This window comes from Coregonus clupeaformis, chromosome 5 (genome assembly GCF_020615455.1).
Source record: "Coregonus clupeaformis isolate EN_2021a chromosome 5, ASM2061545v1, whole genome shotgun sequence".
Taxonomy (NCBI): domain Eukaryota; kingdom Metazoa; phylum Chordata; class Actinopteri; order Salmoniformes; family Salmonidae; genus Coregonus; species Coregonus clupeaformis.
The window spans coordinates 8263611-8324996 of NC_059196.1; the positions used below are offsets into that span (position 1 = coordinate 8263611).

Genomic DNA, 61386 nt, shown 5'->3' on the forward strand with positions numbered 1-61386 from the left:
CCGGTCGGCCTGCCTGCCTGCCTGCCTGCCTCAGCCTCTCCTTCCTCCGGAGCCGACTAGCCCACTCTGTTCCTTTACTTCAGTTGTTTTTGGACTAAGACAATTTTAACTTTTATTAAATATTTTTGTTTCTTCCACTCCCTTTGTCGTGTTTGTTTCTCTGAGTGCTGGGTTGAACCATAGCCTAACAGAACGATCTGGCCATGGACCCAACAGAGAGACAGCACGGGGCAAACGAAGACAGCTTCCAACAAGCTATCCAGGCTCAAGGAACGTTGCTAGGACAGCATGACCAACTGATTCGGACTCTTTTGGAAAATAATCATCAACTGCTGAACCAGGTGACTCAGTTAACTACACAAGTCTCTAAATTGTCTGTTATCAGTTCTCCATCTCTCTCTGACCCCCAGTTTGATGCACCCCAAGTTGGTTCCTCGGACATGATGCAGGCTTCGTTCCATCGGGAACCCCCTGTCACGTCGCCCTGAACCGTTCAATGGAGAATTGGACAAGTGCCGGGGATTTTTGCTTCAGTGTGACTTGATTTTTTCGGCAGAGACCACTGTCATTTTCTACTGATTCCTCTAAGGTACATTATGTTCTGGGGCTGTTAAGAGGGAGAGCTCTGGTTTGGGCTGAGGCTGTGTGCTCAAATCAAACTTTGACTGGATTGACTTTCGCTGATTTTTCTGCTAAATTGAAGACTGTTTTTGACCATCCTGACCATGTGGGTAATTCCTCCAAGATACTTTTTAATTTGAGGCAGGGTTCTAACAGTGTGGCTGAGTACTCTATTGAGTTCTGGACTTTGGCAGCGGACTCCAAGTGGAACAATGTGGCACTTCAAGGAGCATTTCTAAACGGTTTGAATGAAGCCATTAAGGATGAACTGGCTGCTCGTGACGAGCCACATGATTTACATTCTCTCGTTTCCCTGTCCATTAAGCTAGACAACCGGTTGCGGGAGAGGCGTCGGGAGAGAGGCGGTCGGCCGCATCTAGGAGGACGAGTTCCCCAGCCTTCAACCACTCGAGTCTCGCCTCCCCGGAGCCGGCAGCTTCTTATTTCTGATTCCATCCCGAGCACAGAGGAGGAACCTATGCAAGTGGGTCGAGCTCGACTACCTCCAGCAGAACGGCAACGGCGCCTCCAGGCGGGTGAGTGCCTGTACTGTGGAGACGCCACACACATTCTGGCTACATGCCCTAAGCGGCCAAAAGACAAGGCTCGCTCGTAACGGTGGGTCTACTTGCGAGCCCAGAGTTAGATCCTGAACCCATCATTCCCCGATTACAAGTACCTGTAACCTTACGTTTCCAGAGTCATTCCCTGCCACTCTCAGCTCTCATAGACTCAGGTGCAGAAGACAACTTTATTAGCCACCAGTTCGTTACACAAGCTCGTATCCCCATGGAGCCACTACCTACCCCCATTCGGGTCACAGCCCTTGATGGGCGCCTCCTCGCGGAGATAACTCATCAAACCACCCCCGTTTCCCTAGTGATTTCTGGCAATCATTGTGAAAGCATTCAGCTAAGAGTTATGTCTGGCTCAGCTACCTCCCCTAATCCTTGGCTTCCCCTGGTTGGCTCTTCACAACCCACAAATTGATTGGACACGTCACACCATTCTCAGTTGGAGCACTAACTGCCATTCAGAGTGCCTTAGGTCAGCGGTTCCCCCACTAAGTGTAACCCAACTCATCCCTCAGCTCCTCTTGATCTGTCATCTGTCCCCAAAGAATACCATGACTTAGCGGAGGTTTTCAGTAAGGACAAGGCTCTGTCTCTACCACCACATAGGCCTTATGATTGCCCTATTGAACTGCTTCCTGGTGCTCCCTTGCCCTCTAGTCGCTTATACAATCTGTCCCGACCGGAAAGAGAGGCAATGGAGCAGTACATTGGTGATTCTCTGGTCTCGGGCATAATCCGTCCCTCGTCGTCTCCTTTGGGTGCAGGTTTCTTTTTCGTGGAAAAGAAGGACAAGTCGTTACGCCCCTGTATCGATTTCAGGGGTTTAAACAACATAACTGTTAAAAACAAGTATCCCCTTCCACTCATCAACTCTGCTTTTGAACCTCTGCATGGCGCCACAGTTTTCTCAAGCTCGACCTCAGGAACGCTTATCACCTTGTCCGGATCCGTAAGGGAGATGAGTGGAAAACCGCTTTCAACACTCCACTGGGACATTTTGAGTATTTGGTCATGCCCTTTGGGCTCTCAAACGCCCCTGCTGTTTTCCAAGCCATGGTGAACGATGTTCTTAGGGATTTTTTGAACCGTTTTGTCTTTGTATACCTGGATGATATTCTTGTTTTTCCAAGTCACCCGAGGAGCATGAGTCACACGTCCGTCAAGTCCTTCAACGGCTCTTGGAAAACAAGCTGTATGTCAAAGCAGAGAAGTGTGAGTTCCACAAACAGTCTACATCGTTCCTTGGTTTCATCATTGAGAGCGGGCAGGTGAAGGCGGACCCCGAGAAGATCCGGGCAGTGACGGAATGGCCCATACCCACCACCCGTAAGCAACTTCAACGATTTTTGGGCTTTGCTAACTTCTACCGTAGGTTCATTAAGGGTTTTAGTAAAGTGGTGGCACCCCTTACTAGACTCACATCCCCAAAAGTCCCTTTTCTGTGGTCCCCTGAGGCGGAGCAGGCGGTAGGGGTTTTGAAGGAACTGTTTTCCACCTCCCCTGTGTTGATACACCCCAATACCTCTCTGCAGTTTGTTGTGGAGGTGGACGCGTCGGACTCAGGTGTGGGAGCCGTCCTCTCCCAGCGCTCCCCCACTGACCAAAAGCTTCACCCCTGTGCTTTTTTCTCCAAAAAATTGTCACCCACAGAACGGAATTACGACGTTGGAAACCGAGAACTGCTGGCGGTCAAGCTAGCACTGGAAGAATGGCGGCACTGGCTGGATGGAGCTGAACTGCCGTTTGTGGTCTGGACAGACCACAAGAACTTGGCTTACATCCAAGCCACTAAGAGACTCAACTCACGCCAAGCCAGATGGGCCCTGTTTTTTAGTAGGTTTAACTTTATTCTTACATACAGACCGGGGTCAAGAAATGTTAAACCAGATGCTTTGTCCCGCCAGTTTGCTGACCCTTCGGAGACCAGCGAGCCTGAGGCAGTCCTGCCTTCCTCATGCGTCGTGGCGGCTGTTCAGTGGGAGATCGAGTCTCTTGTGAAGACTGCACTTGCCACGGACCCGGGACCGGGTGATGGACCTCCCAACCTACTCTTTGTTCCCGAGACGGTCCGGTCTCAGGTGTTGCAGTGGATTCACACCTCCCGTTTTGCTGGTCACCCTGGGATGAGACGACGTTGACGCTGCTTAGGAGACATTTTTGGTGGCCTTCAATGGAAACTGACGTTCGGGCTTTTGTGGCAGCCTGTTCAACCTGTGCTCGGGGCAAAGCCTCCCATCAGTCCCCTTCGGGGCTGCTGCTACCCCTCCCAGTTCCCAGCCGTCCCTGGTCCCACATAGCCATGGATTTTGTCACCGGCCTACCCAAGTCTGAAGGTAATGATACTATACTTACCATTGTGGACAGATTCTCTAAATCTGTTCACTATATAGCATTACCAAAATTACCGTCTGCCAGTGAGACAGCGGACCTCCTAGTCCAACATGTATTCCGTCCCCATGGAATACCTGTGGACATCGTATCTGATAGAGGCCCACAGTTTACTTCCCCGTGTTTGGAAGGTTTTCTGTTCTGCTTTGGGTGCTTCCGTTAGTCTGTCCTCAGGGTTTCATCCCCAGACCAACGGTCAAACAGAAAGAGCCAATCAAGACCTCGAAGCAACCCTTCGTTGTGTGGCTGCTCAACATCCATCATCCTGGGCCAAACATCTGCCTTGGATAGAGTACGCCCACAACTCCCTCACCACCTCTGCCACTGGTCTTTCACCCTTCGAAGTTACCATGGGTTATCAACCCCCTCTGTTTCCTGCTCAGGAGAAGGAATTGGCTGTTCCTTCGGTTCAGGAGAACCTCCGCCGCTGCCAGAGAGTGTGGCGCGACGCTCGGGAAGCGTTGCTTCGGACCACCGACAGGAACAAGATGACAGCGGATAGGAGCAGGACTCCCGCACCTGTGTTTCATCCTGGTCAAGAGGTTTGGCTGTCGTCTAAGAACGTACCTCTTCGTACCAAATCACGCAAGCTGTCTCCTCGGTACCTGGGTCCGTTTGTGGTGGAGTCCATCATTAACCCCGCTGCGGTTCGTTTGAAGTTGCCTTCAGCCATGAAGATACACCCTACTTTCCACGTCTCCCAACTGAAACCTGTGTCCTCCAGCCTTTTGTGTCCGCCGGCTGTTCCACCTCCACCTGTTCGTCTCATTGACGACCATCCGGCCTACACCGTCAGTAGGCTACTGGACTCGGAGGCGGGGTAGGGGTCTCCAATACCTAGTCGATTGGGAAGGTTATGGACCAGAGGAGAGGTCTTGGGTCCCTAAGCGTTTTGTGTTGGATCCTCAGTTGATCACGGACTTCCATCACGACAACCCTGACAGGCCTGGTGGGTCGCCAGGTGGCGACCATTGAGGGGGGGTACTGTTATGTGGGCAGCTTGTCTCTCCCTTTTCTGTTTCCCTTCCTCCTTGTTTTGTCCCCTCTGTGTCTGTTGTATCTGTATGTGTGTTTGTCCCCTTTATGTGGGTGTGTCTGGAGTGGATCAGGGGCGTGCTCAGGATCTGCCTCTCCTGTGCAGCTGCGGGTTGTTTCCAGTGATTCCTGCCTACGCAGCTGCATCCTATTCTCTAATCAACCTGCACTACTAATTCCGGGGCATGGCTCTCCACCGGCGCCAGATCGTTGTTCTTACCAGAGCGGTAACTTGGCTCACCAGTAAAGTTATTTTGTCTTTGTCTTCAGCCTGGCTCTCCACTCTCCTTAACCTGTCATTTGTTTTGTCTTTAGTTTCGGACATACCTCCCAACCTGCCTGCCTTCCTGCCGGTCGGCCTGCCTGCCTGCCTGCCTGCCTGCCTCAGCCTCTCCTTCCTCCGGAGCCGACTAGCCCACTCTGTTCCTTTACTTCAGTTGTTTTTGGACTAAGACAATTTTAACTTTTATTAAATATTTTTGTTTCTTCCACTCCCTTTGTCGTGTTTGTTTCTCTGAGTGCTGGGTTGAACCATAGCCTAACACCTATATAATTTATTAGGCATAGCCTACCATAGCCACAGGAAGTAGGTATGCTGAGGGTGATGCAGCACCCCCTGAAAAATCAGAAGAAAAAATAACAATAACAATAAAAATACAAAAATGAGGCAAAACATTTTTTTCACAAAAGTAGTGCACTGGGCCTTTACTAGTATTAATGGACCAACATAGAGTTTTGTAGCAGGGCAAAAAAAAATCTCTGCTTTGGCAAAAAAGGTAGTTGTATAATTAAGAACAGGATCTTGCAGGATTCAATAGTTGGAATTGTAAGAGCAATTGCCCAGTCCCTTTCTCTGTGATTGTCATTCTAATGGAATCCAGAAAGAACAAAACCCCGTCCTCAAACATTTACATCAAAAGGTGCACATTTATTTGCAAAGAAACAGAACATCCACATCAAATTAATTATTTTTATTGGTCAAATAACATGGAAAACAGCCACTTTTTGTGCAATATTAATTGACCATCCTTACAAACCACAATGTAAATGGACATTACTGTATTGTACATAGGCTGGTCATCTAGGTTTGTACCTGTAGACTTTCCATCCCCATGAAGAAAAACAATGCACAATACAGTAATTGAGTACATTGAGACATCAAGTGGTTTGTGGTGATGTGATGTGATGATGTGGCTCAGTTGGCAGAGCATGGCGCTTGTAATGCTATGGTTGTTGGTTTGATTCCCACGGAGGACCAGTATGAAAATGTATGCACTCACTACTGTAAGTTGCTCTGGATATGAGCATCTACTAAAATGGAAAAGGAATGAATTTCAGTTTTCACATAAAAATAAGTTGTATTTGCAAAGTATTTCAAGAAATTGGAAAACATACAGTACCAGTCAAAGGTTTGGACACACCTACTCATTCAAGGGTTTTTCTTTATTTTTACTATTTTCTACATTGTAGAATAATAGTGAAGACATCAAAACGACGTAATAACACATATGGAATAATGTAGTAACCAAAAAAGTGTTAAACAAATCAAAATAGATTTTAGATTCTTCAAAGTAGCCTTAATAATAGCTTTGCACACTCTTGGCATTCTCTCAACTAGCTTCACCTGGAATTCTTTTCCAACAGTCTTGAAGGAGTTCCCACATATGCTGAGCACTTGTTGGCTGCTTTTCCTTCACTCTCCGGTCCAACTCATCCCAAACCATTTTAATTGGGTTGAGGTCAGGTGATTGTGGAGGCTAGGTCATCTGATGCAGCACTCCATCACTCTCCTTGGTCAAATAACCCTTACACAACCTGGAAGTGTGTTGGGTCATTGTCCTGTTGAAAAACAAATGATAGTTCCACTAAGCGCAAACCAGATGGGATGGCGTATCGCTGCAGAAGGCTGTGGTAGCCATGCTGGTTAAGTGTGCCTTGAATTCTAAATAAATCACTGACAGCGTCACCAACAAAGCACCCCCTCACCATCACACCTCCTCCTCCATGCTTCACGGTGGGAACCACACATCCGAAGATCATCCGTTCATCTACTCTGCGTCTCACAAAGACACGGCGGTTGGAACCAAAAATCTCAAATTTGGACTCATCAGACCAAAGGCACAGATTTCTACCAGTCTAATGTCCATTGCTCGTGTTTCTTGGCCCAAGCAAGTCTCTTCTTATTATTGGTGTCCTTTAGTAGTGGTTTCTTTGCAGCAATTTGACCATGAAGGCCTGATTCACGCAATCTCCTCTGAACAGTTGATGTTGAGATGTGTCTGTTCCTTGAACTCTGTGAAGCATTTATTTGGGCTGCAATCTGAGGTGCAGTTAACTCCAATAAACTTTCCTCTGCAGCAGAGGTAACTCTGGGTCTTCCTTTCCTGTGGCGGTCCTCATAAGAGCCAGTTTCATCATAGCGCTTGATTGTTTTTGCGACTGCACTTGAAGAAACTTTCGAAGTTCTTGAAATGTTCCTGATTGACTGACCTTCATGTCTTAAAGTAATGATGGACTGTCATTTCTCTTTGCTTATTTGAGCTGTTCTTGCCATAATATGGACTTGGTCTTTTACCAAATAGGGCTTTCTTCTGTATACCACCCCTACCTTTTCACAACACAACTGATTGGCTCAAACACATTAAGAAGGAAAGAAATTCCACAAATTAACTTTTAACAAGGCACACCTGTTCATTGAAATGCATTCCAGGTGACTACCTCATGAAGCTGGTTGAGGGAATGCCAAGAGTGTGCAAAGCTGTCATCAAGGCAAAGGATGGCTACTTTGAAGAATCTCAAGTAAAAAATATATTCACTGGAGAGTGAAGGAAAAGCAGCTAACAAGTGCTCAGTATACGTGGGATCTCCTTCAAGACTGTTGGAAAATAATTCCAGGTGAAGCTAGTTGAGAGAATGCCAAGAGTGTGCAAAGCTATTATCAAGGCTACTTTGAAGAATCTAAAATCTATTTAACACTTTTTTGGTTACTACATGATTCCATATGTGTTATTCCATCATGTTGATGTCTTCACTGTTATTCTACAATGTAGAATTTAGTAAAAAATATAGAAAAACCCTGGAATGAGTAAGTGTGCCCAAACTTTTGACTGGTACTGTATATCAAGCAATAATTTTTATATTCCACAAGTATTATCAGATTAACTGTTTTGGACAGATAATTATCAGACTCAAGTTACAAATGCTGGTAAACACTCAAATACATTTAGTTTAGATTTTTTCACAAAAGTAGTACACTGGGCATTTACTAGTCTTAGCAGACCGATATAGAGGTTTGTAGCAGGGCAACAAAAAAAAACAGCATCTCTGCTATGGCAAAAAAGGTAGGTGTATAATTAAGAACAGTATCTTGCAGGATTCAACAGTTGGAATTGTAAGAGTTGTTGCCCTGTCCCTTTCTCTGTGATTGTCATTCTAATGGAATCCAGAAAGAACAAAACCCTGTCCTCAAATATTTACAACAAAAGGTGCAAAGTTATGGGCAAAGACACAAGCATCTACATCAAATTAAATGTTTTTCTTGATCAAATAACATGGAAAACAGCCACTTTTTGTGCAATATGAATGTACCATCCTTACAAATCACTTAAAGTAAATGTACATTCAGACTCAAGATACAAATGCTGTTAAACACTCAAATACATTTAGTTTTAAAAAAAATCACAAAAGTAGTGCACTGAGCCTTTACTAGTCCTGTATTAGCAGACCGATATAGACGTTGTTGGGTATTTTTTCAGGAGACCATACAGAGCCATGGTACCGAGTGGTACCCAAGGTCAGACCATAGGTTAAAAATAGTAAATCTTTCTAGACTATAAAGATTAAAATATAGCTAATTATAAAGACAGAGTGTGGTACAGAATGGTATGGAGGATGAGGCAATAAGACTAAGTGATGTGGAGTGTGGCACCGAGTGGTACACAAGGGAGTCTGAGCCAGAGTCAGGAAATGGCTCTTGATTGATTATTCTGTTATGTATGAGGCAACGCATTAGGAATGTCTTAAATGTATATGGTTGAGAATGGGTTATGGATCTGCTATGTTTAAACCATATTTAAGTATTGATTGATATGTTTTGGAATAAACAGAGCAGAGCCAGGTGGTGGCTCTGTTATTTTTTACATAAGAAAGTTTGGTTTGGCCACCATTGTATCCAAACTAAATAAATATAGGAGGAGAAGTCAGATTTCGCCAGTATCATAAATTAAGAGAGAGAGCGGAGTGGTCAAAGGATGAAAGTTTTGAGACAATGGTGGAGAAACTGAACTGGGAGGGTTTTAAGCTAAAAAGTATGTAAAACGAGCAGGAATGGACATTGTATATAAACTGAGAGCCGAGTGTTGTGAGTTAGTTGCTCTGCAGACCAGCTCGGCTTTTGTTGCTCTATGTAATAAAGTCTATCTTGATTCTACAAAAACTGGAAGAAATTTGATTTTTAATAAGTATAGTGATAATTTTCCACGACAACGTCTTCAGCGCGGACAAAAGCAATCGCAGCCCCCCACCCCCAATGATTTTAAATTAGTATAGTGATACTTTTCCATGACAACATCTTCAGCACAGGCAAAAGCAATCGTCTTTTATCGTCTTGACATTAAATATCTTCATGCCTAGAATAAAACCACCAGGTTTCCGTCATAGACTCAATTGAATGAATATATATATATTTTTTTTTTATAGTGGGCAGTTTGGAAAAACGAATCCAGTGCAAACCTTCTTAAGGCACATGCTGGGATAATAATTACATAACCAACATCTCTAGTAATGCTATAGCTGTCTCACTCACCCCCTTTCAAACTTTCCTTATCAATTAATTTGATAGGCAACATTATTTTAGCATTTAGCCTATGCCTACTTTCTGATGGACTAAAGCCAAGATTTGAAGGTGAGCTTAGGTTTGAATACGTTTTTAGGAAAAGAGAAATGTGATGTGTGTGTCTGAGGTGGCTTTGATTGATGGAAACAAGAGCAAGGGTGTGTGTGTGTGAGTTCGCTAATTCTCTCTATGTCCGTTCAGAAAGTTTGTAATCTGTCTAGACTAAATCTCGTAGGGTGCGTTCGTAAATTCATTCTGGCTATCTACTCCGATTTCAGAGCACTCTCGTCTGAGTGTGCCAAAGCACAGAATAACTGATGAATTTAGGAGCGCCAGAGCGCAGAATAACTGATGAATTTACGAGCGAGCAACACCCATTGAAGATGACCGTGTGAGTAAACCTCTGCAAAAAACGTAATGAAATTGTTGCCAGCAGCACAGTTGCAGTCACCAACGCTCTAGATAACATGAAAATACCCTAACCAGCTCTGCTAGGGCGAGTAAAATGGTCAGAGTGAGGTGTTCTCTAATTTGTGTCTGGAAGTAGCTAGCAAGCTAGCCAACTTTAGCCAGTTAGCTTGGTTGCTTGAGTGCGTTGTGAAGTCAGAACGCTCGGATCAACCCTACTCCTTGGCCAAAGCGTCCAGTGTGCGCTCCGAACGCTAGAGCGAAACGCTCTGAGTTTACCAAGGGACAACTAACAACTCTCTGAATTTACAAACGCCCAGAGCGCACTCAGAGCACATTCTGGCACTCCAAAGTGAATTTACGAGCACACCCTTAATAAGAGAGGACAAATAATAAAACTGAAATGAGCGTAACAAATTGTAAAAATGTAAGCAAGTCATGATGATCAGCATATGTGCGAGGAATGAGACAGGTGCCAATTTTGCGTTTCTTTCCTCTCATTAATAGGATGCAATTTAAGCGAATGTAGCTCGATTGAATCTTGAAGGCTAATATTTCCCGTAACATTACTTCTCTCTCATTACAGAGTCCTCTCTAGCCACTTTGAACAACATGATCTTGCATTGACACTGCTTTCTCACAAGATAATTACCGCAGCAGGTCATAACGGTATTGTTTGTTGTTGTTCTTAAAATTCGAATTCATTTTCGAACGTTGCTATGGGCACAGCCAAACAACGGAAGTGATGGATTCGTCTTCCGCTTTACTTCCCTACTGCATGGCAAACTTGCCAGAGTAAATTATTTGAAATAACCAATTTATAGAGTATAAAAGTAAAGTGTAAGTGTATACGTGTAATTGTATATGTATTTCATTCAAGTTCGCTAACGTTAGTTAGACTTACTAGTAGGCTAGTTCTGTTGCGATGATAATGATAGTTGTGTTGTGTCGGAGTTAAGGCCCGGGCCATCCACCCAGCCAATAACTAACTATAAGGATAAACTATAGGCTACATAACTATAACACGTTGGTGAGCATCCACACTAGAGGAAAGTTGAGCGTTTATCATTCTACAGTCCTACACCTGTCAATCAACTGATCATGCAGTTTACTGCATGCTGCCTATTAATAAGGTGGTAACACGAGACCATTCATGAGGTCGCTAACGCACAGATACTGGTTCAGACCATTCAGTGCTTTCAGGGTGTGTTCATTGTCATAGTGACAACTGCAAATAATACTATGTACATGTAGGCCCAATGAAAAGTAATATAGTACCTCGTATTTAAATAGATAAATTCAACAACAAACACCGTTTAGTCTGCACATATTTTATATCATGTCATTGCCTCGTTCGTTGCTCAAGTGGCACACGCTGGTAAAATATGGCAAAACATCGAATATGCTTTTCTGGAGCAAGCTGCGTTGTCATGACAGCTACTGACAACATAACGTTCTTCTGATAGATCCTGCTCGAGCTGTAAATAGCCAGCCAATCAGAGGGCTCGACGGAGGTCATATGGCTTCTGGTCATCAGTCCAACGTTCTAAAATGTAGCAAGTTTCGATAGAAGATAGTGCCTTCATTGCCATCGTGCGCGAGGCACACACGGATCGCAGGAGCTGCTTCATAGTTTGAAACAGATAATAGATATTTCATAGTCAACACCACTTTGAACATGACACATTGTTTCAGATAATGGACAATAACCCCTTGTCTATAATGACAGTCTGTAGACGTGTAAGCTATTATCAATAACTTTATAGTTTGCCAGTGCTGTGAAAAGATTGTGTAAAATAATTAATATGAAGAATTTATCTGCACTGTATATTTTTTAGCTAGCTAGCCAGCCAATATTAGAGGGATGATTCCCATAAATGTTTCAATAACTGACAATATGCTAACATTCCATTCAAACAATGCAGTCAAACCACAGCCATACTCTGGCTGAAATCAGTGATAGGAGTTACACAAGTTGTAAATGCAACAAGTACTGATATTGTATCATATAGTAGCACTCACAGCTTTTCAAGAAAACGAAAATTGAGAATTGTATGTTCTTGTGGGACACGCTGATCAAATATGGCAAAAAAACGAATATTGTTTTCTGCAGCGAGCTGCGTTGTCATGACAGCTACTGACAACATAACGTTCTTCTGATAGATCCTGCTCGAGCTGTGAATAGCCAGCCAATCAGATGGCTCGACGGATGTCATGTGGCTCCTGGTTCATAAAGCCCAACGTTCTTAAATGTAGCAAGTTTCGATAGTAACTTCATTGACATCGAGCGCGGTTAGCTGTCAAACACTGGGTCGTAGGAGCCGCTTCATAGCACGAAACAGAAAATAGATATTTCATACTTCACTTTCCCTCTCCAACACCCGTGGAAATGTTTAACAGTCTTCTTAGGGAATTTGACGAGGACCCTTTCTTCTCGTAAGTAAAATCAATATTGTTTTCTGCCACTCATTAATTCGACTGTCCGAAGATTTTTCTAGAAAAATAATAACACCACTTTCAACATGACACATTGTTTCAGATAATGGACAATAACGACTGTATGCTACCCACCCATTGTCTACAATGACAGTCTGTAGGCTATTGTCAATAATGTTATATTTTAAGAGCCACATTCACAGTCAATAGGTTGCATATATTGTTATGGGGCAATTGTGTGCCCAATTTCAATGCTTTGTTATCAGCATAGCCTATTCCTTTATATTATATCAGCAGTTCCAGATTGAAAAACAGCTTCTATCTCCAGGCCATCAGACTGTTGAACAGCCATCACTTACTGGCTACCTGCCCGGTACTCTGCCCTGCACTCTGCCCCGCACCTTGAGACTTATGCCCCATGTATATATAGAGTAATTGTAGACTGGTCAGTATGTATATACTGTATTCTCGAAATAGCTCATCCTAATATACCTAGCTACAGTCGTGGTGAAAAGTTTTGAGAATGACACAAATATTAATTTTCACAAAGTCTGCTGCCTCAGTTTTTATGATGGCAATTTGCATATACTCCAGAATGTTATGAAGAGTGATCAGATGAATTGCAATTAATTGCAAAGTCCCTCTTTGCCATGAAAATGAACTTAATCCCCAAAAAAAACATTTCCACTGCATTTCAGCCCTGCCACAAAAGGACCAGCTGACATCATGTCAGTGATTCTCTCGTTAACACAGGTGAGAGTGTTGACGAGGACAAGGCTGGAGATCACTCTGTCATGCTGATTCAGTTAGAATAACAGACTGTAAGCTTTAAAAGGAGGGTGGTGCTTGAAATCATTGTTCTTCCTCTGTTAACCATGGTTACCTGCAATTAAACACATACCGTCATCATTGCTTTGCACAAAAAGGGCTTCACAGGCAAGGATATTGCTGCTAGTAAGATTGCACCTAAATCAACCATTTATCGGATCATCAAGAACTTCAAGGAGAGAGGTTCAATTGTTGTGAAGAAGGCTTCAGGGCGCCCAAGAAAGTCCAGCAAGCGCCAGGACGTCTCCTAAAGTTGATTCAGGTGCGGGATCGGGGCACCACCAGTGCAGAGCTTGCTCAGGAATGACAGCAGGCAGGTGTGAGTGAACCTGCATGCACAGTGAGGCAAATACTTTTGGAGGATGGCCTGGTGTCAAGAAGGGTAGCGAGGAAGCCACTTCTCTCCAGGAAAAACATCAGGGACAGACTGATATTCTGCAAAAGGTACAGGGATTGGACTGCTGAGGACTGGGGTAAAGTCATTTTCTCTGATGAATCCCCTTTCCGATTGTTTGGGGCATCCGAAAAAAAGCTTGTGAGACAAGGTGAGCGCTACCATCAGTCCTGTGTCATGCCAACAGTAAAGCATCCTGAGACCATTCATGTGTGGGGTTGCTTCTCAGCCAAGGGAGTGGGCTCACTCACAATTTTGCCTAAGAACACAGCCATGAATAAAGAATGGTAGCAACACATCCTCCGAGAGCAACTTCTCCCAACCATCCAAGAACAGTTTGGTGATGAACAATGCCTTTTCCAGCATGATGGAGCACCTTGCCATAAGGCAAAAGTGATAACTAAGTGGCCCGGGGAACAACACATCGACATTTTGGGTCCATGGCCAGGAAACTCCCCAGACCTTAATACCATTGAGAACTTGTGGTCGATCCTCAAGAGGCGAGTGGACAAACAAAAACCCACAAATTCTGACAAACTCCAAGCGTTGATTATGCAGGAATGGGCTGCCATCGGCCAGGATGTGGCCCAGAAGTTAATTGACAGCATGCCAGGGCGAATTGCAGAGGTCTTGAAAAAGAAGGGTCAACACTGCAAATATTGACTCTTTGCATAAACTTAATGTAATTGTCAATAAAAGCCTTTGACACTTATGGAATGCTTGTAATTATACTTCAGTATACCATAGTAACATCTGACAAAAATATCTAAAAACACTGAAGCAGCAAACTTTGTGAAGACCAATACTTGTGTCATTCTCAAAACTTTTGACCACGACTGTACATTTTCCTGCCAAATTATATACGGTCAGTGTCTAGATTTATATTCTGGATTCTGACACTGCTCACTCTAATATATCTACCCCTGGATTGTTAGTTGGACTTGTTCTGTCATTTCTTGATTTCTTGTTTAGATGTTTTATGTACATTTTAGTCATTTAGCAGACGCTCTAATCCAGAGCGATTTACATGAGCAATTAGGGTTAAGTGCCTTGCTCAAGGGCACATCGACAGATTTTTCACCTAGTCGGCTCGGGGATTAGAACCAGCGACCTTTCGGTTACTGGCACAACGCTCTTAACCACTAAGCTACCTGCCGCCCTATTTGTGTATTTGTGTTGTATTTGCTAGACATTCTACTGCCCTGATGGAGCTAGTTACATAAGCATTTCGCTGCACCTGTTTAAACACCTGCACAACTTTGATTTGATTTGAGATATTACTACATTTAAATGACATCTAAGGCACACTGAAATCCATGTTTGATGTGTGTAAATAGCTACTGGTTGACATGTAGGCTACAGTAATAGCATGGTGCTTACTACTCAAGGCATAGAGTTACCGGTGTCAGCATTGGTTCATGTTTTTCATTGGTCAATATATGCTGTGAGTAAGTGTAGCCATTTCCCAGGATAAGTGAGATAATGTAATATCTATTAATCACCTGGCCTAGATCCTTGTCATACATTGCATGGCCAAAAGTATGTGGACACCTGCTCATCAAACATCTCATTCCAAAAGCATGGGCATTAATATGAAGTTGGTCCCCCCTTTGCAGCTATAACAGCCTCCACTCTTCTGGGAAGGCGTTCCACTAGATGTTGAAACATTGCTGCGGGGACTTGCTTCCATTCAGCCACAAGAGCATTAGTGAGGTCGGGGCACTGATGTTGGGCGATTAGGCCTCGATCCGAGTCGGCATTCCAATTAATCCCAAAGATGTTCGATGGGGTTGAGGTCAGGGTTCTCTGCAGGCCAGTCAAGTTCTTCCACACCGATCTCAACAAACCATTTCTGTATGGACCTCGCTTTGTGCACAGGGGCATTGTCATGCTGAAACGGGAAAGGACCTTCCCCAAACTGTTGCCACAAAGTTGGAAGAATGTCTAGAATGTCATTGTATGCTGTAGCATTAAGATTTCCCTTCACTGGAACTAAGGGGCCTAGCCTGAACCATGAAAAACAGCCCTAATTCATTATTCCTCCTCCACCAATCTTTACAGGTGGTACTATGTATTGGGAAAGGTAGCGTTCTCCCGGCGTCCGCCAAACCCCGATTCGTCTGTCGGACTGCCAGATGGTGAATTGTGATTAATCACTGCAGAGAACGCGTTTCCACTGCTCCAGAGTCCAATGGCGGCGAGCTTTACACCACTCCAGTCAACGCTTGGCATTGCGCATGGTGATCTTAGGCTTGTGTGCGGCTGCTCGGCCACGGAAACCCATTTCATGAAGCTCTCAACAAACAGTTATTGTGCTGACGTTGCTTCCAGAGACAGTTTGGTACTCGGTAGTGAGTTTTGCAACCGAGGACAGACTATTTTTACGCGCTTCAGCACTCGGCGGTCCCGTTCTGTGAGCTTGTGTGATCTACCACTTTGCGGCTGAGCCGTTGTTGCTCCTAGACATTTCCACTTCAAAATAACAGCACTTACAGTTGACCAGGGCAGCTCTAGCAGGGCAGAAATTTGACGAACTGACTTGTTGGAAAGGTTGCATCCTATGACGGTGCCACGTTGAAAGTCACTGAGCTCTTCAGTATGGGCCATTCTACTGCCAATGTTTGTCTATGGAGGTTGCATGGCGGTGTGGTTGATTTTATACACCTATCAGCAACGGGTGTGGCTGAAATAGCTGAATCCACTAGTTTGAAAGGGTGTCCACATACTTTTGTGTGTATCTTAGGCCTGCCCTAAAATCTGATAAATGTTACCGCACGACCCCCATCGCCCCATCTTCCTCGCAATGCCCGGATGCATGTTCTTGCTATGACTATTTCGAATACGATTTTATTTTTTTTAAATTTATTTTAGATTTTAAAATATACATTCTACACCGAAGTGAAGTCGCTCCAAACACCCCAAACCCTCCGGTTGTCCCCCGAGCTCCACCCATCCACCCTATATCTAGCTATGCCTAGCACTGCCTCCTCCATTGAAGTGTTTGGGGACTCAGAAGGTGTTCCACTAATTGATAACTAATATAACTAGGCCTACTCATATTAATTGTGAATTTGATTGTATGACAGACAGTAAATTATGAAATGGTGAATGCCTGGTGTTAACAAGTTTCCTTCCTTCCTTCCTTCCTTCCTTCCTTCCTTCCTTCCTTCCTTCCTTCCTTCCTTCCTTCCTTCCTTCCTTCCTTCCTTCTTCCACTTTCCCCTTTTCAAATCTACAGCTCATCAAGGTAGGACCATTTGTTTTTCACTCATCAGCACAGTCATCAATTCTGCAAAGAATTCCAGAATCTCTGGGAACATTGAGGCTGATTCCATCTCTTCTTCCATCTCTTCTTCCTCTTCCTCTTCTCCACAGGGATCCATTCCAGGCACACAACACGCATGTACAACAGATGATGCGGAGTTTCTCAGAGCCCTTCGGTCGGGACTTCATGCCCAGTCTGACAGGCGGGCATGACAGGGGCCGCGTAGCCAGGGGCCAACCCAACACTAGCATGGCGCTACGGGAGGACCACAGGGTGAGGACTGATGCTCTGACTGTGACACACTGACTTGGGTAGGGTGACTAGGGCCAATGTGTTGTTATGGTGACCCAGGTTTGGTCCCACACATAATAATAATAATATTTAATTTGTAAAGCGCATTTCCCACGCTCAATGCGCATGACACGAGTAGCCTTGGAGTATCGATATCGGCTAAACACATACAGATCCTGAACAGGATATGTCAGGTCAGGAGAGGGTTGTTGTTAGTTTGAATCTCAAACAGGTGACTGCCTCAGTGGCTCCAGTGCCTCAGTGCCTCTATCCTTAAGCTGGTCTTCTCACTTGGAGAGCATTTCCCTTTGGATTTGTTCTCCTTAGCCTGCTACCAGATCTGTTTGTTCTATCCTGTCAACACCTTGTCAATCCAAACATTTGTTTGCACAAACAGATCTGGGACCAGGCTATGGTCTCTTGGCTTGAGAAACAGAAACTGGCAACAATACCTTCCAGTGCATTGTAGATTCTCCCCATTCACTCGTACTCTCTTGGTGAAGGTGTGGAATCATATCCCTATCCCAGGGGTCGGTCAGTTCCTTGTACTGACCCACAAACTGTCCTCTTCATCTGGGTCAGTGAGTGAAAGAACCCAAACACCTGCACCACCAACTCGCCCCCCCCTCATTCCAGCGCCCAGCATTCAAACAAACAAGAACGCTGACCAGCCTAAAGAAAGAAAAAAAGGAAAGGGCTTAGGTTTACTGGGGTCGTGATGGAAAATGGCCATGGACGTGTAACCGGATCCCCCCTGCTGCCGGGTCAGGCCAGCGATGCTGTACTGCTTATCGAACCTCTGCTGCTGCTCTGCTGGGGCACTGGAGAGCATGGTGGGTTGTAGAAGGGCAACCCCCTCGCCTTTCTGGACAGCTATCTTTGGCCTGAGGAGGGTATATTTAGAGGATTGTTCCATTGACACACTGCTTTCTCACTCAAACACACCAATGCCCCAAGCTGTTGAAAAGACAAGTAAAAACAGACATGTTTGTTTTCATAGCTGTTTGGCCCGTGGTTAAATGCAGCAAATCTAAAAGGACAAACTGTACACATTTCTCACAACATTGGTTATGAGTTTATCACAATATAGTTCTGTTTTCACATAGGCTTGAATCCTGACTTGAGATCCTCGTACATAACGTTTTCGTGCAAATCGTCCGTTGACATTAATGCATGATTGCCATGTTAAGTGTGCGCAAAGTTAGGATTCAGTGTGTTGTGTGTAGTTCATTTTCTCTGTAAATATGAACAGTCCTGTTCCCCTCCTGAATGACAGTTTCATGACAGTTAAACACTAGTCTATTAGCTCAGCTTTGCAATGCAGTTAGATACATTTTCTATCAGAAGGCAAATAGACCATGTAGGCTAGTGGGAAGGCCCCACCAAACATTTTTTATACCCCTACCCGAGGTAGAACGAAACACAACCATGATTTTTCACATCCCTAATGTCTCCCATTTATGAAATGGATGGTTGTGTAAAAATATTTTTCTGCAAAAGTGGTTAAATTGATAGATAATTTGACACACCCCCTAAACTCAAAAAGTACAGAATAATGCCTGGCTGGAGGGGGGTGGGCCACAGGCTCATGTAACCCAATATTGCAAGCTCTGATATTGCTAAAATGTTGAATACAAGTAGTCAGTTGTCTGACATACACAAACAAACAGCATTAGGATATCGTAATGCATCTTGGAAATATAGACCTGTAAACACAGAGATACAATTGGTGGAAATGTAAACTATAAATATTTATGATGAATGTAAGCTTTACTTTTTGCTAGCTGATTAAATAATAAATGTTCATGTCAAATGTGCTCTCATTCAGTTCTGTATCATCCTGCCTGACAAAAATACATACAGTTACACATGTTTTTTGATTTTGTGGCTAGTATAATTTGCTCTCAGGAAAGCAAGTGGGCTCCGACATCGGAATTAGATTAGATTTTTTCATAATTGTGTACAACACACGTGCACTATACATTGGGGCAGGTAGCGTTCTCCTGGCATCCGCCAAACCCAGATTTGTCCGTCAGACTGCCAGATGGTGAAGCGTGATTCATCACTCCAGAGAACGTGTTTCCACTGCTCCAGAGTCCTATGATGGTGAGCTTTACATCACTCCAGCCGACACTTGGCATTGCACATGGTGATCTTAGGCTTGTGTGCGGCTGCTCGGCCATGGAAACCCATTTCATGAAGCTCCCGACAAACAGGAGAACGCTACCTGCCCCCAATGCATAGTGCCAACTGTAAAGTTTGGTGGAGGAGGAATATTGGTCTGGGGCTGTTTTTCATGGTTTGGGCTAGGCCCCTGAACGCTACAGCATACAATGACATTCTAGACGATTCTGTTCTTCCAACTTTGAGGCAACAGTTTGGGGAAGGCCCTTTCCTGTTTCAGCATGGCAATGCCCCCGTGCACAAAGCCAGGTCCATACAGAAATAGTTTGTCGAGATCGGTGTGGAAGAACTTGACTGGCCTGCACAGAGCCCTGACCTCAACCCCATCGAACACCTTTGGGATGAATTGGAACGCTGACTGCGAGCCAGGCCTAATCACCCAACATCAGTGCCCAACCTCACTGCTGTTGTGGCTGAATGGAAGAAAGTCCCTGCAGCAATGTTCCAACATCTAGTGGAAAGCCTTCCCAGAAGAGTGGAGGCTGTTATAGAAGCAAAGGGGGGGCCAACTCCATATTAATGCCCATGATTTTGGAATGAGATGTTCGATGAGCAGGTGTCCACATACTTAAGTCATGTAGTGTATGGTGGCAATGCACGCCAGCTCTTTCCAGGTGGCATTTTGGCTGTTGAATGGCCTACTGACATGTGACAGTCCAGTTCCATGGTGTCTCTGTATGTAGTAACTGCCAGAGGGGAGGACTGATGGTGGAGTGGAGCTATCGAGGACAGTTCTGGGAGATTCAGGATGGCATTGACATTGAAGAGGTGCAAATCCTATCATATGTGAAAGCCCAGTAAGTTCATGGCATTTCTTATCAATGAGTGTCAGGTTGTGTTGGTTCAATGTGGTGAACACCTGCCTTATGAGCTTGTCATCATATGTGGTTACATCCTCCCCATACCCCATATGTCACCATGTCAACATGTACAGCAACTCCAGGGCAGACTGGGAGATTCAGGATGGCATTGACATTGGAGAGCTGCAATTCCTATGACATGCGAAGGCCCACTAAGTTGATGGCATTTCTTGTCAATGAGTGTCAGATTGATGGAGCTAACGTAATTGCAAGAGTAGGGGCTGAACAAATAAAATCTACAAAGGAACCTTTGACTGAAAACAATGAGAGTTTTCAGTGTTAGTTCTAGTTTGTTGACCATAACATTAATATGGTGACAACGATGTAGGCTTTGTAGCGTTTAGCGGTTATGGTATGAAGGTTTGGCTTGGAGAGGTTTTTGCGCCTTGTCACAGACAGCTGTTGTGTTGTGCACTGGAGTCCACAAGCGAAGGGAAAAGGTGAGAGGAAGAGAGTGTGTAGATGCGAGAACATTATAGAACGAGCAAAGTGATGATGCTGTATGTGGCTGTTATGAAAGTGAACTGTGTGTGCGGTTAATCAGAGTTGTATTCATTGCGCCGATTCTGTTGCAAAACGTTTCTTAAACGGAAGCAAACAGATCTAAACGAGGAGGGACCTACCTACATTTGTCCAATAGAAACTCTTGTTTTAGTTGCAAAACAGGACAGTTTTGCAACCATCAATCAATCAATCAAATGTATTTCTAAAGCCCTTTTTACATCAGCAGTTGTCACTAAGTGCTTATACAGAAACCGAGCCTAAAACCCCAGAGAGCAAGCAATGCAGATGTAGAAGCACATTGTGGCTAGGAAAAACTCCCTAGAAAAGCTGGAATCTAGGAAGAAACCTAGAGAGGAACCAGACTCTGAGGGGTGGCCAGTCCTCTTCTGGCTGTGCCGGGTGAAGATTATAAGAGTACATGGTCATTAAGGCCAGATCGTTCTTCAAGATGTTCAAACATTCATAGATGACCAGCCGGGTCAAATAATAATCACAGTAGTTATAGAGAGTGCAACAGGTCAGCACCTCAGGAGGTGCAACTGTTTGGACTAATGATTACACACCCCAGATCAGCAAGATGGATGCAAGAGTGTGCAAGGCTGTATTGTCACCTTGATTACTTAAATTTGTTTCTCGACCCGTTATAAACGTTCATTTTTAGGCTAGGTTGTAGCAACCTCATGATGGGTATAGGGCAAATTCGAGTGTCATGTAGTAGCCTACTAGCCTAAACCTATCAATGTTACATTGAGCTGGGTGAATGGAATATGAATGACAGTCATCCATTATGCTGTAATAAAAATAAGGCCATGCTCATTAAAAAGAATCGTCCTCCCTAATCTTAAACAACACTAGGGTTGCAAAGCTACCCGTAGTTTACCAAAGTTACTGGAATCTTCATTAACTTTTTAAAAATATATTCATATATATAGTATAAAAAAATATATATTTGTGTCCATATTGTCCATGAGTTTCTAGTAGATGGACCATATGGTTCAAGAGAAAATAGCCTAATTAATGAAAAAAGCATCTAATCAACAATGGCATTATTTTCAATTTTCAATCCAATATTGACTTTTTTCACAACTGCTGCCACCATTTTAATGCAAAAACATTGACAACAAATGCGTACTGACATAGTAAAATAAATAAAAACTGTGTAAAACAAATACAAAGGATATTTCGCTGAAACCCTCATGAAACACCAATGGTATTCACTAAGTTGATGGTTTATATTAAGGATAATGTTCACAGCTTTGTCATTCAATTTTTTTTGTTGAAAATCAATATATTTAAGACCAGAGAGCGGGCCAGAGATAATTACAGACACCTGTAGAAATCTGTAGTACCCAAAAGGGCCACTAGATGTCTTGTGATATATTACATAAAATCCTTGAAAGATTCCAAAATTCTGGTAGTTTACTGGTAAACTTAGAAAGATTCCAGTAATATACCCTCCCTTTGCAACTTTAAACGGCACCAACCGCCACCGCTCAAAATCTCAAGCCCCTTTTGAGGATTGGCCACTAGTCTAATGGTCAAATTCATTACGACATTAAAATGTTTTGCAACAGATTCCGAAAATGAGTCCAAGTTGTCTCTCCCTTTTTCAGTCCGTTTTCCTCAGTTTGGTGCCTAATGAACATGACCCAGATCTGTCTAATGGGCCTCTGCTCCCATTTCCCCCTGAAGACACCTTCTCTCTCCCAGTTGGAAGGTCTCATGATGACCGGGCAGCTGCCCTGCTCTAGAAGCCCTGAGGTGCTAAACTTAGTCCCTGTGTCCCTCGCTAATCTTGCGCCCCTCCCTGTGTGCCAAGTATATTTATCCCTGGTAATTACTTTCAACGGATGCCAGCCTCAGCTCTCTCTCGCTGCTCGCAACCCTGTTCCTTTCTATTAGTCCTCTCCTCTCTCTCTCTCCTCACAGAGGCAAGCACGCCGAGTGGACTCTCGTTGAGTACAGCACAGAGAGACTGTGTGCATCCCAAATGGCACCCTATTCCCTAAAGTAGTGCACTACATAGGTCATAAGCACTACATTAGGAATAGGGTGCCATTTGGGATGCAGCTACTGTTTTAGAGAGCTTTAAAGAGCGCTACTGTAGCTAGCTAGCTCACAGTTGAAGCTGTCGTTAGTAAGAGCATGTGTGTGGTGCACTGTGCACAGCGGTGGCTAGTTCTGTAGCAGTGGGCTGTTGTAGGGATCTTTGAAAAACTACTGGTTGATGCAGGGCCGGATTAAGAAATCATAGGTCCCGGGGCTTTGTTTTTTTAAATAAAAATTTTTTCTATTGATTCTACAGACAGATTAGTCTTCTCTTTTTAGCAGTAGGCATTTGCTTTCCAAACTGTACGTTTTCCCGCAATTGTATTTTAAAATCTGAAAAATACAAAGCGACAGCCGCAACCAACCATAGAAATATAATCCATATATGGCAGTTCCCATTCAAGTCAGGACTGGCATCCATTGCTAGTGTACCCATGAGTTTAACAGTCAAATTGCCAGGGTAAGAGGTTACAAAACCCTTCTATGGATGATATGTCTATAGCCACAGCACAACAAGCTGTATATTTGGCGCGCAAGCTGCCCAAACTGCGGTCTTCCCGACTGTAGGCATACCTCTAACTGCCAAAATAAAGTAAACACTTGAGCAACTGAGGTTACAAAGTATATGTTATGGTGCGGGGTGCATTATCCTGGCAGGTTTCGGTCCGCTTGGAGAATCTATGCCAAGGTGCATTGGAGCTGTTCTGGCAGCTCGAGGTGGACCAACACCCTTTTTAAGACACTTTATGTTGGTGTTTCCTTTATTTTGGCAGATACCTGTATGCGCTTGTGATAAAACTTAATCCACAGTTATTTTTTATGAACTATTGATCCTCTGTGGCTAAATTATGCTCTCTGTTGTATTTTGAACATTGAGAGTGGGTCCTGTGGTTGGATAACAAATTATAATAATAATAACAAATAATGTTATTTATTTTTGGGAATTTATTTTTACTCTTGACCCAGCCCCTGACTCACACAATTGACCAGTCACATTTATTTAATATGCATTTGTATTTTTTATGAATCAGTAACCCATTCAAGGCAGGGCCCCCCCGTTACCCTCATGGGCCCCCTACCTCCTGTCCTCTCCCCAGCTGATGATTAGCAGAGCGGCAGCAGCAAGCTGTCTACACTGATTGAGAGCGGGCACCTGAGTCCTCCTGTGGTTGGCAGTTGCAGTAAAAAAAATATATAGAGTGCATTCGGAAAGTATTCAGACCCCTTGACATTTTACACAGTTACATTACATTACAGCCATATTCCAAAATGGATTAAATCTAAACACAATACCTCATAATGACAAAGCAAAAACAGGTTTTTAGACATCTTTGCAAATGTATTAAAAATAGAAAACTGAAATATCACATTTACATAAGTACTCAGACCGTTTACTCAGTACTTTGTTGAAGCACCTTTGGCAGCGATTACAGCCTCAAGTCTTCTTGGGTATGACGCTACAATCATCACCTCCAGGTTGACTGTGCCTTTAAACAGCTTGGAAAAGTCCAGAAAAGTATGTCATGGCTTTAGAAGCTTCTGATAGGCTAATTGACATCATTTGAGTCAATTGGAGGTGTACCTGTGGATGTATTTCAAGGCCTACCTTCAAACTCAGTGCCTCTTTGCTTGACATCATGGGAAAATCAAAAGAAATCAGCCAAGACCTCAGAATTTTTTTTTGTAGACCTCCACATGTCTGGTTCATCCTTGGGAGCAATTTCCAAACGCCTGAAGGTACCACGTTCATCTGTACAAATAATAGTACGCAAGTATAAACACCATGGGACCACGCAGCCGCCATACCGCTCAGGAAGGAGATGCGTTCTGTCTCTTAGAGATGAACGTACTTTGGTGCGAAAAGTGCAAATCAATCCCAGAACAACAGCAAAGGACCTTGTGAAGATGCTGGAAAAGGGGGTAACTTGCAAGCCGAAGAACACCATCCCAACCGTGATGCACGGGGGTGGCAGCATCATGCTGTGGGGGTGCTTTGCTGCAGGAGGGACTGGTGCACTTCACAAAATAGATGGCATCATGAGGAAGGAAAATGATGTGGATATATTGAAGCAACATCTCAAGACATCAGTCAGGAAGTTAAAGCTTGGTTAAAGCTAAATGGGTCTTCCAAATGGATAATGACCCCAAACATACTTCCAAAGTTGTGGCAAAATGGCTTAAGGACAACAAAGTAAAAGTATTGGAGTGGCCATCACAAAGCCCTGACCTCAATCCTATAGAACATTTGTGGGCAGAACTGAAAAAGCGTATCCGAGCAAGGAGGCCTACAAACCTGACTCAGTTACACCAGGTCTGTCAGGAGGAATGGGTCAAAATTCACCCAACTTATTGTGGGAAGCTTGTGGAAGGCTACTCCGAAACGTTTGACCCAAGTTAAACAATTTAAAGGCAATGCTACCAAAATACTAATGTATGTACATTTCTGACCCACTGGGAATGTGATGAAAGAAATAAAAGCTGAAATAAATCACTCTCTACTATTATTCTGACATTTCACATTCTTAATATAAAGTGGTGATCCTAACTGACCTAAGATAGGGAATTTCTACTAGGATTAAATGTCAGGAATTGTGAAAAACTGAGTTTAAATGTATTTGGCAGGGATGTATGTAAACTTCTGACTTCAACTGTGTGTGTATATATATATATATATATATATATGTGTGTGTGTGTGTGTGTGTGTGTGTGTGTGTGTGTGTGTGTGTGTGTGTGTATCTGTAGCTCAGCTGGTAGAGCACGGCGCTTGTAACGCCAAGGTAGTGGGTTCGATCCCCGGGACCACCCATACACAAAAAATGTATGCACGCATGACTGTAAGTCGCTTTGGATAAAAGCGTCTGCTAAATGGCATATTATATATATTATATATTATATGTATGTATGTATGTATGTATGTATGTATATATGTGTGTGTGTGTGTGTGTGTGTGTGTGTGTGTGTGTGTGTGTGTGTGTGTGTGTGTGTGTGTGTGTGTGTGTGTGTGTGTGTGTGTGTGTGTGTGTGTGTGTGTGTGTGTATGTATATATACAATATATAATTCCTTTATAATATTTGTTTGAAAAACAAAATGCTTCTTCTTGGGCCCCCTTCTTGGGCACGCTTCCATCTGCTTGGCAAGCGTGCTCTGGCACCCACTGCAGAAGGCTTATCAGCTATGACAGATATTATTGCTCCCCTACCGATCTCAAGTATCAGGCATGCTTTAGTGAATCCACCCCCTGTATCAGATACATGCATACACGAGCACACACACACACACATCAGCACACGCACGGACGCATTCACATACGCGAACACACACACAACACACACACACCACACACATGAGCAACACACGCACACACACACACACACACACATTCACGGCATCGTTGAAGGAAAGCTGCTGCTTTTATTGGCAGTTTGCTGAGCATTCGATCCACCCAGTCTGTGAATATGTTCCGTCTTCCCTCTCAAAGGTTGTTTGGTTGTTTGGGATATCACATTTCCTTCCCTTCCTTCATACACAACTACTTGCTTACTTGATATCACCTTTCATAAAATACATTGGATTCAGAGGAGTTTGTTTCATTTCAGTTCACTTTATTTATGTGTTTTGATTATAAAAGGAAATGGGCACTTTGTCGCTAAAGTTAGGCCTGCTCTCTGTATCATTAATCTGCTGACCAGTTTACATTTTTTTGGGGTGGCATCTTTAGCCTCCCCAGTGGTCACTAACAGTTCCTAGAACCCATGCCTTCCCAGCTCGCCTATCCCTCCCATCCCTGAGAGCTGAAATAAAAGCCCAATGTCCTGGCCTCAGTGTGACTCATAGCTCCCCTTTGAACAGCGAGAACGGGGAATAGTGTAAAACGCGATGCCATGACAGGCTGGGAGGGGGGGAAAGGGACCATGAGCTCAAATAATCTAGCAGTAGCACAGCCGTCCCCAAAATAATGTGTTAAAGCCCCTCCGAGTCCATGCTCTACATTTTGCACTCTCAACCTCTGCCACCGTCTAAAAATATGCCCGCCACGGGAGTGTAATGGGCATTTATTTGTTCATAGATGCCATTCAGAGATATAATTGGCCCGTCGTGCTACGTACACGCCTGTCAGGGGCAGCGAGGAGCGTTTTACATCACTGTGACCTTTGGAAAAGAGCTGAGCGAGCAGCCGAGATAGACCCAGACTCTTCGCCCCCCGCCCGCTGGGTCCTTGCAGGGTTTCTCAGAACGAGGATCTGTTTTCAGTGTTAAACCCCCTGTAATCCATGGCAACAGGTCCCAATTACACGGAGAGCAGAGCTCTCTCAACACTCTCTCAAGGCTGAGCTCCAGCCTTCAGCCCAACCTCTCTCTCTCTCTCTCTGATGTCTGTGTCCACATACGGTGCCCCTTGCCTGGGTTGGGGTGTTTGGGATGCCTGCCCAGGTCTCCAGGAGTTATAAACACCCTGGGGTAGAGAATCAGGGGAGCAGCGGCTAAGACTGAAAGAGAGTCTTTCTCCTAATTTGCACATTCAGCAGGTTCAAGGCCCTATGGAAATGTGGGAAGGGCTCAGGTTCTGATTCACAGTGTAATATAACTAGAGAACAAAGCTAAAGAGTCTATAGACTACATACTGAGAACAAACTGAATACATTTGTAAAGACGGCCACTATTTTGTGTTTATGAGCCTGCCTGCCTCAGTGGTGCTTTGTCAGGCTTCTTTGTGCGTGTGTGTGTGCGTGTGCGTGTGTGTGTGTGCGTGTGCGTGTGTGTGTGTTGCTGCTGCTCTGCACGCTATGTTCATTCTGTATTGTACTGCTTTTCAGGGGATGAGCCAGTCGCTTTCGCCTTTCAGCAGTGTTGATAGCACGGTTAGTAAGGCAGACTGCTCAAATGCTATGATGCAGCACGATTCCTTGTTTCATCCCCAAACTGACCATTAGCACGTACTAACCCCCCCACTTACACTAATGTCTTTATAGACACACACAGCAAGTTTGAAACTAGCTGAATTTATACCATAATATCTGTTTGATTGTGAATCTGAGCATAGGCCACATTCACAGTGCACGTGTGATGTCAAATTGGTAAGATGTGAGAGTATGCATGTGTTTACCCCATACCAAGTGTATGTGTAGGCTTACTAGGCTACATGTGGGTATGTGTGCGTGCGATCAGTATCAGTGGCCTGGTTGTTTACGAGCTGGTTGACCCCTCCCGTCGAGGGTGTTGGGTCGAATATTATGGCTGGCTGGTACCTATGGTGGCTCAGCCTAGCACTCTAGCTCACTCTAGCAGACCTAGGAGACCTGTGGTTAGTTACTGTAACTTACACTCCACTACAAGAGAGACTAGGATCATGTGGTTGGGTCGAGTCTTGTAAAACAGTCAAAGAGCTCTATTTAGCCAATGACAGGCACAGTATGTTGATTTAAAGCCCTATTGGCTCTGGTAAAAAAAAGTTCTGCACTATAAAGGGGATAGGGTGCCGTTAAGGACACAGCCTAAAGCTACATTAACTTATCAGTGTGATTCTTGCAGTTGTGATGTGTTTTTCCACATCACAAAGGTTGCATATGCCCAACTAATGCACGCTACTTAAACATATCTGTCCACTGAAGTGACAACATGTCAATGGAAAGTAAACAAGGAGAATTTAGAGTAGTGTATCTCTGAAGAATGGATTTTTGAAAGATTTCCAATACAGTTAGCCTACATTTCTAAATAGATTTCAACAAACTAGATGATGATATAATTGTTATGCTAGTGCAGCATGGGGTGAATCCTTACTTTAGCTTAAGTCAAGCTTTCACACAGTCATGTATTGATGTCAATGGGAAAATAAGTGAAAATTCGACTTGAGTGAAGGTTTTGCCCCTATAATGGCACAGCGTGGATGGAGGTTTTATATAGGATAGTATATGGATGTCTGTTGTAATGGTGGGATGGACCATAAAGTTAGTTCTGAATGGCCCATTGTTCTTGTTCTCTCTGCAGGACATGGAGTTGAGGAACCCATTCAGTATGTTGGACAGCATGATGTTCGGCGTGAGGAACAGGATGGAGGACATGCACAGAAACTTTGTGGGTCACGTTGTGTCTCTTCTAATACCCCACACAGCCCATACAAATATAATTACTAGAAGGGGCATAGTATTAATTAATTAATTAATTATATTTCTATGACAGACTTTGTTCATCATTGTTTTAGCATGTGTGTTCTACATGGCTTTATACTCACGTCAATCTGTGTGTGTGTGTGTGTGTGTGTGTGTGTGTGTGTGTGTGTGTGTGTGTGTGTGTGTGTGTGTGTGTGTGTCTGTGTGTGTGTGTGTCTGTGTGTGTGTGTGTGTGTTGTTTTCCAGGAGAACCTGTCCACAGACTTGAACGCCAACACCAACGCCCACTCATTCAGCTCCTCCTCAGTGATGACCTACTCCAAGGTTGGAGACGAACCCCCCAAGGTGTTCCAGGCCTCCTCCCAGACACGGCGCGCCCCTGGCGGGGTACGTACACTCAAATATGGCCAGAGATAATGCTGAGAGGCTGGGGGAGGTCTCTCTAAGCTGGTACTGCACTGAACACTAAGGGAGAGGTCCTTTATGAGAACTGCAAGAGCACAGAGCCATATAGAGAGTATATGAAGAGTTGAATTCCAAAACGCTATACTGTATCCATTTTCAGAAATGTTGGTAAATTAGCTTTTATTGTTTAAATAAATTATTTATGTTTTTTCACTATCTAATCATGGCATGGGGTTGTTCAATAACAGACATGTATTTGTTTAGAAATCGATCACTTTATGGTTTCATTTCAGATATTTTTTTTGCAAAATGCTATATATTTCTCTCAGAGAAATAAGTAGTACTGCGAGGTTTTACACAGTCAAATGTTACAAATACTTTTTTTGTATATAAAGAACTGTACAAATGTGAAATTTGGAACACTCATTTTTTCTTTTTACAAATGATTAAATACAGTAATATGAGATCTTTATGTAAAACATTTACATTTGACATTTTAGCCATTTAGCAGATGCTCTCATCCAGAGCAACTTAAAAGTAAGTGCATTCATTTTAAGATAGCTAGGTGAGACAACCACATATCACAGTCAAATATACAGGATACGAACATTCCATTCCAGCTGAGTGTACAAAACATTAAGAACACCTTCCTAATATGTAATACTGTTGAGCGTGAAAAACCCAGCAGCGTTGCAGTTCTTGACACACTCAAACTGGTGCGCCTGGCACCTACTACCATACCCCGTTCAAAGGCACTCAAATATTTTGTCTTGCCCATTCACCTTCTGAATGGCACACATACACAATCCATGTCTCAATTGTCTCAAGGCTTGAAAATGATTCTTTAACCTGTCTCCTCCCCTTCATCTACACTGATTGCAGTGGATTTAACAGGTGACATCAATAAGGGATCATAGCTTTCACCTGAAATCTATGAATTAAAGATCTGTATAATATTGTACACACACATGAAGGTACCCATAAGCAATCATTTCAGATGTGTTTTGGAAATAAACTCTTCATATAGAGTTAGGCCTTTTGGTTTCAGTTTTTTTAAGCATTTACACGAAAATAACATCTGGCAAAACTATATGTCTGACACAGCAAGAGTTTCTGACGCTGGCTTTCTCGGTCCTTATTGGCCGTTGCCTCTTTGGTAACTCATTCCGATTGGCTGTCCCCGTGTCTAGGTTAAGGAGACTCGGCAGTCCCTGAAGGACTCAGAGAGCGGCCTGGAGAAGATGTCCATTGGACACCACATCCAGGACCGAGGACATGTGGTGGAGAAAAAACAGAACAAGAAGACAGGGGAACGGGAGCTCAACCAGGACTTCCAGAATCTGGATGAATGTAAGTCAGCTGTAGTGTAAGGGGGTCCGCATCCCAAAAAACCCCAAAGGGTAACACTTTACTTTAACCCTGCAGGTAATATGCATTATGATGTGGTTATAGTGAATTGTAAGACATGTTGTAAGAATGTATCACCCCCTTATGTCTTATCATCTCATAATGATCCTTACTTGAGTCCGTTGAAAATGTCCTAAGCCTTATAATAAAACATTACAAAGGCGCATAAATGCTTATAACAAGTAATAACACATTATACTTGCAGTCTTTAAGTAAAGTGTTACCAAAAATTTATTAAAAGTGTTTTTTATGATGTTTTGATCATTCTTTTAAGGCATGTAGGCTATAATCAGTGTTCGATGAATAGTCATAAACAAAGACATAGAATTTACTATCAGAGGACTCTCCTCTCCCAGCTCTGTTTGGGGTTTGGAGTCTGAGACATTCCATAGACCACATTTATGTTCCTATCTCAGAAAAAATAAGGTATTCAGATTCCATGGAACTGCCCCTCGCCAGGCTCATCACAGCATCCCACAGAGTGATACATAAACTGTTCCTAACCCCTGACCTCTGCCCTTTACACTCATAGCCGAGGCGCAGTCCTTTGACGAAGAGTGGCAGCAAGAGGTGTCTAAATTCCGACCATTTGCCCCCATGTCCCGTCTGGAGGCCCCCAAGCCCAGGGCGGTGCACCGGGCAGCCCTCACCGCCGCCAGCGGCCCTGACCAGGGACGGAGGTCAGTCATCATGTGTCATAGGTCATATAATGACACGTAGGACAGGTCCGCTCGAGGAGGAGTGGCCGTAAACCAAAACAAACCATTTCTGGATGCTACATCACTTTGAATTTAGGTTATGATTGGAATGTCAAGTATTATACTATGGTTGATAAACGGTTTATTGAAATGTAGGTTGATGAATGAATGATTTATGTCTGCTTTGTCGTTTTCCCCCTCAGGGACAAACCAAACCCAAAACCTGAAGGAAGGAAAATGCACATCGACGATCTCAACGTCAAAGGCTCAGGCATGACGAAGCAGTAGAAATGTCTAGCGAATAAAGCTATGTCAGGCAACAACTCTTTGATGCTTTTACCTGTCTCCAAGACAAGCTTGGTTTCCAGGTACTTTGTCTCACAGAAAATCAGAATGACCCAATTGTTGATATGCTTTTTACCCATTCATTTTCACAGTACCAAGTAAAGAACACTTGTCAATGAAGTCAGGCACTTATTCTGTCAGCGTAGATCCACACAAGTTTCTTCCAAAAAGCTCAGTACTCCTGTGGAAGTAGCATTAAGATAGGGACACCATAAGCTAATAGCAAGTGATATATGATTTTAGAATCATCACGAGAGCAGACATCATTTGTCACAATTAGATAAAACAGTATATATGTCTATCATTGGGCATCAGATCAATGTCAGTGGTGTCTCAGAAATACTATCCTTCTGCTTTTGGAAATATCATGTTCACATTGTATAGATTGCATCAAAAGGAAACACACACAGTATCTCACAAAAGTGAGTACACCCCTCACATTTTTGTAAATATTTGAGTATATCTTTTCATGTGACAACACTGAAGAAATGACAAGTAGTGAGTGTACAGCTTGTATAACAGTGTACATTTGCTGTCCCCTCAAAATAACTCAACACAGCCATTAATGTCTAAACCGATGGCAACAAAAGTGAGTACACCCCTAAGTGAAAATGTCCAAATTGGGCCCAAAGTGTCAATATTTTGTGTGGCCACCAACATTTTCCAGCACTGCCTTAACCCTCTTGGGCATGGAGTTCACCAGAGCTTCACAGGTTGCCACTGGAGTCCTCTTCCACTCCGCCATGACGACATCACGGAGCTGGTGGATGTTAGAGACCTTGCACTCCTCCACCTTCCGTTTGAGGATGCCCTACAGATGCTCAATAGGGTTTAGGTCTGGAGACATGCTTGGCCATTCCATCACCTTTACCCTCAGCTTCTTTAGCAAGGCAGTGGTCGTCTTGGAGGTGTGTTTGGGGTCGTTATCATGTTGGAATACTGCCCTCCGGCCCAGTCTCCGAAGGGAGGGGATCATGCTCTGCTTCAGTATGTCACAGTACATGTTGGCATTCATGGTTCCCTCAATGAACTGTAGCTCCCCAGTGCCGGCAGCACTCATGCAGCCCCAGACCATGACACTCCCACCACCATGCTTGACTGTAGGCAAGACACACTTGTCTTTGTACTCCTCACCTGGTTGCCGCCACACACGCTTGACACCAACTGAACCAAATAAGTTTATCTTGGTCTCATCAGACCACAGGACATGGTTCCAGTAATCCATGTCCTTAGTCTGCTTGTCTTCAGCAAACTGTTTGCGGGCTTTCTTGTGCATCATCTTTAGAAGAGGCTTCCTTCTGGGACGACAGCCATGCAGACCAATTTGATGCAGTGTGCAGCATATGGTCAGACCACTGACAGGCTGACCCCCCACCCCTTCAACCTCTGCAGCAACGCTGGCAGCACTCATTCGTCTATTTCCCAAAGACAACCTCTGGATATGACGCTGAGCACGTGCACTCAACTTCTTTGGTCGACCATGGCGAGGCCTGTTCTGAGTGGAACCTGTCCTGTTAAACCGCTGTATGGTCTTGGCCACCGTGCTGCAGCTCAGTTTCAGGGTCTTGGCAATCTTCTTATAGCCCAGGCCATCTTTATGTAGAGCAACAATTATTTTTTTCAGATCCTCAGAGAGTTCTTTGTCATGAGGTGCCATGTTGAACTTCCAGTGACCAGTGTGAGAGCGATGACACCAAATGTAACACACCTGCTCCCCATTCACACCTGAGACCTTGTAACACTAACGAGTCACATGACACCGGGGAGGGAAAATGGCTAATTGGGCCCAATTTGGACATTTTCACTTAGGGGTGTACTCACTTTTGTTGCCAGCCGTTTAGACATAAATGGCTGTGTGTTGAGTTATTTTGAGGGGACAGCAAATTGACACTGTTATACAAGCTGTACACTCATTACTTTACATTGTAGCAAAATTTCTTCAGTGTTGTCACATGAAAAGATATACTCAAATATTTACAAAAATGTGAGGGGTGTACTCACTTTTGTGAGATACTGTATATATTTATGCAGTTACACATTTGAAGTCCATAAGTGCATTTAGATGTCAAAATGATGTGCTTTTTTGTGTAGTGGCCATTGTTTTATTAATGTATTTTACCTGCTGTAATCTTTGTAAAAAATTATAATACCCTTTTTATATTGTTATTTGACGTGGGTTTCTCTTGTTTTTCACCATGCTATTAATTTATCCTTTAAAACACTGAATTTATGGTTGGGATGAAAGTGTCCGGTTAATTCTGAAATATTCTTATCATGGGATTCTTATAGATTGACCTCATAAGATCCTCAATTTGAAAATAAATATTTCATTTCAAAAGTGAATGGTAGCAGTCTATTCTTAAAACTGAGTGTGTATTTTGAAGGTTCCAAAACATCCTTGTATTTGACTGTCATCAAGCAGTGTGTTTATCACTGTCCAGAGTGTGTGATACTGTATGGGAGCGCTACTGGCTGTGCCTGTGTGGCAAATACATCTAGAAGGGTATTTTTGGAACAGACCTGTCAGTGACTCAGAGATGTCTGAGCGGTCGCACACAGCTGTTATGAAACCAGCGCTCTCTCACATCACGTGCCCCATCATGTGCTCCTGATTTAGTTGAACTTTTATTTATTTATGTCTCGTCACATTTATATCAAGTGGGAAAATATATTAAGGAATCACCTAAGACGTTAACTCAACAAATGTCCATATATGCAGGCTTCTGAATTAGAAGTTAAGAGGCAGGGTCACAGGGGGTGGCCTCTTGCCTCAGGTTTCACAGGACAAAGTTGCATAACTCTTCAGTGTGTTTATGTAACAAGGTAAATGGCCCATCTAGCTTAACAGGGATGCAGAAATTAGTCAAGTCAGTAATATCGTCTGGGTGTTAGGATTCAGAGGGAATGTGTGAAGTGGCTTTCTCTCCTCGATTTGCACTGATCTGACTGTGACAATACATGATAGGTAAGAGATTAAAATGATGGCTCATGGATGCCTACCGGGAATTTGCTTTCCCCTGACCAGTTCCATCACCTCAGGGCAGATGACGGAAAGGAGACAAGAGGCCGTTTAAGACTATTTCCCTCTAGTCTCGCTTGGCCATCTTTTCATATCTCGTCAAAACCTGGGTGTCCAAGGCTACCTTAACTCAAACATCTTCATTTGTTCTTCTGTGACACACATATACAGTGGGGGAAAAAAGTATTTAGTCAGCCACCAATTGTGCAAGTTCTCCCACTTAAAAAGATGAGAGAGGCCTGTAATTTTCATCATAGGTACACATCAACTATGACAGACAAAATGAGGAAAAAAAAATCCAGAAAATCACATTGTAGGATTTTTAATGAATTTATTTGCAAATTATGGTGGAAAATAAGTATTTGGTCAATAACAAAAGTTTCTCAATAATTTGTTATATACCCTTTGTTGGCAATGACACAGGTCAAACGTTTTCTGTAAGTCTTCACAAGGTTTTCACACACTGTTGCTGGTATTTTGGCCCATTCCTCCATGCAGATCTCCTCTAGAGCAGTGATGTTTTGGGGCTGTCGCTGGGCAACACAGACTTTCAACTCCCTCCAAAGATTTTCTATGGGGTTGAGATCTGGAGACTGGCTAGGCCACTCCAGGACCTTGAAATGCTTCTTACGAAGCCACTCCTTTGGTGCCCGGGCGGTGTGTTTGGGATCATTGTCATGCTGAAAGACCCAGCCACGTTTCATCTTCAATGCCCTTGCTGATGGAAGGAGGTTTTCACTCAAAATCTCACGATACATGGCCCCATTCATTCTTTCCTTTACACGGATCAGTCGTCCTGGTCCCTTTGCAGAAAAACAGCCCCAAAGCATAATGTTTCCACCCCCATGCTTCACAGTAGGTATGGTGTTCTTTGGATGCAACTCAGCATTCTTTGTCCTTCAAACACGACGAGTTGAGTTTTTACCAAAAAGTTATATTTTGGTTTCATCTGACCATATGACATTCTCCCAATCCTCTTCTGGATCATCCAAATGCACTTTAGCAAACTTCAGACGGGCCTGGACATGTACTGGCTTAAGCAGGGGGACACGTCTGGCACTGCAGGATTTGAGTCCCTGGCGGCGTAGTGTGTTACTGATGGTAGGCTTTGTTACTTTGGTCCCAGCTCTCTGCAGGTCATTCACTAGGTCCCCCTGTGTGGTTCTGGGATTTTTGCTCACCGTTCTTGTGATCATTTTGACCCCACGGGGTGAGATCTTGCGTGGAGCCCCAGATCGAGGGAGATTATCAGTGGTCTTGTATGTCTTCCATTTCCTAATAATTGCTCCCACAGTTGATTTCTTCAAACCAAGCTGCTTACCTATTGCAGATTCAGTCTTCCCAGCCTGGTGCAGGTCTACAATTTTGTTTCTGGTGTCCTTTGACAGCTCTTTGGTCTTGGCCATAGTGGAGTTTGGAGTGTGACTGTTTGAGGTTGTGGACAGGTGTCTTTTATACTGATAACAAGTTCAAACAGGTGCCATTAATACAGGTAACGAGTGGAGGACAGAGGAGCCTCTTAAAGAAGAAGTTACAGGTCTGTGAGAGCCAGAAATCTTGCTTGTTTGTAGGTGACCAAATACTTATTTTCCACCATAATTTGCAAATAAATTCATTAAAAATCCTACAATGTGATTTTCTGGATTATTTTCTCTCAATTTGTCTGTCATAGTTGACGTGTACCTATGATGAAAATTACAGGCCTCTCTCATCTTTTTAAGTGGGAGAACTTGCACAATTGGTGGCTGACTAAATACTTTTTTTCCCCACTGTACATATACAGTACCAGTCAAAAGTTTGGACACACCTACTCATTCAAGGGTTTTTCTTTATTTTTACAATTTTCTATATTGTAGAATAATAGTGAAGACATCAAAACTATGAAATAACACACATGGAATCATGTAGTAACCAAAAAAATCAAAATATGTTTCAAATTTGAGATTCTTCAAATAGCCACCCTTTGCCTTGATGACAGCTTTGCACACTCTTTGCATTCTCTCAACCAGTTTCAACTGGAATGCTTTTCCAACAGTCTTGAAGGAGTTCCCACATGCTGAGCACTTGTTGGCTGCTTTTCCTTCACTCTGAGGTCCGACTCATCCCAAACCATCTCAATTTGGTTGAGGTCGGGCGATTGTGGAGACCAGCTCATCTGATGCAGCACTCCATCACTCTCCTTCTTGGTAAAATAGCCCTTACACAGCCTGGAGGTATGTTGGATCATTGTCCTGTTGAAAAACAAATGATAGTCCCACTAAACCCAAACCAGATGGGATGGTGTATTGCTGCAGAATGCTGTGGTAGCCATGCTGGTTAAGTGTGCCTTGAATTCTAAATACATCACAGACAGTGTCACGAGCAAAGCACCCCACACCATAACACCTCCTCCTCCATGCTTTACGGTGGGAAATACACATGCGGAGATCATCCGTTTACCCACACCGCGTCTCGCAAAGACACGGCGGTTGGAACCAAAAATCTCACATTTGGACTCCAGACCAAAGGACACATTTCCACCGGTTTAATGTCCATTGCTCGTGTTTCTTGGCCCAAGCAAGTATCTTCTTCTTATTGGTGTCCTTTAGTAGTGGTTTCTTGAATGAGTAGGTGTTCTAAAACTTTTGACCGATACATAACATTTATGTAAAAGTAAGAGAGACAAATTAAAGTGAGTAAAAAAGGTTTATTATAATTAAGACAAAGCTACTCTGCCACACAGAGGTTTGCAGTTCGGTTGAATAGTAGCTGATATTGGACAGCGTTGGTACAGAATTCCAACTCATGACTCGGTCACCCCTCTGGAGGTCATATTAAGTAATGTGCACTACTTGTGACAAAACAAAATAATAATATTTACATCTTAGGGCATACAAACTTGATTAAAGCTGAACTCCGCGGTAGTCAAAATGATCCGACTCGTTAATTTCTCTCTTGAATTCAGAACGGTGCTGTGCCAGAATTTGGACTACCAGAGCCCGGCGCGGTATATGGTTGGGAAAACGTACCTCAATCCAGAGATGGAATATTTCGCTGTACTCCTAATCGTCCCGAAATGATGAATGGTGAATCGAGAAGATTGAAATACTGATCGTTTTTAGTTAAACTGCCTTTTGTCTGCATGCTAGGTTAGCTAATGATATAGCAACCCATTAGATTCAACAACACTTCCGTTGTGTTGTTGAATTCCCCCCAACGCTAACCGTCGTATTTTCATGGAATCCAATTGGCTGCTATAGCATAAGCTAGCATGCTGACGAAAATGGTCAACATTCTGGCAAAGCACCGTTCCGACTCAAGAGAGAAATTAACGAGAGTCGGATCATTGTTGCTACTTTTCTGATTTTGCGGGGTAAGAAAAGTGATGAGGGGCATCCGTTAAACAGTTATTCAACTTTGTATGTCCTTATCAATCATTACAAAAAATATATAAATAACTTTAGAAAAAATAACAACCATGTGATGGTATAATGAAATGCCCATTATTACAGGATTCCTGGTGGCTGGCCTTTTCCTGCGATTTTCTTGGAGCACTCCAGTAGAGCATTGTGAATGTCTTTGGCGCAGGAGATCTGTGACTTGATCATGCTGAGGTACTGTGAGTAGGACAGGGACTCTGTCTGTACGGTATCAGGCTTGGTGGCTGTTGGGACCAGGTTAGGAGAGTGCTTGGCACTGTCAATGCTCTGGGATAAGCACTCGTAGGCAAGCCGCTATGGGGGAAGAAAAGAGGAGTAATAGTGAGCGGATGACCAGGCTGCCAACTTTATCGATTCATAAACTAAAATATATGTTATGGTGAATGATGCTAGGCACTCTAAAAGCTAAATATAAATAGGACATTTGTGTAGTAATAAGAGGTGGTGAACTATTTCATTTTGGGACACAATTTCACTGGAGCATGGAAATACAAGCAGGTTGTGTGTGTGTGTCTCACTAAGCAGAGTTCCAGCTGATCACACAGGGCATAAAACTCTTCCAGACTCTTGTCAAACCGCTGTACACTGGCATCACTGCTCTTTCTGAAACACAAAGGAAAGTTGTGCATCTCCAGTTCCAGAAAATACATGCTTATAGGCTGTGCATGTTCCATTGAGAGTTAGGGAAAAAGGGTACTTACATGCCATTGTCAATTGATGTATTATGTCCCAAATTTAAAGAGGCAATCTTCATGACATTCTAGACAGAAAATAATGCTTAGTTATCCTATATTTGGTGTAGCTACATTTCGCAATACCTGTACATAGCTATATGCATACATATTATATTCCATTAAAAAGCATTATCCCCCTATTCCCTGTCTCTGACCACTATTTGCAGTTCAACTAAAAAGGTAGCCATTAATAATATTGCCTAGTCAGACCATTATTACTGTTCCAGCTGGCTGATGGACGTTATTATTTAGGTAGTGTAAAGCGTAGCACAGAGAATTTTCGACCAACCTTTACTTGTCGATACTTCCTCAATTCCCGACATGGAAGACAACACATTGCTAGTTGCAGATGGTTCATTTGAATTTAGAAAATGCTCCATTATTAAATGTAAATGAATATTTTGCTCCAATAAGTAATCCAACAACGTGTACACCACCATCTTGTCTATTTCAAACCTTCTTGAGACAGGTGGGTGTCCACCCCAAAGTTCTGTATGTCATGAGTGCGACTCAGAAATCTTGAATGGGTTGAATTGGGCCGGGTCCTGGACCCTGCACCTATGATCGAAATTAGAGCCAGGCGGATCTCCATCACCTTTGGTAATGCTAATTTTATAATGAAAAATTGTTGTCCACATTTAATATTTCCTCAGTCAACAACACGAGTAATCAACAGTTTACAACCCCATAGTAGAAGAGTTTACCTATTCAATTGGTCAGCTTGTCGCATTCTATGGGAGAAAATAATACTCCTCTGGGTGCTTTCAAATTGCGAGTGGCACAGGGAGAAAAACATGTATGCCCAGTCATTGCACAACATTCTTAATTAATGCTGTCATGGGGAAACACTTTTGAAAGCAGGTTAATTGCCACTGTTAAAAGACCAGGATCACAGCTTTCTATTCTACTTACATTTATTTCTCAACTCCTAAAAATTTGCAAGTTGGACCCTTTTAAAAACAGTTTTTAGCAGCAACATGGATTAGGCGCGTAGCGAATGGCGTTTAACACATTAGCAGAGATCTGAGCTGAATCAAACCGGTTAGCTACTAGCGCTTCTCATGACACCAATTGATGCATTGGAGTCATTCAATTTCCGTTATGATTAGTTGAGGGCCAATGCAACGGCGGCTGACGGAGCGCTGAAACTATCTAAATTCAAATAGGCCTATAGGGCCCGGCCTACACCTCACATGCGATAGAGTTTTGGAAACATTTGGTATTAAACTTTCATATAAGCGAGAAATAATTGTTCAAATACAAAAGATACACGTACACTTGTATGTAGTTTAGCAAAGTTGCTTCCTGTTTGCACCCGGCTATTTACAAGAACACCGCCTAACCCTAACCAAGACTACACTTCTTCCCCCCGTCACCGGGAGCTTAACTGGGGAGGAAGTTTCTTACCTTGGTTTGCCCAGTGTTGTTAAATTCTGCCGGGAGCAACCAGGACGCAACTTTGCTAAACTGCCTACAGTAAGTTTATCTTTTGTATTTGCAATATTTTTTCTCGCTGATGTGAAAGTTAAGTTCCAAAGGTTTCCAAAACCGTATCACAAACAGGATTAGTAAGGTTCCTAAACGTTACAACAGCGCGTCAGTATTGTAGTTCATTGATCCAGCTGTTATATGCGGGATTGATTGAGAATTCTACCGCTGGGTAAGGCTTGAGTACTCTAGAGCTAGTCAGCTGGCTACAACCTTGGCTGAGTACCCCACCACACACACACACACACACACACACACACACACACACACACACACTTCCCAATTTAACCACTGGTTGAATGACACTCACCCGTCTCAATCAATGACAATATTTGAAATAGACAGATGGCAGCGTACACATTGTTGGATTACTGGAAGGAACGCCAAGTAAAGGTTGGTAGAAAATTCCCCTTTCCCCTCTGTGTGGCAGTGAAGAAACCAGACTGACCAGCCATTGTTACCAGCTCATGTAAACAAAACGTGGAGTACCTGGAGGCTCTCTTTTAATTGTGGAATAAGCATTTTGAATCGATGAACAGGGTCGAAATCTTGCTGTTGACTCAACTGCTGTTGTTGAAGTGTAGCAGCTTGTTGCATTCCAACTTGGGGCATCGGTCCACCGGGTTGTTGCTGTGCAGCCATTTTGGTGAACTACTTCTTCGGGGAGGTTTGACGGGGGACTACATCCTTTCATGGTTCATTGTCGCCACCTACTGGGTGGGATGAAAACTCAAATTTCAACCCCAAGGATAAATAGTGATCGGGTCTTTTTTGATACTTTTCCTAGGCACTAACTCCGCCATGGTTCATTGGACAAGGCCTATGAGCAAAATGAATGACGTTTTTGTAGGGTTTTGGGATAAACGCCGAAAATAAGGTCTGTGGTAAACACAGGATTAGGAGATCTTATACGTTTTGTTCTATGAGATAATCATTAGTTAACTTCACATTTTGTGAATTTTGAAGAATTTATGTAATAATAAAAACACAAATCACAAAGGCTTCATAATTCATAAAGGTCCTATTTCCTCATAGAACAAAGCGTATAAGATCTCCTAAGCCTGTGTTAACGTTTATTCCAAAACCATATTCTTTCCGCATTCATTTTTCCCATAGGGATGGCTGAACGAACCAGAGGTATCTTATTTCCGGGTTTTAGGACTAAATATATTTGCTACAAGTGAAAAACATACCACAGCTTATCCATTGTAGTGACCAGACACTAAAGTAGCTGCTCTAAGAACGAACCAGAGGTAACTTATTTCCGGGTTTTAGGACTAAATATATTTGCTACAAGTGAAAAACATACCACAGCTTATCCATTGTAGTGACCAGACACTAAAGTAGCTGCTCTAAGAATTAAAATAAACGTCTTCAAAAATGGAAGGCAGTCAGGAGGCAAGAACATGTGGCACCATTCTAGCCAAAGAGAGGGCAGATATGTGTGTGAACAACTCAGATATAAAGTGTTTTTTCTCAAAGTTGCCAGGATGTCCTACTTATATCAGTACACTCCTAACACCCTAAGCGTTATGTAGTAAGTATATGCTTTTTGGTCTTACTTTAAGTTTAGGGTTAGCCATAAGGTTAGCAGTGTGGTCAAATCAAATCACATTTTATTTGTCACATGCGCCAAATACAACAGGTATTCACCTTACAGTGAAATACTTACAAGCCCTTAACCAACAATGCAGTTTTAAGAAAAAATACAATCTAATATAATACGAAATAAAAGTAACAAATAATTGAAGAGCAGCAGTAAAAAAATAATAATAGTAAAATAACAATAGCAAGGCTATATACAGGGGGTACCCGGCACAGAGTTAATGTGTGGGGGTACCGTCGATGTTATTGAGGTAATATGTACATATAGGTAGAGTTATTAAAGTGAATATGCATAGATAATAAACAGAGAGTAGCAGCAGCGGGGATGTTCAGGAGTCTTATGGCTTGGGGGTAGAAGCTATTAAGAAGCCTTTTGGACCTAGACTTGGCGCTCCGGTACTGCTTGCGGTGCGGTAGCAGAGAGAACAGTCTATGACTAGGGTGGCTGGAGTCTTTGACAATTTGTAGGGCCTTGCTCTGACACCGCCTGGTATAGAGGTCCTGGATGGCAGTAAGCTTGGCCCCAGTGATGTACTGGGCCGTACGCACTACCCTCTGTAGTGCCTTGCGGTCGGACGCCGAGCAGTTGGGGGCACTGAGCACTGTTAAGGTTAGGTTTAACATCTGATTTTAAGAAGAGGAACATGAGAAATAGGCGGGGTTTCTGACTTTGTGACTGTGGTAACTAGTGACGATGATAAAAGTCCGTAGAGAAAGGAGGCCCCTGGTGGTGGTTGTTTGTAAGAAACCCCGTAGTGAATCGCTTTGCGCTTAATGCAACACAAATCCAAAATGGCAGGAGCTGATGGAGACGATTCCCTCTACCCTATCGCCGTGCTCATTGACGAGCTTCGTAATGAGGATGTGCAGGTAATCACCGATGCTCTGTTCATACGACGTTCAAATGGGATATTATATTGGTGGTATTTGTTTCACTTAAACATGTCTGATGTCAAAAAGGATAGTAAGCTAACATCCCGAGGCCTTTTGGCCTGTTCATGAAGTCTCAGCCCGGCGCACCCAGTCTGGCTAACTAGCTGTCTAGCGTGTTACTTGGTGTGATAAATATCAAACGGAATAGCTGCATGTCGTATTTAGTTACAGCCAAAAATGTATAGCTAGCTAACTAACTAGTTATTTGACGGTGTAAAAGTAACTGCTGCTAGCTAATGTTAGCTAGTTAATGGGTCACTTGGTTAGCTAGCTAGTGTGCCGGGCTATCTATGCTACTGTAGTTAGCAGCGAACTAGTTAATAAACGTTAACTATCTAGCTAGCTCAAATTCGTATGTTAGCTTGCAGATGAACCTAGCTACTTGTTTTATTATTGAAATATCAATGTACAATACATACATGATAACGTTACTGTATGCTAATTAGCAAGCTCAAATATGTATATAGCTGCTAACTACGTAGTTTCCTTGGTAATGGTAGTGAGATTATCATTATTTTCATGTTGTAACTAACTTGTTAGCTAGGTAACTACTGACATGGTTAGGTATGTACTATATCTGCATCTTGCTTTGGTGTCTCTGAAATCATTACAAAAACACACACATTTTCTATACTCTAGAAAAAAGTTGAATCATGTTCATAGGAATGCACCTAAATGGGAACACATTTTTCTTCTCTGAAATGCTCACATCTGAAATAGTCTTTATAGTTTGCCTCACTGAAATGCTAAGAATCTTTTTATGGATAATGGTGTCTCCTCTTGTAAGTTTCATGTAATAACATCACCTGTCATTGTTTACTTTCCAAGCTGCGACTGAACAGCATCAAGAAGCTGTCTACCATCGCACTGGCCCTTGGAGTGGAGAGGACACGCACTGAACTCCTCCCCTTCCTCACAGGTATGTCTTCACCTTAAGACCCCAGTTACAGCCATCCTCATGAGTCATGAGTAAAGACTTGTGAAAGGCTAATAATTCTGACTGAGTCAACACTCTTTAAAGAGATTCACCGGACATTGCACAACCAGCATCAACATTGGCACTTTGCTGGAAATTGTTCTGAGATAGCATGCATTGAAGCCAGTAGAATTCATCAATCTAATTGTGTTGTCATGCCAATGATGTTTCACACCTGACCTCTTGTAGACACCATCTATGATGAGGATGAGGTGCTTCTTGCCTTGGCTGAGCAGCTGGGCAACTTCACCATGCTGGTGGGAGGCCCAGAATATGTTCACTGTCTGCTGGTATGTATCTGGCATTGAGCATATAAGATGCATACAGATATTCAACACAATTTGACAGAGTTAGGTGTACATGCATGGGTTTTCTCAACATATCCAGTCAGCTACACTACATATACAAACACATACTTATGTCCCTTTGTCTTTCTCCACAGCCGCCTCTGGAGAGCCTGGCTACCGTGGAGGAAACGGTGGTGCGAGACAAGGCGGTGGAGTCTCTGCGCAAGATCTCCCAGGAGCACTCTCCTGTGGACCTGGAGGTGCACTTTGAGCCCCTGGTGAAGAGGCTGGCCAGTGGTGACTGGTTCACCTCCCGCACCTCTGCCTGTGGCCTGTTCAGCGTCTGCTACCCCCGCGTGTCCAGCACCGTCAAGGCTGAAATTCGCCAGTGAGTAGCTATATCAGGAGGGATGTATCTAAGACCTGATTAGCGAAGATCCCAGGGGGATTGAAATATGGTCTATTATGTGTGTCCCCAATAATCACTAGGAGCATAATATTAGAGTTGCGGACATTACTTTGGCTCATATCAGGGGCTAGTCACACACTCGCCTTTCAGTTCCAAATCAATCAGATCGGGATGATTAGCTACACTCTTTTTCTGTAGAGGAGATACAATGGAAGTATGGTCTGACGGTGGGTGGTATGTTCTCTCCACAGGCATTTCCGCACTCTGTGCTCAGATGACACTCCAATGGTGCGCCGCGCCGCAGCCTCCAAGCTTGGGGAATTCGCCAAGGTTCTGGAGCTGGACTATGTCAAGAGTGACATCATCTCCCTCTTCACTGCACTGGCCTCCGATGAGCAGGTACTCTATACACGCACACAGGGCGTTCTGTGACATTGCGGTGGGAAGTGCCTGGAATTCTACCAGCCAATTCCTAAATCGACTGGCCAGTGGAAATAACATGGCCATACAAAATGTGTTTTTGAATGGGGATGGATGAATATTGAATGGGAATAGAACAATCATATTTCAGCTAATTCAGTAGGTAGCCCCAACTGGGACTCAAAACCGGGTCTAGCTATTGTTAACCCAACGCCTCAGCAGTTAAACCATGAAATCCGTCCCATGGGGATCGTGTGTTCACACGATGCATTTCTATGGTGTTGCTACAGTATTTTATTAAATTGGCACAATGAGAAATAATCCCATGATCCCCCCGACTGTAGGACTCAGTGCGCCTGCTGGCGGTGGAAGCCTGTGTGAGCATCGCCACGCTGCTGCCCCAGGAGGACCTGGAGACCCTTGTGATGCCCACCCTGCGCCAGGCCGCCGAGGACAAGTCCTGGAGGGTCCGCTACATGGTGGCCGACAAGTTCTCTGAGGCAAGCATGTGGAAACATTGATATGTTGCATGTAGCCATAATGCCTCTAAAATATTTGCTGCTTTACTGAACCTGGAATGGAAGCAATGGGGGCCGACATTCAATGCTTCACAGATGGTCACTTTAAAAGGGTGATTTTTGTAGTTTTTAGTGTGCCTATCCGTAACGTTTTTGTGGTAAATTGAGAAATAGATTTTTCAAATTTGGTGGAGGTATTTGCACAAATGTTGCTATCATTTTAGTCTAGTAGGATGAGTTATATTTTCAGTTGTTTTACTGGATTGAACTTAAGTAATACAATGCTCCAAGGGGAAAGTGGAGTGGACATGGATAGCAGGACAATTATGGGGGCCTGTAATGTTCTTAGTCCCCCAGCGTAGAACTTTCTTAATGTCCTCATTGCCACTTACGTTCACTACACTAACCCATTGATTTCTAACCCATATGACATTCTGTTGTCATTTAGTATAAAATGGGTCATATTGCCACTGTTTCATAATATGTTGTAGAAGTTCAGTCAATCAATGTAAAGACTTTCATGCAACCTCACACACGTTAAAGCTTAGCAAATGTTTTTTTGTGCACCACACTTACTGAACGGTCTCCTACCACCTTCCCCCTCGCCACCATGGCCTTTGGGAGCCTGTGTTCCCAACCCAAATTCCATTAGTTTAGTGTGTTGATCAGCAAATCTCAGAGCAAGGTTTGAAGGTGGGATCGTGTCAGGGCCGTAGATAGAGATCTCTGCTGGATGTTAATTGCTATGTCTGTAGTCTGGTAGGAGTAGAAGTTCCCTCAGCCAATTTAACAGTTGGCAGGAAACTTCCACACAAATTAAAGCCTGGCAATGGCAAATAGTTTTGTGCACTTTCCTCCTTGCTACCATGGACTTTGTAGCCTATGTGTTCACAACCTGAATCCCATCAGTTCAGTGTCTTAGTCATGGAGTATCACACACAGGTTTAGTGGTGGATGTTAATTGCCATGTCACTGATTCCACAGCTCCAGAAAGCGGTTGGCCCAGAGATCACCAAGAATGACCTGGTCCCAGCATTCCAGAATCTGCTCAAGGACTGCGAGGCTGAGGTCCGAGCCGCCGCCGCCAACAAGGTCAAGGGTGAGTGTCTGGATGCTATCCGCCAGTCCATAGAAAGCTGTTGAATAAAATAGAACGGTTTGAATGAGAAGCTTTTACGTCTAATAGACCACGGTATTTACAAACACCATTCCTGTCCTCAGAGTTCTGCGAGAACCTTCCAGAAGACAGCAGAGAAACCATCATCATGACTCACATTCTGCCCTGTGTCAAGGTATAAAAAAAAGTCACTGTTCACTTTTATCCCTTTTTTATTCTGTTAATTTACGTGCGCTGGTGTCTTTGACCTGTCAATTTCTCACTTGATGGAAGTAACTCCTAGCACCCATGACCAACGAAGGGGCAAAAAAAGCATTTATCTTTTCAAAAATGTATAGCTGTAGTGCTTTAGACGAGCAGTCCTGTGTTCTGAAGTCTTGACAATAACGCGAGTTAAGCAAATTCTCGTGTTCAGACGTGAAAATGCACAAGCAGTGGATATTTTTAGACACCCACAAATCAATTTCTAGCGTTATAGTTAAACTGATTAACCTGTTGTTCTTGACCGTACTTTCTATACGTGAGCCGGGAGGATATTATGCTTCGTAGGTTGGGGCCTAGGAAGAGATGAGGACTTGAGCTCAGTATAGCCTTTGGACAGCAGGGGGTACTGTTGTATTTAAAATGTCTACCAAACCACCACACAACACCTATTCACTGTCGATGTGTTAGAACTCACTGGTTGGTTCCTGAGTTTAAATGTCGGCCCTTTTTATATTGTTTTGGAAATATATTTTTGGGCAATAAATCTCTTATAGGAACAACCCCAGCATAAAATACAAAAGTACAATTATAGCCTATACCATCTTTTTGTGAAATCCCAAGTCCTTATCAAATGTTATTCAAAGCTGGTCCAAATATGACAGAAATACAGTATATGAGCTAGGTGCTGCTATTATTAACCCATGTGGGATAAATGGCAAACTGTTTTCATGAAAGCATTTGAGTAAATAAGAACTTGCGGAAATACACTAAATGACCAAAAGTATATGGACACCTGCTCATCAAACATCTCATTCCAAAATCATGGGCATTAATATGGACTTGGTCCCACCTTTGCTGCTATAACAGCCTCCACTCTTCTGGGAAGGCTTTCCACTAGATGTTGGAACATTGCTGCGGGGACTTGCTTCCATTCAGCCACAAGAGCATTAGTGAGGTCGGGCACTGATGTTGGGCGATTAGGCCTGGCTCGCAGTTGGTGTTCCAATTCATCCCAAAGGTGTTCGATGGGGTTGAGGTCAGGGCTCTGTGCAGGCCAGTCAAGTTCTTCCACACCGATCTAGACAAACCATTTCTGTATGGGCCTCGCATTGTGTACGGGGGCATTGTCATGCTAAAACAGGAAAGGGCCTTCCTGAAACTGTTGCTACAAAGTTGGAAGCACAGAATCATCTAGAACATCATTGTATGCTGTAGCGTTAAGAATTCCCTTCACTGGAACTAAGGGGCCTAGCCCAAAGCATGAAACAGCTCCAGACCATTATTCCTCCTCCACCAAACTTTACAGTTGGCACTATGCATTCGGGCAGGTAGCGTTCTCCTGGTATCCGCCAAAACCAGATTAGTCTTTCGGACTGCCAGCTGGTGAAGCTTGATTCATCACTCCAGAGAATGAGATTTCACTGCTCCAGAGTACACCAGCTCTGACGCTCATTGGATGTGGCAGGGCTTGCAAACTATTACAGACTACAAAGGGAAGCACAGCCGCGAGCTGCCCAGTGACACGAGCCTACCAGATGAGCTAAATTACTTCTATGCTCGCTTCGATGCAAGTAACACTGAAACATGCATGAGAGCATCAGCTTTTCCGGACGACTGTGTGATCACGCTCTCCGTAGCCGATGTGAGTAAGACCTTTTAAACAGGTCAACATTCACAAGGCTGCAGGGCCAGACGGATTACCAGGACGTGTACTCCGAACATGCGCTGACCAAGTGTCTTCACTGACATTTTCAACCTCTCCCTGTCTCACCGACAATGACGAGACAGCGTATAGGGAGGAGGTCAGAGACCTTGCCTTGTGGTGCCAGGACAACAACCTCAACGTGATCAAGGCAAAGTAGATTATTGTGGACTACAGGTAAAAGAAGAGGACCGAGCACGCCCCCATTCTCATCGACAGGGCTGTAGTGGAGCAGGTTGAGAGCTTCAAGTTCCTTGGTGTCCACATCACCATCAAACTAACATGGTCCAAGCACACCAAGATAGTCGTGAAGAGGGCACGACAAAACCTATTCCCCCTCAGGAGACTGAAAATATTTGGCATGGGTCCTCAGATCCTCAAAAGGTTCTACAGCTGCACCATCGAGAGCATCCTGACTGGTTGCATCACTGCCTGATATGGCAACTGCTCGGCCGCCGACCGCAAGGCAATACAGAGGGTGCGTAAGGCCCAGTACATCACTGGGGCCAAGCTTCCTGCCATCCAGGACCTCTATACCAGGCGGTGTCAGAGGAAGGCCTTCAAAATTGTCAAAGACTCCAGCCACCCTAGTCATAGACTGTTCTCTCGGTTACCGCACGGCAAGTCTAGGTCCCAAGAGGCTTCTAAACAGCTTCTACCCCTGAACAGCTTCTAAGACTCCTGAACATCTAATCAAATGGCTACCCAGACTATTGGCATTGCCCCCCCCACCCACCCCTCTTTTACGCTGCTGCTACTCTCTGTTTATTATCTATGCATAGTCACTAATAACTCTACCTACATGTACAAATTACCTCGCCTAACCGGTGCCCCCGCACATTGACTCGGTACCGGTACCCCCTGTATATAGCTTTGCTATTGTTATTTTTACTGCTGTTCTTTAATTATTTGTTACTTTGATTTCTTGTTTTATTTTTAGATTTTTGGTATTCTTAAAACTGCTTTGTTGGTTAAGGGCTTGTAAGTAAGCATTTCACTGTAAGGTCTACACCTGTTGTATTCGGCGTATGTGACAAATACAATGTGATTTGAGTCCAATAGCGGCGAGCTTTACACCACTCCAGCCGACGCTTGGCATTGCGCATGGTGATCTTAGGCTTGTGTGCGTCTGCTTGGCCATGGAAACTCATTTCATGAAGCTCCCTGACGAACAGAGGCAGTTTGGATCTCTGTAGTGAGTGTTGCAACCGAGGACATGCGCTTCTGCACTCAGCGGCCCCATTCTGTGAGCTTGTGTGGCTTACCAGTTTGCGGCTGAGCCGTTGTTGCTCCTAGACATTTCCACTTCACAATAACAGCACTTACAGTTGACCTGGGCAGCTCTAGTAGGACAGACATTTGATGAACTGACTTGCTGGAAAGGTGGCATCCTATGACGATGTAAGGCCATTCTACTGACAATGTTTGTCTATGGCGATTGCATGGCTGTGTGCTCGATTTTATACACCTGTCAGCAACGGATGTGGCTGAAATGGCAAAATCTACAAATTTTGAAGGGGTGTCCACATACTTTTGTGTGTGTGTATATATAGTGTAAATGTCTGGTCTGTAGAGCAGAGTAACGCTTCACAGCACCGGATCAGCTTGCGTAAACAGATGATTCATTTCAACACAGAGGCTAATTTCTGCTTACCTTTTCCACAACGGCACTGTATTCTATGGGCAGGATGTGGACTTGTGGCCTTATACACCTCTTGAGGAACATTGTAATAGTGATTCTCTAACTTTTTTCGATGCCACTTTTCTCCTGAGGGAAATAACAATGTAGCAATAATATTGTCACATAATATTGCCCTATTTGAAAAGACCTGATTTGCTGTCCCTGTCCACTGCAATATCTGACTCTTTCTCTCCTGACAGGAACTGGTGTCTGACACCAACCAGCATGTGAAGTCTGCTCTGGCCTCTGTCATCATGGGCCTGTCCACCATTCTGGGCAAAGACAACACAGTAGAGCACCTGCTGCCTCTGTTCCTGGCCCAGCTCAAGGACGAGGTAATCACCTTTGATTCATTACTGCTCCTATTCGTTCTATTCATTAGGCACCAAATGGCAAAAAATAGGCTGAAATTGGGAGGGTGTGAAGGAATTCTTGGACTAGGCAAAATATCTTCTATGTCTAATCTGATCACCCCCTTAATATCCTCTAATGCTATTGGCCAGGCTCAGGATCAGATGTACCTGGCTGGCTCCCTACCGGAGTATAAACCTAGGGATGGCCCTTAGAGGGTTTGAACCTTTTTCCTGGTGACATATGTTCTAGTGGTGGTAGGCTATTTGAGGTTTTCATTCTGTGTGGATTCATGCTGACATATCCTTCCTAAATGAACCTGTATCGCAGCCAAAATCCAGATGACTTAAGACGTCGGCGCTAGCGGACTACATTTACATATAGTGCCTTTGGAAAGTATTCAGACCTTTTACTTTTTCCACATTTTGTTAGGTTACAGCCTTATTCAAAAATTGATTAAATTGTTTTTTCCCCCCTCTATTTACACAAAATCTAAAAAAGACGGTTTTTGCTTTGTCATTATGGGGAAATATGACAACAAAAACAGGTTGTTATACATTTTTGGTAATTTATCAATAAACTGACATTTACATAAGTATTCAGACCCTTTACTCAGTATGTTGTTGAAGCACCTTTTAGAATAAGGATGTGATGTAACAAAATGTGGAAAAAGTCAAGTGGTCTGAATACTTTCCGAAGGCATATGGTGGATTATTAATACTGGAGTGGTAAGGTTTGGGTAGATGACGTGAATTGCCCTGCAAAAAATAAAGGTGCACAAATACACTGAGACATGGTTGGCTGTCATCTATGACAGCCTTACTATTAAAAGATGTTCTAGTTTGCATTGCAGCCAACGCTGAGTTGACAGGGTTTGTGTCATAAAGGATTAGTCCAAACGGACAACTGGGGTGCAAAACGCCCTGAATGACTCACGGATATAAACATTATCTGTATTCTTCAATATTTCTAATCCAAATATTTAGTCCTTGGATTGTGTACTGTCCCTCAGCTGGCTGCCATCTCTGTCGTATCCTATTTGGCTTGATGTGAAGTGTAAAATCTGTCTGCACATTCGGAGGCTAAGAATCAAGTGTCTGGGACTGGCAGCATGAGTTGGGGACGAGCGGAAGGTCTTTGGCAATTATTTTAGCCATTGTTTATAATGTTGAGATTGGAGCCAAGAAAGGCGTCATTACAAGCAGATGGGGATGCATAAGCAATAGCTCAGATTTTCTGTCACAAAATTTTTCCACCTTAAGAACGCTTGAAATAAAATGACGTTCATTCTTAAATGAAGACGGACATATGAAATGTAATGTTCCCTAATGTAATTATCCCCACGACCTATACAAGAGATCTCTCTCACTGCAGTCTTACCTGCTCTCTCTTCTCTTCTCCCTCCCTCTTTCTCCCTGCAGTGCCCTGAGGTGCGCCTCAACATCATCTCCAACCTGGACTGTGTCAACGAGGTGATCGGCATCCGCCAGCTCTCCCAGTCGCTGCTGCCCGCTATCGTGGAGCTGGCCGAGGACGCCAAGTGGAGGGTCCGCCTGGCCATCATCGAGTATATGCCCCTGTTGGCTGGACAGCTGGTGAGTCCTCGGCTGCGTCCCAAACGGCACCCTATTCCCTATATAGTGCACTGCTGTTGATCAAAGCCCTAATAGGGTACCGTTTGTGACTCAACCCTCCAGCCCCACTTCAGGAGACCTCGGTCTGTCCCGTCCTCCCTTCCCCCTAATCACACATCTGTCTGTGGCCTACATCTGCCTTGTGCCATGCGTATGTGCCACAGTTTATGGTGGGCAAGTGCTGGTCACCCAATATCATTGTAAAAAATGGCTATGCAATGTATAAGTAATTCAGCTAGCTTTATTTGTGCTTTCTAAGTAGAAAGTGGCATACCCCAAATTACTATTCAGTAATAGTGTTGCTCGCACTGTAATGTTTGGATTTGAAGTGAAAATAGTTTAGAAATGGATGATCTTCTAATCTCTTCTGCAGGGAGTGGAGTTCTTTGATGAGAAGCTGAACACCCTCTGCATGGCATGGCTCATTGACCACGGTAAGACCCCCCCCCCGATACACACCACTCTCTGTTCAATGCATTTGTCCTGTGTCCACACCGTGAGATGAGTCAGTGGGAGTAGTAGGATACTAACGTTGGACAGAGGTGGGTCACATCCCAGACGGACCATGTCCCATGCTGCTCTCTAAGCTAGCAGTTCTTCCCCAACTCCAGCTTCCGCCCTCCCCCGCATCCTCTGTGGTTTGGGGGGGAGAGAGGGAGACGTGTCAGGCTGCAGCTCTCTCTCAGCCTCACGGCTGTGCCAGTGACAGGTCTGACAAGAACCCAGTGACTTGGACTGGGAGAGGCCAGGGAAATGTTCACTCCTGCCCTCTCCTCTCTAGCTGAGCTGGATAGAATGGGAAACATACTGTAATACAGTCTGCATCCCAAATGGCACCCTATCCCCTGTATTGTGCACTACTTTTAACCAATGCCCATAGGGCTCTAGTGAAGAGTTGTGCGCTTAATATAGAGAATGGGGTGCCATTTGGGATGCAATCCATACTGTAATACACAATCACAGGTAGGCATTTGGAATGAGCAAATCAGCTATTTTCTGCAGTAGCCTTCTCTATTTTTACAGGGACAGGTTTTTGTGCAGCACAGGTGCAGAACGTATAGAAAATGTGAACAGGCGTCCTGGGTATCAAGATGCTACTCGGTATCGTGATACTTGGTCTGTTATCATCACATCACTAGTAAAATATTGGTATTGTGACACCCCTACTCTGAAAATAGGCAAATCTTCTTGCAGTTTACAGTTACTTTATGTGTTTTGAATGCGCTGGTGTGATTTGGAGACCTTGTTGGCTACGTCTCTTCTGTCTGCCTTTTCACGTCGCCAGAAATAAACATTTTAACCTGCTCCTTTTTTAGATGGTCCTACAGACAGGTTGGTTGTTTAGCAACAACCTGCACTTGTGCAACTATGGGGCAAAACTGACAGGATGAGTTAGACTGTTGACAACATGCAGACTATATTGAGTCTCCAAATGTTTATTGAAACACAAATACATTTGCACCTGTCTCTCAAAAACATTGTTAGTTGTTGGTTAGCTAGCTAGTGGCTGAGAGAACATGTGCAGTTGTAAAGCACATTTATGGCCATTGCTTATACCCTGTTTTTCTGCTATTCGAGTGACTCAAATACTCATTTCAGACATAAGGAGAAAAAAAGAATGTATGTACACACACAGTGCTTTCGGAAAGTATTCAGACGCCTTGACGTTTTTGCAAATGTATTAAAATAAAAAAAACGGAAATATCACATTTACATAAGTATTCAGACCCTTTACTCAGTACTTGTTGAAGCACCTTTGGCAGCGATTACAGCCTCAAGTCTTCTTGGGTATGATGCGACAAGCTTGGCACGTGTATTTGGGGAGTTTCTCCCATTCTTCTCTGCAGATCCCCTCAAGCTCTGTCAGGTTGGATGGGGAGCGTCGCTGCACAGCTATTTTCAGGTCTCTCTAAAGATGTTCGATCAGGTTCAAGTCTGGGCTCTGGCTGGGCCACTCGAACATTGAGACTTGTCCCGAAGCCACTCCTGCGTTATCTTGGTTGTGTGCTTAGGGTCGTTGTCCTGTTGGAAGGTGAACCTTCACCCTGTCTGAGGTCCTGAGCACTCTGGAGCAGGTTTTCATCTATACTTTGCTCCGTTCATCTTTCCCTCAATCCCAACTAGTCTCCCTGTCCCTGCCACTGAAAAACATCCCCACAGCATGATGCTGCCACCACCATGCTTCACCGTAGGGATGGTGCCAGGTTTCCTCCAGACGTGACACTTGGCATTCAGGCCAAAGAGTTCAATCTTGGTTTCATCAGACCAGAGAATCTTGTTTCGCATGGTCAGTCGTTTAGGTGCCTTTTGGCAAACTCCAAGCGGGCTGTCATGTGCCTTTTACTGAAGAGTGGCTTCCGTCTGGCCACTCTACCATAAATGCCTGATTGATGGAGTATTGCAGAGATGGTTGTCCTTCTGGAAGGTTCTCCCATCTCCACAGAGGAACTCTGGAGCTCTGTCAGAGTGACCATCGGGTGATTGGTCACCTCCCTGACCAATGCCCTTCTCCCCCAATTGCTCAGTTTGGTCGGGCGGCCAGCTCTAGGAAGAGTCTTGGTGGTTCCAAACTTCTTCCATTTTAAGAATAATGGAAGCCACTGTGTTCTTGGGGACCTTCAATGCTGCAGAAATGTTGGTACCCTTCCCCATATCATCTGTGCCTCGACACAATCCTGTCTCGTCAACTGTGAGACCTTATATAGACAGGTGTGTGCCTTTCCAATCAATTGAATTTACCACAGGTGGACTCCTATTTGTAGAAACATCTCAAGGATGATCAATGGAAACAGGATGCACCTCAGCTCAATTTCGAGTCTCATAGCAAAGGGTCTGAATACTTATTTAAATAAGGTATTTCTGTTTTTTTAATACATTTGCAAAAAAAATCTAAACCTGTTTTTGCTTTGTCATTATGGGGTATTGTGTGTAGCTTAAGGGGGAAATTATTTAATCAATTTTAGAATAAGGCTGTAATGTAACAAAGTGGAGAAGGGGTCTGAGTACTTTCTGAATGCACTGTATCAGTCAGTAACTGGCAAATTGGGAGGGGTGGGGGCAGGGGGGCTGTTAAAAAATGGGGGATGTTTTAAATGAGTGCTAATTGAATATAGGGGAAGCCGTGCATAACATCAGCCAAAACAAGACTGAAACGAGCCACCTATGATTCCCCTCTTGGCAGCTTCTTGTTATTGTTGCAAACTATCTGACCATTCAATCGTAACTCGCACCTTCCGGCCACATCGATGCGCGCATCATATTCGTGACATTGTCAGCCAACCTGTCTATAAAGCCTTGAACAGCAAGATTGTATGTCTTATTGGCCTATCACTCGAGTGCATCTGTACTAATCCTGTTTAGAAAAAATGTATTCTGAGAGCTGTCCTCAGTGTTTAGACTAGATTATCTTTGTCCTCCTCAGAACACCTGCTTTGTTTCTCGCATGGAAGCATCTCTTTAGCTCTGGGTGACAGTTTTCCCTAGTTACAGATCTAGGATCAGGATTTCCTCCCCCAATCCTAACCGTAGTTATTATTGGGGGAAATGCAAAACTGACCCATAGTCAGTGTCTAGGGGCAATTTCACCACTGCATACCTCAACCTACCTTACATCCCCCATTTCCCTTCAGGAGTTATGGAACAACCATCATGGCTGTAGGAATATAAGAAACAGGATGCAGACGGGTCAATAGTTGAACATTACCTATACATTTGTCAGACACAGTGGCCGTGTCCAAATACCTGTACTTGCGTTTTAAATAGTAGGCTGATTGGGTATGGGGAAAATATACTGAACAAAAATATAAACGCAATGTGCAACAATTGTGTTGACAAAACTGCACATTTTTGTGGCCTTTTATTGACCCCAGCACAAGGTGCACCTGTGTAATGATCATGCTGTTTAATCAACTGCTTGATATGCCACACCTGTCAGGTGGATGGAATATCTTGGCAAAGGAGAAATGCTCACTAACAGGGATGTAAACAAATTTGTGCATAAAATTGAAGAAAAAGCTTTTTGTGCGTATGGAACATTTCGTGGATCTTTTATTTCAGCTCATGAAACATGGGACCAACACTTTACGTGTTGTGTAAGAGAAGCGTCTTTTCAAACCCACTTGTTTGACAACAGCTGATAAGAGGATGGGCTGTACCAAAATGAACGAATTGTGGGAAACAGCGCAATTAAGCATTAGATCATATTCTCAGGATGGGTGTGCTTAGTATGTTACTTGTTACTTACTGCATACATTTATACTAAACAGTACGTTCAAAGTAGTATGATTAGTACACAGTGTTTTTAGTAAGACGTTGGCAAGACAGATTTCTGACACGGCCAGTATCACACAGGTTTTAATATCCCATTGTGGCTCCAAAGCCTTTGCTCCACAGTCTAATGGCAATGTTCTTCTAGCCCCAGCTTGGCTCTCTAGCAGTCTCTTTATGGCTGTATTAAGGGCCAGATGATAGGGTTAGGTCAGTGGGTTAGAAATGAGTTGTAACCAGGCCCCCTGGTCTCTCTGTCCAAAAGCTAGTATCGAATATCAGGAAATCAGGCTTGTGTGTACCCAGATGTAATGTCACTGTATTCTGGGCACAATTGAGTGTGTTTTTTAGCAGTTCTGCAGTCACTAGCCTCTTTAGCCATGATTACTGATGGGAATGTTTTCTATGCAAATGGAATGTTTGCCACTCTATTTATTTGTTACTTGGCAAACAAACTGTGACAATAAGCCAAAGATGGCTGCCAAACTGGAATGGCTAGAAAAGCGCTCAAAAGAACCAAGAATCCTGGCAAATGTTTTCAAGCGCCGGGTACTTGAGGTTTTTCCTGAGTAGTGTACTGACGGCCTACTCGCTTGTAGAGTTTGGATATGTCTATATTGAACTTTGATCTCTGTGTAATTGAGTTTTGTACGCATTTTCTTTTCTGTCAGATCACCATTTCATTTGAGTAATGCTAGTCAATAGGTCCAACTATTAATATTATAGTTTTGTAAAGGAAAACCCTGACACTTTTTCCTGACTACTACTAAAAAGAAACTACTAGGCCTAACTGTATCTAGTTCTACTGGCCAAGGTCTCTAAGCGTGTGTTTGTTTTCAACAGTATACGCTATCCGCGAGGCAGCCACCTGTAACCTGATGAAGCTGGTGGAGAAGTTTGGAGCCGAGTGGGCCCAGAACACCATCGTGCCCAAGGTGCTGGGCATGGCCAACGACCCCAACTACCTGCACAGGATGACCACGCTCTTCTGCATCAACGTGAGTCCTCATGACCTTCACCACACACACCCACCCTCAGATACAATAGGCGTATACTACGATGGAAGCAAGATCTACTCAGGTTTTTATAAAGCTAGCCATAGTACGAAGGTGGATATTGATCATGTTGCTGCCGCCAACTCAAGCAGGCTTGTAACTTTGCGTGCGTGTCGCACATGGCTAGTTGAATGCCAAACTATTCTTTGAGTTGATGCTGAACCATCAATCCATGGGCGAGTCAGTGCCACATTTTCATTTTTGCCGAAATCAACATGAAAGAAGTGCTTGCCGATTTAGCAGGCTATGGTGTAAAATAGGATATTAGAAGTGCATATTTTATCACGTATCAATGCACAAACGGCTGTTTTTTTCCCCACCATATCGATAAAATAATTGTATTTAGTCATACAAAAGTTTTACTATGAGTGAACTTTCAAATGCTTGCTGTCATTACTAAACGTTTAGTGATGGGTATTTTAATATTACACATTTTTAACACCTTTTGATTCATAAAATATTTAATCATTCGTCTTCCTCAAATGAAGTGGATGATGACGCAATCTTTGCGAAAGGGAGGGAATCTGTTTTCATTGGTCCTCACCTCGCTGCTCAGTCATTTCATTCAGGGTAAATGGAGTGAGTGGCCTGCCCTGGAGCAGATTAGTTCTGAAGGATTCGCTGCCATAGAAATGTACCTGGCTAAAAGGTGAGGCATTTTCGTATCACCGGTTATCTCGAGTTTAACTCTGAATTGACCAAAGTTACCTCGCTTACTCTTCAAACCTGATTCGTAGTATAGGGCTCATCTCATTAAACCTCAGATGGATTTAAACCAAGTCATCTTTGGCAATCATTTTACTTCTAAAACAATCATACTTTTTTATTTTTTTAAGGAAACTTTCTGTCCCAGTCAGTTATTCTTGTCATTTATTATTATTTTACATCTGATATTTTAGGCATTTATCAGATGCTCTTATCCAGAGCAACTTAGTCACTTGGGTCTAACCGATCATATGTTTATGCGTTGTTGGTTTCCGTGTCATCCACCCCAGGCTCTGTCTGAGGTCTGTGGCCAGGACATCACCACTAAGCAGATGCTGCCCGTGGTCCTCAAGATGTCCAACGACCAGGTGGCCAATGTGCGCTTCAATGTGGCCAAGTCCCTCCAGAAGATCGGCCCCGTCCTGGACAGCAAGTAGGTCCTCCTCGTCCACCACAAACACCACAAAGCCCTCGTTCATATCATTCAGGCCTACCTGAACAACCATCTCCAATTAATTGACCACAGTCTACATCAGGGTTGTGTTCAGTAGGCACAAAACGGGAGCAAATATTATGAAACTGAGACTCTTGCTTGAACTGGCCCAGTAAGGATGCTCATTTGAGTTATTCCGTCACAGTATGTTTTGCGTCTACTGAACACGACCCAGATCTCCATGTCCAAGCTTAATTCCTACCAGTCAGCTAATCCATTATGGCACGGGAGTGTGGGAAAATGTGTGCCCTGTGTGAAACGTTTTGTTTTTCTCAGTGCTCTGCAGACAGAGGTGAAACCAGTCCTGGAGAAACTAGACACAGACACAGATATGGATGTTAAGTACTTTGCCCAGGAAGCTATAAGTGGTAAGTATAGTACTCTGTCCATTTTCTTCTTGTATGAAGTCTCCTCACTAGGGCCACGTTCAGTTAGGCACATGTTGTGGAACGTTGCAGATAGAAATGTCCTGAATAGAGCTGCCGTTAGTCCTTGTGCTACATGTTTGTTATACATAATATGCCCTGCTGAATGCATTTCCTTCTTGTCATTCTGATTCCTTGTTTCTCCCCATAGTTCTGGCCCTTGCATAAACCAAGCTTGGCTATCCATAGGAAACAACAACCCAAGATGTCACGACATTGCAAACACTTTTCACAATATATTTATTGATGTTCAAGAGCAACTGGTGATGTATGGAGAATTAATGGAGCCTATTAACACCTATTTTAATGTTTTCTTTACTCTGTGATAATAAAATGTCCAGGAAAAGCGCAGGCTAAGTTCCCCTCGCTGTAAATCTTTTGCTTCTCCAAGTGTGATGAAACATGCATTTAGCACAGCATGCTGACCACTGCATAAGTAGCATTGCTGGTTTGACCCACACAGTCCTCCCCTACATACATAGCCACTGACTACAACATTACTATTAGCACGGCCCCTTTCGCTGCCACATTTCTCTGTACGAAACACCCAGAACACGTGACCAGCTCTTGGTTGCATGTCCAAGTGCTAGACACATGCTATTGCTGCAGCAGATGGTGAGGAAGGATATTGTATTTGCTCGTGAAGACTCTGCAAGGCTAAGGCACCCGCATATTTGTTTACATGTGCTGCTCCCTCTCGGGGACGTTTCTCATGTATTCATAAAAGCTGTTGCGCAACACCCCATCCTCTCTCTCTGTCCTGTGCAGGTGTTCAGTGTGTACAATGAAATATGGTTGAATTTGTCTGAGAAATGAGTAATACACAACAGTGTTCTATCGAAACGTAAAGGGATACTTCGGGATCTTGACAATGAGGCCCTTTAGCCACTTCCCCAGAGTTCGATGAACTTGGGGATACCATTTTTATGTCTGTCCAGTATAAAGGAAGTTAGAGGTACTTTTGTGAGCCATTTGTTAACTAACGCTAGTTAGCAATTATGCTAGCACTAGTTAGTAACTTCCTTCAAACTTCATGCAGAGCCATAAAAATGGTATCCACACGTCCATCTGACTCTGGGGAAGTAGATAAAGGGCCTCATTGCCCAAATCCCGAAGTATCCTTTTAAGTAATGAGGACCACCACAAAGTGTTGCCCATCATTTGATATGTCATTATAGATTAGTTTGTATTCAGTTCATCCCTGGCTTTATTTCTTTTTCTGAGTCCTTTGTTTGATGCGGGGGGGGGAACAGTGGGAGTAATTGTCCAATCTCTCTTGCTATATTGCTCTTAATCTTTGTGCCAATTACTGATGAGCAATGGCTTTTTTTAGTAAGCTTTCGTAAGGTTTAACTCTTGATGGTTCTAATTTTGTTGAAATTAAGTTGTGTTCTCTAAAGACAAGGCATCACTCCTCACGGGTTGTCATTCAGTCAGTTGAACAAGGCTGACCACTGCAGCTAAAAGGACTGGAGCACTGAGAATAGCAGGGCTCTGTGTGTGTGGATGGCTGTATAATGTTTTAAGGGATGGGAAGAGGGGGTGTGAATGATTTGGTCAGTTAGTCAAAATAAACTTTCCCTCACTGTCTCCCTCCCCATTTCTCATCGGTCTCTTAAATAAATAAACCTTGATTGTCCCATATCATGAAGACCCTGCTTTGGTTTTTATTGAATTCTCTCCACAATTGTGATGCTGTACTTGAACTGAATAAAGTAATACAAATTGTTTTACTCAAACCTACAATATAAACTTTTGCAACTGTTTAGTTGTCTGCACACCCTTAAATTTACAGATTTTGTTGCCTTAAAGGTAATCGGCGAAATTACGTTGCACAGCAGCACCGCAATGAGCAAGATTAGACTGCGCATGTGCACCGATTCGCTTCAGGCTCTTCTGCGAAAGCCACTGGAGGGACGTTTTTAGCCTGGCACGCCAAAACTCCTAATTCCGACCCGAGTTAAGCGTGTGTAAATGAGAGATTCATTTTTAATGCATTTCTCTAAGCCTATTCTAACTTTGAATTGAAGCATGAGAATATCATGCTATTCACCTGCTATTCGTTGGGGATGGAGATCAAGGAAGTGGAGGTGTGTCTACAGATACGTTGTATTCTGACCTTGACTTAATTCTCTCATTCCACCACCTTTGCGCGCAACTAACGAATAAGGTCCAGCAACCTGTCGGTAACACCATTCTCGATGCACTGTAATTTACAAATGTATAAGAGCTAGGTAAATGAGTAAGCTGTTTGGATAAGGGAATATACATGACAATTGCTTTAGATCCATTTTACCTTATGATTACTGG

General features: G+C 43.5%; 3 protein-coding genes across 8 annotated transcripts; 2 read left to right on the forward strand and 1 right to left on the reverse strand.

Annotated features, from left to right (window-relative positions):
* Window positions 1-9795: 9795 nt before the first annotated feature.
* On the forward strand, window positions 9796-31614 carry LOC121561192 (myeloid leukemia factor 1). Of its 5 annotated transcripts, none has more exons than XM_041873821.2 (9): window positions 9796-9844; window positions 16758-16766; window positions 16895-17057; window positions 27488-27532; window positions 28659-28745; window positions 29027-29167; window positions 30376-30535; window positions 31125-31272; window positions 31494-31614. In XM_041873821.2, the coding sequence occupies exons 1-9, from the start codon at window positions 9837-9839 to the stop codon at window positions 31576-31578; spliced, it is 846 nt and encodes a 281-aa protein (XP_041729755.1). In that variant the 5' UTR covers window positions 9796-9836; the 3' UTR covers window positions 31579-31614. The 5 variants fall into 5 exon arrangements, with proteins under 5 accessions (XP_041729755.1, XP_041729746.1, XP_041729749.1 ...); XM_041873812.2 differs by lacking the exon at window positions 9796-9844 and adding an exon at window positions 12129-12297; XM_041873815.2 differs by lacking the exons at window positions 9796-9844; window positions 16758-16766 and adding an exon at window positions 12129-12297.
* Window positions 31615-37320: 5706 nt separating this feature from the next.
* LOC121561173 (mediator of RNA polymerase II transcription subunit 29) lies at window positions 37321-40963 on the reverse strand. Of its 2 annotated transcripts, none has more exons than XM_041873802.1 (4): window positions 40785-40963; window positions 38775-38833; window positions 38592-38676; window positions 37321-38367 (listed from the first exon to the last, which is right to left on the reverse strand). In XM_041873802.1, the coding sequence occupies exons 1-4, from the start codon at window positions 40935-40937 to the stop codon at window positions 38140-38142; spliced, it is 525 nt and encodes a 174-aa protein (XP_041729736.1). In that variant the 5' UTR covers window positions 40938-40963; the 3' UTR covers window positions 37321-38139. The 2 variants fall into 2 exon arrangements, with proteins under 2 accessions (XP_041729736.1, XP_041729740.1); XM_041873806.2 differs by lacking the exon at window positions 40785-40963 and adding an exon at window positions 39097-40753.
* A 1671-nt stretch (window positions 40964-42634) lies between these two features.
* Window positions 42635-60720, forward strand: ppp2r1bb (protein phosphatase 2, regulatory subunit A, beta b). The gene is made up of 15 exons (XM_041873799.2): window positions 42635-42770; window positions 43662-43752; window positions 43999-44099; window positions 44252-44484; window positions 44757-44904; window positions 45270-45425; window positions 46428-46542; window positions 46665-46735; window positions 50348-50482; window positions 51920-52093; window positions 52506-52566; window positions 57242-57396; window positions 58449-58591; window positions 58928-59019; window positions 59228-60720. Exons 1-15 carry the CDS (start codon window positions 42675-42677, stop codon window positions 59242-59244), a joined length of 1788 nt encoding a protein of 595 aa, XP_041729733.1. The 5' UTR covers window positions 42635-42674; the 3' UTR covers window positions 59245-60720.
* The last annotated feature ends 666 nt before the right edge of the window (window positions 60721-61386 follow it).

Bases quoted from the DNA above. Each gene is read 5' to 3' on its own strand.
- ppp2r1bb (XM_041873799.2), top strand. From the start codon at position 42,675: ATGCAACACAAATCCAAAATGGCAGGAGCTGATGGAGACGATTCCCTC. The intron at 44,485-44,756 runs GTGAGTAGCTAT...TTCTCTCCACAG, and splicing joins GTCAAGGCTGAAATTCGCCA to GCATTTCCGCACTCTGTGCT. The intron at 52,094-52,505 runs GTGAGTCCTCGG...TCTCTTCTGCAG, and splicing joins CCCTGTTGGCTGGACAGCTG to GGAGTGGAGTTCTTTGATGA.
- LOC121561192 (XM_041873812.2), top strand. From the start codon at position 12,251: ATGTTTAACAGTCTTCTTAGGGAATTTGACGAGGACCCTTTCTTCTC. The intron at 27,533-28,658 runs GTTAGTAAGGCA...TTCTCTCTGCAG, and splicing joins TCAGCAGTGTTGATAGCACG to GACATGGAGTTGAGGAACCC. The intron at 29,168-30,375 runs GTACGTACACTC...CCCCGTGTCTAG, and splicing joins CACGGCGCGCCCCTGGCGGG to GTTAAGGAGACTCGGCAGTC.
- LOC121561173 (XM_041873802.1), bottom strand. From the start codon at position 40,937: ATGGCTGCACAGCAACAACCCGGTGGACCGATGCCCCAAGTTGGAATG. The intron at 38,834-40,784 runs GTACTCCACGTT...TTTTCTGTCTAG, and splicing joins AATTAAAAGAGAGCCTCCAG to AATGTCATGAAGATTGCCTC. The intron at 38,368-38,591 runs GTGAGACACACA...CTTCCCCCATAG, and splicing joins ATCAGCTGGAACTCTGCTTA to CGGCTTGCCTACGAGTGCTT.